The sequence below is a fragment of the Eumetopias jubatus genome, unplaced genomic scaffold, assembly GCF_037043125.1.
Source record: "Eumetopias jubatus isolate StellerSeaLion01/CBP00866 unplaced genomic scaffold, mEumJub1_p1.0 scaffold_13, whole genome shotgun sequence".
Taxonomy (NCBI): Eukaryota; Metazoa; Chordata; class Mammalia; order Carnivora; family Otariidae; genus Eumetopias; species Eumetopias jubatus.
The window spans coordinates 105,558,352-105,630,440 of record NW_028274819.1 but is presented as its reverse complement, the minus strand read 5'-3'; the positions used below and the strand labels follow the sequence as shown (position 1 = coordinate 105,630,440).

At 42.7% G+C, this 72,089-nt stretch overlaps 1 protein-coding gene across 1 annotated transcript; it reads left to right on the top strand.

The window, feature by feature from the left end:
* Positions 1 to 37,639: 37,639 nt before the first annotated feature.
* Positions 37,640 to 65,555, top strand: POU2AF2 (POU class 2 homeobox associating factor 2). Its single transcript, XM_028105783.2, has 5 exons — positions 37,640 to 37,649; positions 40,841 to 40,950; positions 61,101 to 61,143; positions 63,588 to 63,892; positions 65,154 to 65,555. The coding sequence occupies exons 1-5, from the start codon at positions 37,640 to 37,642 to the stop codon at positions 65,553 to 65,555; spliced, it is 870 nt and encodes a 289-aa protein (XP_027961584.1).
* The last annotated feature ends 6,534 nt before the right edge of the window (positions 65,556 to 72,089 follow it).

Sequence of the window (72,089 nt, the reverse complement as noted above, 5' to 3'; positions counted from 1 at the left end):
GAGAGAGTAGTACCTCGAAAGCGAAAAGATGAACAAGTTCAGGAAGGAACTGGTCAGAAGTGTGAAATGCTACCAGTCAAGTAAAACAAGTAGAACAAGGACTGGGGGGGGAAAAATGCCCATTGGATTTGGAAATTACATGAGAAAATTGGTACCTTAGATAGTGATTCTCAATAGTGATTCTCTCTTGAAGTGGGGGGTGGGGGGGGTGTTTGGATTCTCAATTGTTTGAGTTGATTTCAACATTAGCTTATTACAGATGACATTTGATAGAGAGAATTTGTGTGTGTGTGTGTGTGTGTGTGTGTGTGTGTGTGTGTGTGTGTGTAGAGAATGTCACAGAGCAAAAGCTCCACTGTGATGCCAGGCAAATGTCAGCCCAGGAAGGAGTCCAGTGAGCTCAGGATAATTAGATGGATTGGTGCTAACATCAGGTCCTCAGAGTCAAAAATTCTAAATAGGAGGAATAATGACTACCTCTAACAAAAAAAAATATGGGTGGTATACTAGATGAACTCACGCTGAAAGGAGGGGAATTGGAACACCATGGCAAGAAGATTGTCCATTTTTAGTATGAAACAAAGGTACACATCTAACAGTGAGAAGTGGGGTGGAATACACCAAGAGCAAGTCAAATACAAGAGCTCAACAGCCTAGGGATGAATAATGAATTTGTGTGCATGGCTCCAGGAACAGTGCTCTGAACATCAATGATGACAGGAGACTTATTCTTTACATCATGATGGCAATAACTGGAGAAGACAACATCTAGAACACCAAAATCAGTGAGAGTAAAAATCACATGAGACAGGCGGTGTTGACCATGGGGACTAGAAAGCCAGTCATAATGGAGTGGCAATGATACACCATGAACTCAAAAACATCCCCGATAAAACTGTGAGTCTCCTCTCATGGACTGTGACGTGAGGAGCAAGTGATTTTTGTGGTGAGGACTGTGATTCAAATATACTATGAATATAACTGTCTTCATCAACTCAGCATCAGGTTGCTGTTATCTGAGCAAATGTGTGTCATCTGTATAAATATATACTCCTCTACTCAGCAAATTTGAGCCACACGAGGAGCTGAGTGCTGCAAGACAGACTCTAAGTTCTGTGAGGCACAAAGGATTTATCTGTGTTACCTGCCTTAGTATTCCAAGGGCAGTGCCCTGTATATAGGCTCTGATGTCAAGGAGCTAAGATTTGATCAGAAGTAAAGTCCGTGTGGATGCCAAAAGAGAGGTAGAAGGAAGTGTAATTGGTGGCTCAGGTTTTCATTAGAGAGATAAAGAAATGGACAATGCTGGGGCACCTGGGTGGTTAAGTGTCAGACTCTTGACTTAGGGTCAGGTCATGATCTCAGGGTTGTGAGATGGAGCCTGCGTCGGGCTCTGTGCGGATCGTGGATCCTGCTTAAGACTCTCTCCCTCTCCCGCTTCTCCTCCCTCTCTCTGATAAAAAAGAAGAAAGAATTGGACAACGCATAAAAAGAGAAAACATCAAATAAAAAGAGAGAGAACATCATAAATGTTGTACCTGGCACATAGTAAACACTCAGTAAATGATTGTTATTCCTAATATTATATAGCATGCTCATTTTAGGCAACTCCTCTGAAAATAGGGTGTCTTGGGGGAATCCTAAAGCTTTCAGATAGATTTGTAACCAGCCATGAATCTGGCTTTGGGTACAGCTTCAACCTCCCTAATAGAGAGCATAATGTAGTCTCTTCAGACGAGCAGAGTGTTTTTAAGACAGATGGTTTAGATCAGTTATCTTATTATTCAAAAGTCTGCCCCTCAACAGGAATCCAGAGAAGTTTAAACTGAAGATGAGTGGTCATTCTCAGCTAGAGTCATCTCCCATCTTGAAAAATACCTCTTCCCTTATGTTTTGGTTACACTTTCCTTTGATGGACAAACAGCTCCAGCTGTTTCAACCCTTGAAGTGCCTCAAGCCTTCCTGGGCAAGCTTTGTGTCCCACTCTTCCTATGGAGACAAGGGGCTCCGCATTCAGCCCCTGAGGAGTAGAAAGGACCCACGTTTTCCCTCTGATCTTAGCCTAATTATTTTTGTAAATATAAATACAACCCCTTAGACTGTAGCTCTGTGGATCTCGTTCACCCAGCAAAAGGAAACACCCAGGATTTGGGTACTGAGTACAATTCTGAGAAGAAAAAAAATCAGAAATTTTAACACACTAGTTCTTGAATATGCAAATGTTCTCAGGTGAATAGAAGAAAGTTCACTGATAGTTGGGGCTTTTTCTAAATTCATGCTGACAAACATTCCATGGTATCACCAAAACCTTAATGTCAATCTCATTTGATTTGCTTTCACACACAGTGTTTTGGGTTTCTTAAGGTAGTTATACTTTTTTTTTTTTTTTAATCTTCTGGCCTTGGTTTATACAAGATCACGACCAGTTTGTAATCCAACAAGCAGTTGGGAATTGACTCCCTCCTCAGTGAAGGACAGTGTGTTTGGAACATCATAATAAAGACAGATCTGATGTCCCAAACAGCAAGACAAAATTTCTTTCAAATGAAAGGCCAGTCGCTGCATTTCTCATTCTATCGAATGTGGTAGCCTCCATTTTGTAGTTGGATCCTTATATTTTTATTCACCCATTTGATATTTAAGATCGAAAGATTCAAAATTGGAAAGTCTACTGTCCAGTAGCCTTGAACCTGATAGATAGACCTTGGTTCCTTTTATTCAGGTGGAGTCTATGTGCTGCCTCCTAAGATGTCCAACAGCTTACACCAACTGTGTCAGCGACATCCCTAGAGAAAAGTGCATTTTTCTTGCCAACAGCCATCCTACTGGCAAGAGCTTTCTGGCTTAGGCAAAAATAGCTATTTTCATCAGTCATCACACTTCCTGCTCAGCTTTTTTATACATACAATCTCTACAAATGGAAAGAATGTGGGGAAGTGGGGCTTTCAATGTTATGAAATTCATAGGCTGCATCTGTATTGCAGTAGAGTTTATGGCAGAAATTATAAGGAAATAAAAAAGAGCAAGAACTTTTCAGATGTCAAAAAGACTGCCAATTGCAGATGCTTCCCCTGATTGACAGAAGAGACCAGCTTTCACAGGTGCAATGAAATATGTACATCCCAGCTCATCATCACCTTGTGACCTCCTCCAGGAGGCATCACTGTTAGGGGAAGTATATGTGGAAATAAAGTACGTTGAGGTCTGATAGCTGTTTTGAGATAGCTAATGAGAATAAAAACAAAAGCAAGAAGTCTAAGATGTGGTTACTCAGGGCTATTCCCTCACCCCACCAGGGAAAACACTTTTGGGAAAACACTTTTATACTGAGGATGTCTCCTTGGGTACATTCTGTAAAGTTACCAAGATGTCATTATTTTTAGATAACCGTTTTATTGAGATATGATTTACATATAGTGCAATGCATGAATCAACTGTACAGTTGAATGAGTTTTGTTGTTTTATTTGAATACATACAGTATTCTATTAGTTTCAGGTGTACAACATGGTGGTTCGATATTAATGTATATTATGAAATGCTCACCACCATAAGTGTGGTTACCATATGTCACCATACAAAGTTATTGCAATATTATTGACTAAATTCCCTATGCTGTACTTTACCTCTCTGTGACTTATTTATTTTATACCTGGAACTTTGTAACTCTTAATCCCCTTCCCCTATTTCTCCCATCCCCCACCCCAGTTTGTTCCCTGTATCTATGAATCTGTTTCTGTTTTGTTCCTTCATTTATTTTCTTTTTTCAATTCCACATATAAGTGAAATCATATGGTATTTATATTTCTCCTTCTGACTTATTTTACGTAGCATAATACCCTCTAGGTCCATCCTTGTTGCAAATGGCAAGATTTCATTCTTTTTTATGGCTGTTTTCCACAGTGGCTGCCCCAATTTACATTCTCACCAACAGCCTACATGGGGGTTCCCTTTCCTCCACATCCTCACCAACATTTGTTGTTTCTTGCCTTTTGTATGCTAGCCATTCTGACAGGGGTGATGTGATATATCTCATTGTAGTTTTGGTTTGCATTTCCCTGATGATGAGTGATGTTGAGCATCTTTTCATGGCCTCAAGATGTCATTTTTTAATGTGTCCTGGAAATTACCTAGATAGAGAATAAAGCTAATAAAGGTGGTTCACACAGTTCTAAAACATAGACTTCCCTGACTATTTAGTTTACTTGTCAACCTCTGGCTTAAAAAAAATTAAAAACCCAAACTGTCCAGGACTAAATGATCAAACTAGTTGTGTATTTAACAAAAATATCATATTCCACCCCTAATTCAGGAGGCTAGATGTTAAAATCATGGGACTTCAGAGCTGGAAAAGACCTCATAAGTTTTTAGAAGACTTAAGGTTTGAGAAGCATGGTTGATTCCAACATGCAGCCATGTTTGAGAAAGTGTTCCAAATTAGCTCTCAAATTTTAATGGGCAAATAAATCACTTGAGGGTCTTGTTGAGGTGCAGATTCTGACTCAGTAGGTCTGGAGTGAGGCCAAAATTCTGCATTTCTGACAAGTTCCCAGGTGAAGCTGATGTTCCTGTCCATGTCACACTCTGGGCAGTGAGGTCTCGGAGATCTCCCAGCCCAGGAGCCATCAAACTGTGTTCTCAGAACACTAGGACTCTGTGGAGAGTGCTGGGCAGGTTCTGCAATCCCAGATTTGCATTTGCTAGAAATGAGGCTCATCTGAGCTTGCATCCCTCATCCATTCGCCACCAATTTAAATTGTCTTTTAATGTCATTGACATTGACTGACTTTATAATGTGTAAATATTATAAATGTGAATGTAAAAATATATAGACCTATTTTACATATAGCATTTTGTTTGACAAGAGTGCACACTGCTAAAAATACTTCTCTGGTTCCTTCCATTATACAGATAAGGAAACTGAGACCCAGAGGAGACAACTGACTTTATAGAAATCACATCACACTTAGTTACAGGCCAGCACAATTCCCTTTCACAGCATCCAGTTTCCTGGATGTATAATTCAAGAGAGACCAACCCAGCTGAGGCCAAAGCAATGGGAATATAATCTGGATTGCATGTCTGCCCGTCTATATGCCAGTGTTTGCACTAAGGAATGCCGACATAGTCCCTGGTCATGCTGGGTACAGTCCACTAGTTTGGAGGTTGGTCCCAGCGAGGGCTGTGTCGAAAGGGGAAGGAAAACGTAAGGATGCATCTATTCTTTTGAATTAGTGTTTTCATATTCTTTGGGTAAATACCAGTAGTGTGATTACTGGACCCTATCATAGTTCTATTTTTAATTTTTTAAGGAATCTTCATACTGATTTCCACAGTGGCTGTACCAGTTTGCATTCCCACCAACAGTGCAAGAGGGTTCCTTTTTCTTCACATCCTCATCAACACTTGTTGTTGCTTGTGTTTTTGGTACTAGTCATGCTGACAGGTGTGAGGTGCTATCTCATTGTGGTTTTGATCATTTTCCTGATGATGAGTGATGCTGAGCATCTTTTTCATGTGTCTGTTGGCCATCTGGCTGTCTTCTTTGGAAAAATGTCTATTCAAGTATTCGGCCCATTTTTCAGTTGGATTATTTGGAGGGTTTTGGTGTTGAGTTGTATAAATTCTTTATACATCTTGGATACTAACCCTTTATCAGATATGTCATTTGCAAATATCTTCTCCCATTTAGTAGGTTGCCTTTTAGTTTTGTTAATGGTTTCCTTTGCTGTGCAGAAGCTTTTTATTTTGATGTGGTCCTGATAGTTTATTTTTGCTTTTGTTTCCCATGCCTCCAGAGACATATCTAGAAAAAAATGTTATTACAGCCGATGTCAAAGAAATTAATGCCTGTGCTCTCTTCTAGGATCTTTATGGTTTCATGTCTCACATTTAGACCCTTAATCCATTTTGAGTTTATTTTTGTGTATGGTGTAAGAAAGTGGTCCAGTTTCATTCTTTTGCAGGTAGCTGTCCAGTTTTTCCACCATTTGTTGAAGAGACTCTCTTTTCCCTATGGTGTATTCTTGCCTCCATTGTCAAAGATTAGTTTGACCATATAAGGATGGGTTTATTTCCAGGCTTTCTTTTCTGTTCCATTATCTATGTGTCTATTTTTTTTTCCAGTAACACACTGTTTTGATTACTACAGCTCTGTGGTATAACTTGAAATCTGGAATTGTGATATCTCAAGTTTTGTTTTTCTTTTTCAAGATTGCTTTGGCTATTCAGGGTCTTTTGTGAATCCATACAAGTTTTAGGATTGTTCTTGTTCTGTGAAAAGTGCTATTGATATTTTGATAGGGATTGCATTAAATCTGTAGATTGCTTTGGGTGGTATAGACAAAGAATATGAAAACACTACTTGGAAAAGATATGCCACCCCTATGTTTATTGCAGCATGATTTACAATAGCCAAATTATGGAAGCAGCCCAAGTGTTCATTGTCAGATGAATGGATAAAGAAGATGTGGGGTGTGTGTGTGTGTGTGTGTGTGTGTGTGTGTGTGTGTGTGTGTGTAGTGGAATATTATTCAGCCATAAAAAAGAATGAAATCTTGCCAATTGCAACAACATGGTTGGAGCTAGAGAGTATAATGCTAAGCGAAATAAGTCAGTCAGAGAAAGACCAATACCATATGATTTCACCCACATATGGAATTTAAGAAACAAACAAACAAAGGTAAAAAGAGAGACAAACCAAGAAACAGACTCTTAACTATAGAGAACAAACTGATGGTGACCAGAGGAGGCGGGTGAGGGAAGGTGAAATAGGTGATGGGGATGAAGAGTACACTGGATGCTGGGTAGTGCACAGAATTGTTGCATCACCATATTGTACACCTGGAACTAATTTAACACTGTATGTTAGCTATATTGGAATTAAAATGAAATTTTTAAAAAGAAAATGGAAGGAAAACCATTTTTAGAAGCTGCAAAAAAAAAGGGGGAGAAAAAAACCTGTGATTTGAAGAGAAAATTTTGAGCTCTAGAGAAATAGAAATCAGAAAGCCAAGAAATAAAAAATCAAAAGAGAATGAGAGAAGGATGGAGAGGGGCAGACAGGGAGAACCAAGAAGGCTCTCAGAGCTGTCCTGCTACCAAGGTAAGAGCAACTCATCCAGTGCTCTGTGACCAGGAAGGATTTCATGGAAGCACAGGCCTCTGACTGCTCAGAGGGCTGTGGAGACCACAGCTTTGATTTGGAACCAGGGTAAACTTGGGGGCAAGGCCTTGATTATTCAGACCTGAAAACAGTGAAGACAATAATCCAGTTTTCATCTGGTGAACATACTAAAGGTGAATCAGATTTAAAACCACAGGCACCGTTAAAGATCTGATTACAGATCTTTACACTTCGTACCTTTATATCCTTTTATCCTGGGTCGTCTTAAGAGTTAGTTTTTGCATTCTAAGTGGTTGAGTGTGAATGAGCCATGGCACTGAAGACCCCCGGGGGCCAGCAGGCTGCTGGAGAAGTGAAATGTAAAGGCACAGATCAAGGGAGTAGAATTCTAGGAGGATCCCCTGTTACTTCGGTTGATGGCAAAAAGAGTCAGTTGGGGAACCTTCTACTTTGGAGCTCTTTTGGAGGTTTTTGTTGTTCTTACAATGCTAAACATTAAACCTAATGAAAGACATCTTAAGGTCAAAGAATGTGATAGAGAGAGAGAGAGAGAGAGATGACACATATGTAATATAATATACATGTCTGTGTGTGTGCTGCTTTTTTATTTATCTGCTTTCCCAGCAGGAAGCAGATGGCACACTCAAACAGGGTAATTGAGGAAACTTTAATGAAGGAACTATCCCCAGAGAAGGTCACAGGGTCAAGGACACCAGGATCAGCCAAGCACCTTGGAACCAGCAATAGCAGAGAGCTGCCACCACCCCTAGGCCTGACCAGGCAAGGAGAACAAGCTTTTCCAGAAATTCACTCAGACCTACAGCTAAAGACGAGGGCTGCCCAGGGCAACAGCAGTCTTAACCTCTGGTCGAGCCACTGCCAACCCACGGTCCAGCAATGAGGGCTCTTAGGGGAATAAATACCTTTTTTAAAAAGATTTTATTCATTTATTTGTCAGAGAAAGAGAGCACAAGCAGGGAAAGCAGCAGATAGAGGGAGAAGCAGGCTTCCCGCTGAGCAGGGAGCCCGATGCAGGGACTCGATCCCAGGACCCTGGGATCGTGACCTGAGTCCAAGGCAGACGCTTAATGGACTGAGCCACGCAGGCGCCCCTGGGAATAAGTACTTTGATCTTCTTTTCCCTCAATCTCAATTCTCTGTTATGCATTACTGGTACTCTCGCTGACAGAACCTGACCAGATGCCAAAGGACAAGGGAGCTTAGTTGATGCAATCCAAGGAGGTTAGCCTCTTGGGACACAGAGCGAGGAAGTGAGTGAATCTGGAGCACGCAGAGACCTTGCTGTTATGTCTGGACATCTGGTGGGCACTGTGTCCTCTTCACTCCCCGGCACGTGCCATCCCGCTTTGTCTCTATGCTGGAGTACCCTGTTGCCACCTCTTCTGTGGATCTATCCTCTCAACCTTAAAGGCTCTGGCTACACAGGTGGTTTACACAGTAAACCTTCCATCTTGGGTACAATCGTCATGTCCACTCACATGACCAGTAAGGTTTTGGAAGGCCGGGGCCATAACGGCCTCTAGCAGAGAAGGCAGCTAATTCCAGCAGCCTACTCAGCAGAAGCCATCACGTAATCCTTACCGCCCAGGGCTGAGCCTCTGCAGACAATCAGTTTACCATGGAGTCAGGGAGAGAGGCAGCATGCCCACGAGAACCCAGAGCTGCCTGTTACATTTTTGTCCTGCCTGCCTGTCCCCCATGTCCTGCCCCCATCCACCCCCCCTTCACATGATCCTTGACCATCGTGGTATCAATCCAGCCTGCATAGGGACTTGTAGTCCATACTATGCATTAACATTGTCAAGTAGCTGCCATCATTTAAAATTCAGGAGATGCCACATAATCTTGGTATACTGGTTTGGTTTTTTTTTTTTTTTTTTTTAGAAAATGGGACAATTTGGTAACACTGCTTCCCAGTCTCTTGTGATGACAGCCAGCTGGAGCGGCACAGTGAGGCTCCTTCAAAATGAGCACATGCTGTCCAGTCCATTCATTTTACTCCCCATCTAGACTGTCTTCCTTCCTGACAGTAGCTGACCTTTCCTCCAACTATCCAAGTTTGCAAGCCCTGCTTTATGGGCATCTCGCTGCTACAACACTCCCTCCTCACTTCCTGCCTTCTGACTAGTCATCCCTCGCAGATCCTGTGCTTCATCCTTTCTGCTTAATTCTATGAAGCCCTCACCCTACTATAAACAAGCTCATCTCTTCCCTCAGCCCCATTTTACAATGTCTCTTCCATTCCCTTCTATTGTGGGTTGAACTGTGTTCTCCCAAAAGATATGTTGTAGTCTGAACCCCCCTATATGTGAATGTGACCTTATTTGGAAATAGGGTCTCTGCAAATATAATTATATGAAGATGAGGTCATACTGGATTAGGGTGGCCCTTATAAGGAGAGAGAGGTTTGAAGACACAGAGGATACACAGAGAAAGCCATATGAAGTTGGAGGCAGAGACTAGAGTTATGGTGCCATGAGCCTGGGAATGCCAAGGATTGCCCACAACCACCAGAAGCCAAAAGAGGCCAGGAGGATTCTTCTGGAGCCTTCAGAGGGATCATGGCCTTGCTGACACCTTCATTTCAGACTTCTCGCCTCCAGAACCTAGAGGGAATAAATTTCTGTTGTTTTAAGCCGCTGTGTTCGTGGTACAGTTGACCCTTGAGCTACACATGTTTCATCTGTGTGGATCCACTTATACATGGGTGATTTTCAGTAACTATAAGATAGTACTATAAATGTATTTTCTCTTCTTTATGGTTTTCTTAATAACATTTTCTTTAGCTTACTTTATTGTAAGAATACAGTATATAATACATATAACAATAAAATATGTGTTAATCTGTTTGTATTATCAGTAAGTCTTCTGGTCAACAGTAGGCTATTAGTAGTTAAGTTGTGGGGAAGGTCAAGAGTTAGCCACATATTTTCGACTGCATGGGGGGGGGTCAGTGCCCCTCCCCCCATGTTGTTCAAGGTCCACTGTATTTTGTTGTGGCAGCCCTAAGAAACCATTACTCCTCTCTCTAACTGAAACTGGGATTTCCTCTTGAGGTGCTCACAAGGGTGCTTCAAGGATTGACATTGTGTTGGTGCCAGGCCTCTCAAGGTAAATAAAGTGAAAGTATTTCTTGCTCCTTGGTGTCAGACTTTGACCAGAGAAGACAGCTGGAACCATTTGGGCACGGTGAGAAGACCAGGAAGCAGGTTCTCTGCACAGATACATTTCGGTACAGAACTTAAGCTTGAAAGCAGGCATTCTTGAGAGTTGTATCCCCTGCTGTATACCCAGCATTTCTACAGTGCTGGCATAGAGTTGGCATCTACTGAATGTTTGTTGAATGAATGAGTGTTAGCAATTGGAGCCTTCAAAAAGCATGCCACTTTGTCCCTGGCTCAGTCTCAAGGCCTTGCATACTGACCAACTTGACCCAAAAGTGTGAGCTAGATGCATGTTTACTCCAGTGGAAAAATGTCATTTCTTTGAAACATTGTAAATGAAAAAAGAATTTCATGGTAGAAATTTAGGAAAATTAAAGGGTAGAACTGAAGATTAATTAGACTAAGACCCTACTGTCCTCAAATGATGGTTCTCTAATTTCTTACAATAGTTTTTATTAAACCAAACCTTTGAATATTTAAATAAATATTTAAATACACATTTAAGTATTTACATAGATGCAGTTACAAGAAATGTGTTATCTCAGTCTGGGCAAAGGTAGCAGACACTCAAGACAAGAGGCCACATGGTGACAGGCAAAATGTGGGAGCAGGATGTGCCTTCCCATCACCTGATGTGATGTGGGGCACTGGGCCAAAGGGGTTCCAGCCTTAACTCCTTGTCTAAAGTCACTGCTGACTCTTGGCAAATTGGAAGTCTCCACTAATTACCAAGAAATTACGAGTACTATATTGATTTAGAAGGTTTATGATTTGGCTATTTTTCAAATGCCTGTAATTGCTTTGCTGTTACAAATTTGACACAGCACAACAGCAGAAACCTTATTTTTTTTCACTAGCACCAAATTTTGGTAAAATGTATAAAATTTGATTTTTTTTATAAACATCGAGTACTCCTAGTAACAAATGTTCCCCAAATATAGCCCTTCAATTGTGGATAAATGTGCATAAAGTAAACACACTCCCCTTTATGCAGTATTTGAAGACAAACAATCTCTGAGTCACTCAGAACTGATGTTTGCATAGAATGTAATCCCAGTGGAAAGCCATGTTTACATAATAAAAATATTTTCTTGTGAAGTTTCTGATAAAGGCTGAACTGAAAACAAAATAATTCATATTTATACAGCTAAAACAGAAATATTTTTAAATCCTTTTTGGGGGAGCTCCTTAGTGAATTTTATTTCTAAATTCCGAACTCCTTTTGTGAACCCTACTGTAGAAGCAGAGATTATCAAGTGCTTCTGGCTGTAGGCTCTGGGTGCGGATGACTGGGTCTCTGAGCAGACAGGAAGCATAGGAAGTGCTGGCTCAGACAAAGGCACCACGTTAAGTTCTCAGGGCCCACACATGAGTAAGAGCAACAAGCGTAGTCACTCTCCCCAGGAGCTGTCCTACCATCAGGGGAGGACCATCCCACTACATAGGCTTCTACCCTCCTCTGAAAGAATGTCAGGGCTAATCCTGCCATGCCTCATACCCATTATCCCCCAAATCTCATCTCCATCCTCTTCCCTCTATGATTAATTCTAACCAAATCCTTCAGCCAGGTCCTTGGACCTTCCAATCATCAATCAGCAAACTCCCCTGTGGCTTCTACTTCTTTTCTTGCCTTAAAAGAAAACCTGGCTGTGTCCTATTGAAACTCGCTGGCTTCCTGCCCTCTTAGCCCTCTGGAAGTAGCCCCACATTCTTCTGGTAGGAGTCTTTGGGTCCCCAGTGCCACCTCTCAAACCACGGTTCCCATATTCTTGATCCTCAGAGGTTCTTGACACCTTTTCCCTCTCCTCACTGCTGACATCTCCTCAACTTGTAATCACTTCCCTCATTTTTTGAAAACTTCGACTCCTAGCCATGGAAACCTTTGCTGCCCCGCCCCCCAACTCATTATCATTCTCTGTTGCCTCATATGGGCTTTAACACATGAAGGAGGCAAGAATATATGGCAAGCTGTTCAATGTGACTAATAGTCATGCAAATGCAAACAAAACCCATCAGTTTCAACACTGTGGGATTGGCAACGTTTATGACATTATAAGCCTGATACTATTGAGTGTGTTGAAGATGTGGCTACAGGAGAATCCTCACATACTGAGGAGACCGTACATTGGTGTAGTAGAGAGCCATTTTGTAATAAAAGCCAGGTTGGAGAGAAACAAACCCAGAAATAGTGCTTTAGATACATGTGCATGGAAACAAACATTGCAAAGTTGATTTCATTATTGTTTATACCAGTATGACAACCCAAGTGCCATCAACAGATGGATGGAGGATTAACTTGGCGTATTCATACACTGGAATAGTACATAGCAATTGAAATACACATACAAAACAATCAACACACAAATTTGGATGGAGGTTATCTCTGGGGTAAGAAACAGGGTAGTTTGGCTGGAGAAGCATACAAGTGGATCTTCATCTATATCTATTATATTTTATTCGTTATATTAAAAAGGAGGAGAGAAACATGAAACAGTTTAACCTGAGTAATAAGCAAATTGTTTAAACGAAAAGAAGTGTTCAGTCAATTCCTCTTGGCAACAAGATTGGAAACCTTAGATGATTTAAGAGTTTCAAGTAATCTTTCAGCAATATAAATGCTTTCCACAGAGGAAGAAAGAAAGATGTTTGGCTGTTATTCAGTTAATTGTATTGGTGCTAGACATCTAAGCTTAAAATCTGCATGAAATTAATTCACGTGAGGAATCACTTATTCTTGGGTATTTAATATTGATCACAATTGCCAAATAGCAGTCAGACCCCCACCACACTTTGTACTTACTATATGGAAACAATCTTATGCAAGTACAAATCTGCAAAAGGGTTCAGCGCAGAAAAAAAAAAAAAAAAAGTAATTTGTTTCTACACCTGGCCTTACTTAAGGAGAGCAATGCTTTATTTATTCAACATCATTGTGAAATGAAGTGTTTCAAATAATTTTACGCCTTTAAGTGCCAAGACTTTTTTTTATTAATAATTTTAACCACTTGGATTGAAATCACTTTTAGAAAGCTGTTACACATGTGGATTTTTTTCTCCTCTTTCTTAAGACAGTGGACAGAATATGCTTAAGGTTTTCATGTTGACCTGGGGTCAAGATCAGTTAGGCTCCTAATCCCATTTTGTCATATAATCCCAGAGGCCCCTTGTCCACCTTTGTCACCCAGAAATATATGTGGTAGTGGTCCTTGGGGATGTTCAACAATTGGTTACTGTTTTCTCCAGAAAATTGCTCTTGTTCATATGCATTGAAACCATTACTTCAGTCAGCTTTCCTGAGCTTGAGTCACATCTATTCACAAACACACAGATAGCAATACCCCTTTATTCCCACAATGCTCCTGACTGACCTTGTCCATATTTCATAATTGTCGTCGCCAAAATCAATAGCAGTAATCTGTGTGTAAGGACGGTTTATCCCAGCGGTAAATGACTACTAGGCTGCGGGTTTGAGTTGTCGTGTCTGTTTTAAGCTCATGCCCTCCTTTTCTCGAAGATTGTCAGCCTCCAGCAATGGCTTCTTATCCCCCCTTCCTAATTTGCTGATTGTCATCCATCTGGGACTAAGAAATTAGGTAATTTATTCTAAAATAAGAACAAAGATGCCATTCCTGACAGGGTAGAGTCTTTCCTCTGAGGGAAGTGTGTAAGGCTGGGTGCATGTGTGTCTGTTTCTCGCTCCTCTGCGATGCCCCAGATAAGCAGGTCACTGGAGGCTCCTTCTGGAATGGCGAGGCATTGCTAAGCACAGGGCCACTGTTGCCAGTCAGGCGAACCCATGCCAATGGCTCATTAGCACCATTATGGAATTTGCCTTTGTTTTGATTCCATCCCTGAACACACAAGATGGCATTTGATATTAGTTCTTTCTTATTCTTAAAATTTTTCAGATAAAATTCTGGTAACCTGGGATGTTTTCTAAAAGGACTCCTGACAGACCAATAGCGAAAGCATCCATTGTAATTACTACTCCATGCTAGATGTTATAAGTTGCCTACTAGCATTTACTTAATTCCACTTACCTACAAACGAAGAGAAAGTTTGAAGTGGACATGCTATTCTCCAAGCCAGAGGTCAGCAAAGGACAGCTTGCCGGCCAAACGCTGGCAGTTTTATAAATAAAGTTTTATTGGAACTCCCTTCATTAGTTTATAGATCCTATGACTGCTTTCATGCCATAGTGACAGAGTTGAGTAGTTGAGACAGACTGTCTGGCCCAGAAAGCCTGAAATAGTTAGAGAAAAAGTTAACCAACCCCTGATCCAGGTTAACTAGTCATTCTCAGATAAACTGGTTTATTCCACAAAGAGGTGAATTCCAACAATATCTTTCTTTTTTGAAATGCAAACATGGAAAAATTGTAAAATAATCAGGTTACTAAGCAAGTGCTTAATAATTTCTGAACTATTTAATGTTGTTGGTCAGTTCTTCTCAGCTGACATTGCTGGCCCTGGACAAGGGGATTCGAGGCAGCCACGGAGACTACATAAGCATCTCCCAAGAATACCAACAATGAGACCCTCTAACCGCAGTGCCCCAGAGGGTGCACATTATCATTTTGTCTCTGATATTAAAGTGCGATAAGAGATAGAAAATACCTTAAAAAGTACTTGACATAATAGATGTGGTGTTAGACCCATGGTTTGGGAAAATTGCAAGCCCTGAGGAATGGCTGGTAATTAATAGGCTGTAATGTTAATAAGGAAACCTAAAGTGTATACTTTTAAAGAAAACAAAACAGAGACGTTATTTGGAATTACTCACATTGTATTTGGGTTATATCTATAAAATATTAAGAAACGGAAATACAACATAATTCCTTCCTAAATGTGGCACCGGAAAATAGAATTAACATTTATAATTTTTTTTACACTTGATGATACATTTCAAGTATTGACTTGTTGGATATAGTTACAATGTTTGAGGGTACATGATTTGACCCATGCTAACCCGAGTGCATGAAATAACTAAATGCTATATGAGTTCTAATGTAGTTATGTGTTAGACACACGTGTTGAATAGGCCCATTGAGTGGGATTTCATTGAAACTCAGCTTTATTTTTGTCTCCCCAATGCCCTTTGAAACTATTCAGTGAATGAAGCTTTGCCCCTGCACTAGATAAAAACTCAGCAGGTCTCCTGAGTTTTCTATTCATTCTAAGGTAATAGACACTGCCATAGTCACTTTAACAAAATACAGTCAAATTTCAAAAACTAAGAGTCCAGGTCAGGACATTAACCAATACTTCAATCTCCACTCTTACACATGTACCTTATACTCATGTAGTCCCTACTAAGAACAGGTACTGTGGATTCTACCTAAAAAACAAAAAGTTACAATAATCAAAACAGCATGGTGCTAGTGAAAGAACAGGAACATACAGAGCAGAACAGAACAGCAAGTCCAGAAATAGACCCAAACAAATGCAGTCAACTGATCTTCGAAACACAAGTAGCAGCTCAATGGAAAAAGAATAGTTTTTTCAACAAATGGCACTGGTACAATTAGAGGTACACACACACACTCACACACACTCATGCTCACACACACACACACGCACACCAACTCACATGTGCGCACACACATGCAGACCTAGACACAGACCGTATATCTTTTACAAAAATTGACTCAAGAATAGACCTAAATGTAAAATGCAAAACATGGGATTTCTGGAAGAAAACATAGTAGAAAATCTAGATGATCCTGAGTTTGGCAATGAATTTTTAAATACTACATCCAAAGCAAAAATCCACGAAGGAAGAAATTGACGATAAGTTGGAATTTACTAAACCTAAAAACTTTTGCTCTGCGAAAGATGCTTTTAAGAGAATGAAAAGAGAAGCCACAGATTGTGGAAAACAATCTCTGCAAAACACTATCCAATAAAGAACTTGTGTTCAAAATAGAAAAAAAAAAATTCTTAAAATTCAACAATAAGAAAACAAACAATCCAAGTAAAAAATGGGCAAAATGTCTGAGCAGACACCTCACCAAAGAAGACATATGGAGAGCAAATAGGCATATAAGAAGATGTTCAACACTCTTTGTTATTAGGAAATTACAAATTAAAATGATGAGATATAACCATACATCTATTAAAATGGCTAAAATCCAAAAAAACTGATAATACCAATTGCTGGCAAGGATGCAGGACAATAACGAATTCATTCATTGTTGCTGAGAATGCAAAATTGTACAGTCACATGGGAAGACAGCTTGGCAGTTTCTTAGAAAGTTAAATATAGTTTTTTCATACACTCTTAGGTATTTACCCAACTGATTTGAGAAATTTATGTCTACACAAAGATCTGCACACAAATGTCTAGCAGCTTTATTTATAATTGTCACAAACTGGAATTAACCAAGATGTCCTTCAATAGGTAAATGGACAAACAAACTTTGCAACATCCATACAATGGAATATTATTCAATGATAAGAAGAAATGAGCTATCAAGACACAAAAAGACATGGATGAATCTTAAATGCATATTGCTAAGTGAAAGAAGCCAGTTCGAAAGGGCTACATTCTGCATGACTCCAGTTATATATTTTTTTCTCACATCTCATTTTGGTAAACAGTATATCTTGTATCTTAATACCTTAGTTGAAACTTTGGTATTAACGTCCTGCTATAAATTTATATAAGCACTTAATCAGGGGCCAAGAAATATTTATCCATAGATAATTCTAAACATAGACCTACTAACTTTATGTGTTACATTAGCCAGATTATGGTTGACCCTTGAGCAACCCACGTTTGAACTGTGAGTATCCACTTAACATGCAGGTTTTTTATGGTACGGTATTATAAATCTATTCTCCTTATGATTTTCTTAACATTTTCTTTTCTGTAGCTTCACTTATTGTAAAAATATCATATGTAATACATATAACAAAATATGTGTTAATTAAATATTTTTGTTATAGGTAAGGCTTCTGGTCCACAGTAGGTGATTAGTGGTTAAATTTGGGGGGAGTCAAAAGTTATACCAGATTCTCTACTGTGCAGGGGTCAATGCCTCTAACCCCGTGTTGTTCAAGGGTCAACTGTACAAGCTTCTCAAGGGCTGTAATCACGTCTTCTACTACTTTGTAACATATATACGTACACAAACACATTCTCGCATGAAGAAATGTCCTTTCTATCCCAGAATTGACCCAATAAATACTGGTAGCTGACTTGTCGATGATATATCTGTGTATACTTAATTCTGCAAAAGGAGTCAAGCCTGAGTCTGTCATTGGAACACATAATATGAAGCCAGAACTTGAATTTCTGAGTTTCCAGCTAAATCACAGATTGATTACTCGAAAAGCTGGCATTGGCTAATACAACTATGGTACAGAAAGACCCAGATCAGACAGTCAACGCTGAAGGTCAATGGGATGACCAATGTCTCATTCAGAGCAAAGTGAGCATCCAAAAAACTGTCATAAGACCCAGGTAAAATATTATCTGTAAAATATCATCTGTAAAATTAACATTTTTAATTGAGAGTTTAGCCCCTCTAGAATTAGCAGACACAGAACTTAAAACTCAGCTGAAATGCATCATTTTTACCCACAAGCTAGCAAACCAGCTCAGCTCATCCTGAAGTATGTAACAATGGGACCGTGGCCATGGTTTCCTTGGGTTAAAAGGAGATCCAACGGGTTCTAAAGAGTTCCTCCTCGGTGGAGGATGAAGTTTTCCCTTTATAGCCCCTTCTCTCACAAGGTGTCCCAAATTCTTCACCTTCTGTTGGAAGGCTTGCAAGGATCCAGGACTGTAGGGCCACAGGTTGTGAATAAGCAGTGGGTAGATTCGTGGGTGACAAGGACCAGCCACTCCACTCGCTCCAGCCCTAATGCTCGCCGAGTCTGGGTTTCTTCCCCTCCCCACTTCAAACACTTCTAACACTCTAATCCGCCTAGTCCCTCCACCTCCTCTTCCCTCTCCCCTGCCTCCAGGCTTACTTCGCCTTTGGGGTTGGAAACTCCAGCTAAATATAAGCATGCAGGGGAGTCTCCTCTGGCTGAATTAGGCCAGAGGCTCCTTTAAGGCTTTGTTTCTGCTTCTGTGTGGGCTGGGTAGGGAAGACAGCCCCCAGGGCACCAGTGAAGAGCAGAGGGAGAAAGATACACTGAACTTAGGTCAGAAAACACAGATTTAATACTGTGAGAGATAGCCCTGCCATAAATGCTTTCCGACTAGTATCCTTTCCTCTTCGCAAAGTTGTGCTGTCCTTATTTACCTCCCATGTTGTGTTCTTAAACAGCAAAATTGTTTTAAAACAAAAAGTGACACAGTTTGAAAATGTTTCACCAAGGCGGACGGCAGAGCTTAATAGGCAGAGCAAAGGTCTTGGCCAAACAAGAGGTTTTAATAAGTTAGGCTCAGTTGAGGTCATGGTCAGGGGCAATGAGAAGGGGAATCTTAGTCGAGCAGAACTTAGGTCACAATCGATGGCCAATGACCAGGCAAGGAGAGTCTCAAAGGCTGAGAGAAGGTGTGTCTAGTGTCCAGGCAAAAGTGGTGACCAACACCAGGTAGGTGCATTTGTCATCCTAAAAGAATGAACTGAAGCTCCTAGACACTGAGCATTTGGACTGAATCAATACAAATGGATGTAGATTCTAGAATAGCTCGAGATGTTCTGATAATGTAAGCCTGCTCTGAGGAATGTTTAATTGACATGAGTTTTAGAATGCTAGGTGGACTCTGAGCCTACTCTAAGAAGGCTAGCAAGAGAAGTTTAGGCCAATAATCCTTTTTTTAAATTGTAGTACAGTTGACACACAATCAATAATCCTTAATCTTAACCCTCAACACTTACCTCAAAGTGCGTGGAAATCTATTAAGACCTGGGGGCTGTCTTCCCCTCCCCAACCAAGTGGCCTTTTATAATTTGCTTTCGATTAAGATATTGTTGTTTGGAAACATTTGTGTCTTACAACAGGAACTTTTGTCATTTCCCGCTAATAAAGGCTTCTCCAATTTATACTTTATAGTTCTTTTAGAGATGCCTATATCTCTTTTAGGACAAATCATTTGTAAATGGCTTGTAATTAGTATATTACTTTGTCTCATCTCAGTGGTATATGAGCATGATGTAGTTTTATTTTTCTCTAATCACTGCCTTCAATCAACCTCAGTCAAATCTGCCCTTTGCATTCCTTAGTGACATGCTAGGCAGATTTCAAAACTTTTCTGGTTATTTTTCTATTATTAAAACTCAGTCCAGTCGAAACTCTAACCTCAAACTGGATTTGCATATGACATCTCCTCCCATCAGCATGGTTTTAACCTGAGACCCGAGGAGCTGAGAGAGGGTGAGGGCCTGGGAAGCGCTGAGCCGCCTTCCCCTACCCTTCAAGGCTTGGTCTCTCCAGTATGCTGGCGGGAAGGAGGCAGAGAGAGGGGTCTCTCCTTTACCTGCTCTCTGTGGTTCCTCTCCCCAAGGGCTGCTCCTTTCCTCAGGGTGATATTAACCAGCTGTAGACACCCCGCATGTGGTCGGTGTTCAAACACCTGCTCTTCAAACAGCCCATGTGGGATCTCTGGCTTCTCTGACTCAGGAGACCCAACCCTGGCTCCATCTCTTCCACCCCTCCCCTTCTTTCCCCCACCCCACCCCTGCCACGCGCAGCTTGCCCCTGCAGAGGGCCGAAGACTGCCACAGCACCATGGACCCCTCCCAGGGGCAGCTCTTTTAAGTGATGCAAGCCCACCCACCTTCCAGGGTGTTCTCCAGGCCCACGGGAGACACTCGTGTCCTCACCATGGCCATACGTCTCAACCCTCCCATCGCCTAGTCCTCTTTCCTCTGTCCGGGTGAGATCAGATGGGACCGGCCAACGCACATCAGCAAGTCACCCCCTTGGAGACCAGGATGCCCACCTCCCCTTCTCCAGCTTCTACAGGTAATTTCCTTGGAGCCTCCCCGTCACTGGCTTGAGGAGGGGAGTGGCATATAACTCATTCCTCGCTTGCCCAGGGGCCAGAGAGGAAATGACTTCTCAACACAAATACTGCACAGCTATGGCTTCTTTTCTCTCCTCCTTCTTTACTCCTTAGTTTTTTTGTGTAGATGTGGGGGTGTGGGGGGTGGGGGGCAAGTGGCTGGTGATAGAGGGACTATTCATTACTTGCTAATAAGCCTAGAGGAAGTGGCTTCCAGCCTCCACGAGTGGGCGGCTCTCTCCACAGTGGCAGATAATTCTCACCTGTGGTTTTCAGCTGTGGGCTCCAGCTCCTATTTGGGAGTATCAGCAAAAAGATCACTCAACAGCCTTCAGCAGGCTTTAGCAGGAAAATGCACGAGCTTTTAAAAAATAAAGACAATATTTTCACCACAGAATCCAAGGCACAAATCTGTCTGTCAGGGATGAGAGGGACAGTGCGTCTTTTTCATGTGGGCACAGAAATCCTCTCCTATCCAAAAAGTTCATTGTCCTTTGAGCCAGTCAGGAAGGAAGGACTGTTTGCCCAGCTGAAGAGGCCAAACAGCTGCTTGGTGACAGGGAAGAGACCCTTAAGGCTTCAGGACCCCCCGGTGCCTCCTTGATAACTGCGGGAGGCCGTGCTCGAAATTCCTGAGCCCCTGGAGAGTTCGGTCTCCCCTCATCCTCCAGTCCTCACTTCACCCCCACATTCAGTCGATAGGCCACCAATTGGAGGACAAATCTGAAGAACACAGAACACAGACAATTCAGGTAAGTCTGAGGGAAGGAGAATTGTTATCAATAGAGGATAGGATATTCCCTACATGATTTTCAGAGTAGACCCCTGAGGAGCCGTGGGTTTTATTTTACAGCCCGATATAGAAAAGAAAGGGCTAGCGTGTGGGAGGGCTGTTCTCTCCCTCCCCAGCTCCACAGCCCCACAGTCACCCAGTGCACTGACGATGAGCTTTGTTCCCTAGGAGCAGAGGGCTGGCTCCTCCGCCCAGGCTGCTGGAAGATACACACTCCAGGGACGGTGCCCCAACAGATACGGAACATACTAACCAGTATCTGGCCGAAAGAGCCACTGAATAAATGTTTTTAAAACAAACTGACTTCAAAAGCTTTATATCTAGCATAGGACCCAAAAATGTAAAGAAAAAATATCAACCTACATACATGATAGTTACAAAGAGAAGTGCCCAGGGCTGGCTGACAGGGGTGGGGGGTAAGCCTTGAGTTGGAGCAGGGGCGTATGGTCTGGACACTCTGCCTCCAACAGTATGGACAACCAGAAGAAGCTCAAGACCGGAGGAGCAGGCTCACTGTCTTCTATAAACCCTGTGGTCAGATGTAGGGCTCTCCCAGTCCTGCGCGCTGGAGGGCATACCAAAGCTCTAAGAGAGAAGACTAGAAAAGATATTGTCTCACCAGAGCCAGCAAGATGGCAGATTGAACCTACCAAAATCTAAAGTTTGCTTGGTTTGATCTAGTATCTAACCTGGACAGTGTTAATAAGTAAAAGCTACCTGCCACAATGTAACAATCCTGAGGCAGGTCACTTTCTTTATCCCCATTTTATAGATGAGCAAACTGAGGCAGGGAGAAATTATGTGACTTGCCCATGTTTACATAGTTTATAAGTGGAGTCAGGTTTAAATCTGATCCAATAATCTAGACCCTGTGCTCTTCACCACTTGGCTTTGCAGTCTCTCATGAACAAGAAAAGAGTTCCCACCCCAGGACCACCCAAAGAAAAAGGCTCCTCCTGAATGTGCTATTTCCTACTCCAATTAGCAGCAAAGGGCAGGTGGAATGCGTCAGAGGAAAAGACCGAGAAGTTGGGGAAATGGCCTCCTTCTTCACAGGCAGTCATGGAAGGAATATTTAGGTTCACTTCCAGGGTTTTCAGGAAGAAAAGAGTAACATTCCTTCCATCTCACTGCAATTCCCCACCCGTCCACCCCCAAAAATCCTCCCTCACAAACCCAGCTGTCAGGGCCAGCCCTTTGGTGAGTGACTGATAGGGTTGAGGCACCACCTAGTGGCTTAAACTGAAAATACCCCCAAAGGCTGTCCCTGGAGAACCCCAGCAAAGAGGGCAGCGGTGATCTGTCCGAGGCAGGAAAAGGGAACTGGAAAGCAAAAACTGCCCCCGCTCAAAGACTTTCTGCATTCCCTGTAGCCCATAGCCACACATCATTAAAAGGCATTTTTTTCTGCCAGCCTGTGTAAGGGTTTACCCAGCATATTGAGAACAAAGCAAGAGCTAGAATCCAGGAGACCTGAACCCCAGACGCCAGCCACTTACTGTCCACCAAACTGGAAAACTGTGTCTCCTAAGATCTCTCCCCAGGACTGTGGGCCCCCCTGGATATCTGTGGGCTGTATTTCAGCATCTGGGTGAGACTCAATAGAGAAGTCAGTGACGACGAAGGAGCCGGCAAAGAAAGGGAAATGGGAAAGAGAAGGTTCTTTCTTCTCAAAGAACAGTTTCTGCTGAGTTTGTGCAGAAACCTCTGAGTCACGGGGCGGGGGGGAGCAGAGGGCACTATTGCAGGGGGGAACCCTCCTTCCTTGCTGTTTCAGGAGTTAGTGGGTGTCCATCCCTTGTCCCTTATTTCGCACAGGTTAAGGAGCAGTCCAAGGAGACCAGATCAAGCGGCAGCGTGGCGGCCGAGACGCTCCTGCAGGGGAGGGGTTGGCAAGTCAGGTCAACGCCCCCAGCAGAGCTATAGTCAAGACCAGGCACGTGATGACGGAGAGCTGTAGGAAAGAAGGGACATCTAGGAGGTCCAGTCTGAGGGAACAGGATGTAAGTACAGCTTCTAGAACGCTGGGCAACGTTCGTGCTTTGGTGCCTGGTACAGATGACGCTGTTTAGTGGTGAAACCGATGCAGGGTGGTAGGGCCCAGCCCCAGGAAACCAGGCTGCTGACTGGGCTCCCCCCACCCTACCCCTAGAAACCTAGGGGGATGGAGAAATTCCAAGCAAGCAAAGGATCAGACAGGAGAGGTCTGCACAGACCAAAGTAGATTCAGGAAGCAGCCGAATGCAGTGTGCGTCCATGCCAGGTTCAACGATGGTCCATCTACACAGATTGGTCCCAAATCCGTTTAGGTTAGTTAGCATTGTGCTTGGTGTAATAGACTCTTGACTCTGCAGGAACCAAGGTTCTGGTACATTTTCTCAGAAAGAGCCGCCAAATGTTCTTTTCAGTCCCTGGGCTTTATTATATATACCTACTCTCAGGCACCCCAGCCCCTGCAAGCCCAGGACTCAGACCAAGGCAGAGGATATTTCTCCTATTTGAGCCTCAAGAGTTCTTGCTCCTCGGCACAGCTGGACTGGCATCCGTCCACCCCTTCACCTTCCTGTTAGTCTCTCTGCTCGAGTTCCTGAAGCTCCAGGCTCCCCGGACTCTGTTCTCTCTCGTCTATTTTGGCTCACCTTTATTTTCGTTTTTCCATGTTGGTTCTATCTTTGGATGAAGTGTGGCTTCTTCACCTCTTGTTTCCCACTGAGCTCAGGGCTTAGTCTCACCAGTGGTCACGTGGCCTTACTGGTCAGGGTTGTCCCGTCAAGAGCCTCTGCAATCTCCATCTGATCCTTCCCACGGCTGCCAGACCACCGTCTCTCCCTACTGCAAAGGCTGAGACCACTGAAGAGCCCCCTGAACTCGTTCCAACAAGAGGAGTCACCCCGAGACTGTCATCTGTCTGTCATACAGAGCTGGTTTGCATGCCCTGAGATCAGCGAATGGAAGAACCTTGCTCTGCAGAGGTCAATGGCGTCACCGACTTGTGTATGTTCCCCACTGGATTTGTGTGAATGGCTAAACTGCTGTAGAAAAGACCTTGAATTCCAGTGGCTTAAAAATGAAGTTCACTTCTCCTTCGTGCTACAGGTCAGAAAGATAGCAAGCCATTCACCGCACACAGTCATTTGAGGACTAATTTATTTCTTCCCCACATTTTCGAGGATTCTCATATATTCAATAAATATTTGAGCACTTGCTATTTAAAAGGTGCTGGGTTACATTCTGCAGGAGTCACCATCTGAGCCTTCTCAGAACTCGTGATCTAATGAGGAGATGAAGCAAGTCAATGAAGAAGTATGTTCAGAAAAGAGAAACAAGCACAATAGAGTCTGTAGGGATAAAAGTCGGGAGGAATCACTTTCCAATCAGGGCAATGGGAAAGCCTTCACTGAAGAAGTCATGCAGGAGATGAGATTTGAAAGACTTACAAAATTTCAAGAGATAAAGAAGAGGAGAACAAAATGTTACCAGGGGAGAGAACAGGGGGAGACAAAGCTTGAAAGTAATGAAATGTGGGAAAACCAGGAAGCGGTGAGCAGAAGAGTTTAAGGTCTGAGGGGCGCCTGGGTGGCTCAGCCGTTAAGCATCTGCCTTCGGCTCAGGTCATGGTCCGGGAGTCCTGGGATCGAGTCCTGCATTGGTCTCCCCTCTCAGCGGGAAGCCTGCTTCTCCCTCTCCCACTCCCCCTGCTTGTGTTTCCTCTCTCACTATGTCTCTCTCTGTCAAATAAATAAATAAAATCTTAAAAGAAAAAAACCTTGAGAACTACCATTTAAAAAAAAAAGAGTTTAATGTCTGAGCCCAACAAGATTCCAAGGGGGAGGGCGGAGCCCCCTGCAGAGGACCAGATGAGGAACCTGTCCTGCATCTGGTGGGCTATCGGGTATGTTTTGGGACTTGAGGTTGGGGGATGAATGATCATAGCTCTGAGGTTGGTTGAAATAGGTGGAGTGAAGCGGGAGGCTGGAGATGGAGAAACACCCAAAAAACCAGCACAACAGCCAGGGAGGAGAAAACACAGGCTGGAGCAGGCTAAAGGTACAGAGAAGGGTAGTGAAGGGAACCCACAGAGGAGGCGGGACTGACAAGATTTGACAACTGGTTGAACACACAGTGTCAGTGACACACAAAATCATGGTGTGTCTTACAGTCACTGGTGCTTAGCTTCAGGGACATATGACCCTTGGTCCAAATAAATTCAGAGACCTTCTCATCATTGCAGACCAGGCTGTATCTGACGAGAAGCTATTTGTTACGGCGGTTTATCAGGCCCCCTCAGCTCGTCCTGCAAGTGTGCTCAGGCACAGCTCCTGCCAGGAAGCAAGAATCCCCAAGTGGGCTCACCTACCTTCCCACGGGTAGGAATTCACCTTTAGCACCAATATACCAGCTCATTCAGTTTTTTCCCCAATCCCTAAAACCACCTCTAATGGATTCTGGAATGGCTCAGGGAACTGACTGATTTCTTTAACTGTAAGGCTCAGAGTCCAAGAACCCTCTTCCGGCCCCGTGCGCCGCTCAGCAAATAAACCCACCCCCCTCCCCTGCCCCAAAGAGATACTTTCAGCAACCTCGTGCTTCCTGGACGGTCTAGTGGATGGCACAGGATGGCACAGCCTGAGAAACAACATAACTGCATGCCCAAAGGCCTCTCAGACCATCTCATTCACCCTCTCCCGTGACTGTGGCTCAGCCTCCCCCGGAAGCCTGTCCTGCTGCCAAAGTAGCCCCCCTGGGGTGCAGCCTCCAGACCCCTCATGCTCCAGCATGCCTCCAGCAAAACACCAGGATCGACTGAATCATTTTTCTCTGACCCAGCAGGCCCAGGCCTGCATTTTCTGCCATGCACACTGAGGAATACAAGCTGCCTGTTCCATGTCCCTCCAGTGGAAACGGTCTATCATCCACCACTAAGCTTCCATATGCCCAAGGCCAGAGTATTTGCAAAACAGTTATTTTCAGATTTGAAGGAAAAGCTACGGCCATGAAACTAGCCACGTGCAGAAGGACTGGATGATGAGTGGCCGGGTCCCCTCGTTACACACCCCAGGCAGATCTCCCTAAAAGACAATCCAGCTGGCTTAGAGTGGCCGTGCCTGGCACCTTCCCTGTCCTCCTCTGTATGTCAGGTCTACTTCGAGCCATCTGCACCCTTACTCAGTAACTACGATGGCCAAGGCCCCTCCTCTCTGCTCAGTCTTCATCGGGATCACTACAAACCCCTCACGAAGCAGAACCCGGAAAGGGGCATTCAAGCCACAGCAGCAGACATGGCCACCCTGAGCCACACCAGGTGCCACACCTGGGCCAGGTGTGGGCAGAAAAGGAACGTCTGTCTGCATGTGAGAAGCCCCCTGGTCCCACTGGGCAGGTGCTTATTCATGCCTAAAAGAAAGAAATGCTTCTCCTTTCTCTACTCACAATACTCGTGACACCAAATATGTGGGTTTTCACCCACCAAGCAATTCTCCAATTCGCAGCAGATGCCAACCGGGCATCCTACAATTTAACTCCATGTTGACACTGACTACCCAGAGTTAGTACAGAGCCCGCAGACTGAGGGCTCTGTCCCATTAGACTGCCCCCCCCCCACTTCAGATGCCAATTACAAGCCATAGGCTCTCACCTGTACTTCTGACTAGCAGGCTGTCCATCAGGAATTCCCATGACCCCTTTCCTTGGATTCGATAATTTGCTAGAAGGGTTCATAGAACCCAGGGAAACAGTTCACTTGCTATTCCTGATTTATTACAAATGATGCAACTGAGGTTGCCTTCCAGGCATCTTGATGTGTTCACCAACCCTTCAGCTTTCTGGACCACATAATTTAGGGGTTTTCATGGAGACTTCATTATGTAGGCAAGATCGATATTAACTCAGTCTCTGGTCCCTCTCCCCTCCCCAGAGGATGGAATGCAGAGCTGAAAGTTCCAAGCTTCTCATCATGGCTTGGTCTTCCTGGTGACCAGCCCCCATCCTGAGGCTACGCAGGTGACGAAGCATCACCTTGATAGAGCAAAAGATGTTCCTGTCATCCAGGAAATTCCAAGGGATTTAGCAGCTCTGGGCCAGGAACTGGAGTCAAACACCAATATCAGAAAAAGCAAAATGCTCCTAGCACACCTGTCATTCAGGAAATTACAAAGGTTGTAGCATCTCCGTGTCAAGAACCCAGCGCAGAGACCAAATATGTATTTCGTATTATGTCACAGCGCCCATTCGTGTCTCCCTTTAAGAGGTGTGTGTCGCTGCACATATCTCCTCAGTCTCCCAGTAGAAGCCTCGCCCTTCTGCTCATGCATCCCTGTAATAAAGGAGCCCCTGGGCCCCTATGCATTATGCCAAGGGAGCTCAACCACTGAATCACCTGCTCTCTTCAACCATCCCTCAGTTGGGGGATCCCTCAAGGATAAGCCAGAAAAGTAGGAAGTCCTGGAATAAAGGCAAGGTGGGCAGAAACAGAGGGTGCCTTGGTCCCCATTTTGGCATGCCTGCTCCAGGGTCCCTCGCACCTGCCATGTACACCCTTACCCACCATAACTACCTTATAGCAAATTTATCAGTGAAGTCCCTGCCAAGTTGTCAGGAGCTACACAACCACACAGCCGGTGCCCAGCCCTGGAGTGAATAAAAAAGCTGATAACAGAAATACTGTGGTTGGAATATCTGAGGGGTGTTCCCGATACAAGATAAAGGAGACAAATACTAATCGTGCCTGTGCTATGTGGATTTGTGTTTATTCTACCAAAACATACCCTTGTTTCACCCTCTTAACAGGCTGCCCCAGACCATCATCAGACCTCTCTTTGACCCAGCAACTTGTCTCTGGCGTGCCATATTTCTGAACCCACCAACAACTGAAGCAAACACAGACAAAACTTACCGCCACACCCTTCCAGCAACAACCATCCACTCAAATCTGCAAACTCTCTTTTCCTTGGGATAAGAAAACAACCTTTCTGGGATCTTTTTTTAAAGTGTATTTAATTCTATGTAAACAATTCTGGAGTTGTATGCAAATACAGCAAGCCTACCAAATAAAGGGTGTTTTTAAAGCCGAAGCAAGAATCTGTTGCAAATGAATGCATTCCAGCTTTTCCAGTGACATCTAATATCCGAAATGCCTCTGCAGGATTCTGGACATTTCTACATTAACGTTGCTTAGATAGATATAAGATTTTCTAATGATAGAAAAGATAATAAGATTTTCTAGTGATAGAAAATCATGATGTCTTTGAGTTTTGGATACAGGACCAGCCTACAGGGAAATGGTTACAAACTCCAGTGGTGTGTTCAACTCGTGGAAAGAGAGAGGTATACTCGTGGTGTCATTTCTTTACCAGACAGAGTAACGGGATCTCCTCTGATATGCTTTCTCTTTCTTGCTGCTTGTACCCAGAAACTGTTGTTTCTGATGGATTCTACAACCGGGTTCTGCGTGGCCGGCGACCCCCTGTGGCAGCGCCCTACTGTGGCGACCACTCACTGTATACACAGCCAAGTGCTGTGGGAATATTGAGAAGAAGAGAAAGACAACCTGGTCGGGGATGAAGGACGAGTGTGCAAACCACTGACCGGCATAGAGAGCGCATAAAATCAGTGCCATTAGAGAGATTCAAGCGAGAAGCACCATGAAATGGGCCATTAAATCCATCTTGGTAAAGGTAGCCTTGGCTGTGAATCTTGAAAAATTTGTAGAATTTCAACCACACAAAGTGAAGGAAGGGTGCTTCAATTTAAGGGAATACTATAAACAAAGGCAGGCAGATGGGAACGCCGATGACTTACTTGAAAACCAACATTTATAGTGAGAGCGGGGGCCGCCAACCTTCAGTATTCAGTAAGAATCACATGGGGGCAGGGAGCTCACTTAACATGCAGATTGCCCAGCACGATCATCAGATATTCCAACTCAGCAAATCTAGGAGAGTCTCCACTTCCTAAGCATTGCTGGTGATTCTGAGGCAGGTGGCGAGGACCCCACAGTACGCTGGGATAGAGACTGTGTGGAGGGAAGAAGTGATAGACATAATGGAAGGTGGGGTGGGCCCAGATCATAGGGGGCCTCAAATGCTGTGCAAAGCAGGTTCGCCTCTATCAGCAGTGCGTGTCATATCCATGTTTTAAAATGGTTCCATCCTACTCGAAAGGTCTAAAATCTTCCAGTGCAATGTGGACGAGAATCAACATGCTTGGGGAATTTATTGCAGAAATAGTAAATTTCACTTAAGGATGTTTATTTTATTTTACAATAGAGCTATTCAGCTAGAGGAGTAAGAAAGAATAATTGGGATGACCCTTGCTTGAAAAAGAATACAGATCACGGGGTTATAGGATCAGTGTAGCTAATGGCTTTTTGTCTCATTCACTGATAGGGGTGAAGGAAACAGGTGCTGGAAACTGCGAAATTGAGACAAATTTTGTCTTTTTGGTTTTCTTTAGAAATGTGGAGACCATAAGAGGTGTATTCTCTCCATAAGAGAAGTGCAGATACAAAGTTTTCAAATCTGTGCATTAGAACACTCTAGAAACCCATTTATACTACAGATGTTCTTCCAGAGGATCAGGTGTCAAACCATGTGGTCTCGGAACCCTTTTACTCTCTTATAAATTATTGAGGACCCTAATGTTGAGGACACTGCTTTTTTAAAATATGACTTATATCCACATATATATATTTTATATTGGAAATTAAAACTAAGAATTAAGAAAAGATATTTACTATTCATTTAAAATAACAATAATGAACCATTACATGTTAATGTTAAAAAAAAAACCTTTTAATTAAAAATAACTATGCTTCCCAAACAAACAAACAAATTTATTGAGAAGAGTAGCACTATTTTATGATTTGGCAAATCTCTCCTGAATGTCTGGCTTCACAGAAAACAGCTAGACTCTCTTGCATCTGCTCCTCCATTCATAGATCACATGTCACGTAGCCTCTAGAAAACTCTTCTGTACATTCACGAAAGAATGAGAGAGTAAAAGGCAAAAAAGTTAATAGTTTCTGAAATTGGTTTAGGCTTTGCAGACCTCCTGAGTCAGTATTCAGGACCCCTGGGGACGTTCAGATCCCACGGATCTGAAATGGGGTAAGAGCATGTGACACGGAGCCAGGGTGGAGGACTACCCGATGATACCTATTTCAAGCCCTGAAATTCCAAGTCTCATACCAATCCGGACCAAACTAACGCTATTCAGGACTAGGAGACAGAACCAAAATTAGGTTAAGCAGCAACTGTGGGTCCTTGAAGATGAATAAGGGAAATGTCAGAAAGTACCTAAAATTTGGCTGTTTGGGGTTCTTTGTTTTTGTTTTTGTTTTTTTCTCTAAAGGAGTTCCTGACACTGAGTATTCCTCAAAAAAGACTGTTTTTTTTTAAATAGTAAGTTTGTTTTATTTTTTTATTATTTTTAGAGGAAGGAGGGGCAGAGGGAGAGGGAGAATCTTTCATTTGAAATCAATTTAACCTAACATATAGTGTATTAGTTTCTGAGGTAGAATTCAGTGATTCATCAGTTGCATATAACATCCAGTGCTCATTCCATCAAGTGTCCTTCTTAATGTCCGTCACCCAATTACTCCATTCCCCCCACCTCCTCCCTTCCATCAACCCTCGGTTTCTTTCCTATGGTTAAGAGTCTTTTATGGTTTTTCTTCCTCTCTGATTTCATCTTATGAGAGGGAGAATCTTAAGTAGGCTCCCTGCCCAGCTCAGAGCCTGACATGCGGCTGAATCTCACGACCCTGAGATCATGACCTGAGCTGAAACCAAGAGTCAGATGCTCCACTGACTGAGACACCCAGGCCCCCCAGTATTTCAGAAGCTTCTGAATTAGAATTGGATGGGGCCAGGCATAGGTATTTTTACCAGGTCCACTGCTAATTCTGAGGTACTGCCAAGTTTAGCAGCCTCTGGTTTAGATCATATATTTTGTTTTATATATACTAAGAAGGCTATCCAATTGTATTAAAATGTATTCATTTGTATTCATTTTGATTTTTTTTCTTCCTAGAAATTCTATCTATATCTGAAAGATGCCTCGTTTTTAAAAATTATCTACCCACAGTCTGCGTATTACAGGCATAGAACCCATATTTCGTACCAGGACGTAGGAGCTTTTTCATATGCACTATTTTTTAAAACCTAGCTCTAAATTAAAGAAATAGAAAATGCCACTGCTATTCACAAAACAAATAATGGATTCCTTGTTTCCATAATAAACTTTTAAGGGAGTCTGTTCCTAATGGAAACTCGTTGTTACTAAATAAAAATCTTCTTGGGGAAGAAAAAAGTACCTTATATATAATCTACATTGGGGATGCAAATTGTAGAGAAACAGACACCAAAGGATTTGCATGTAATCAAATCTAAAGCAAGTCATCTCAGAAGCATCACTACCATATACAGAAGCCTTTCCCATCAGGATCAGGCTTACCTTGCCAGAGATCCCTTATCAAGGAGCACACGATATTGACCAGATATCCGGCATTGCTGCTAAGAAGGAAATTCACCAGAACCATCCAGAATGGAAAGTGGTGAGTCAATGTCAATTATTACAATCTTTAAAAAAAAAAAAAAAAACTTTAATAGTCCTAATGTTTATTTTTGACATCACAAAGTCATAACGTGAAACAAAGGACAAGAAGAAATACCCCTAAACTCTGGCTAGAACATATAAAACTATAAAAACACAGACCAGAGACTGACAATTTAGAACTCTTGGTAATGTTTTCATAATTCTAGTTGCATTGAATTGCACTAATTGTTAGGTTTACCTTTGCTGCCTAGAGTTTAGGCAGGTACTTATTTTGAAAGATCAACTCTACTGAACGTTATTTTTATAAAACGGAGACTTAGGTATTGCAGCATTCCTTTCCATGATAGTGAAATGTTGTGTTAAATGGAACAACTTCTGGTAAGCTCTCAATTATAAGGAACGTGCAGAAGAATCCACTTTTATATAGAACTTGAAGTATCTTTTATTCATGCATCTTGTTTTAGGTTCTTAGTCTAAGAATGAAGGACATGCCACGTGCATGTGATAGGGAAGAGCCTGAGCTGTCAAACTGTCTACAGATCTTTCCCAATTTGTTCGCTCGGAGGATACAGATTTTAGTGTCAACCTAGAGTAAAACCCACCTGTTCAGGAACAAATCTGAGATGAAAAAAATTAGAATTTTCAGTGTTAATAAATAATGACTGAATATTTCAAAAATGCCTTGTAAAGTACCTTGAAAGAAAAATTAATATTTTTTAAAATGCTCCAGCTCTTCAAAGTCTGATCTCAAAAAATAAGATGATAGAGCTGTCACATAAGAGCACCTGTGAACTGCAGGCTGGAACGGGCAACTGACAGAAGTGCTGAGGTTTGCATCCACCTGTGAGACTTCGGGCAGGAGGTGGGTTTGGGTGCCTGGAGAGGGGGCCGTGGGTGCCTGCAGTGTGGGCGAAGCAAACTCCTGCAGAATCCTAACACCTTAACTAAATTGGCCTCACTTAAAAAAAGTTCAGTCTCTCTTTCCAGTTGAAGCTTTCATAAATAGTGTATGTTATTTTCTGCTGAGTAATTAATATTTGCACATTTTATTATTAATCGTGGAACTTGCCTTTCCTTGTATTCTCCTGGAGGTTTCCCATAGTGAAACTCATATGACATCTGCCCCCCAGATCAGCAATGGAACCACAAACACCAAGCCTCTAGTGGGTGTAGAGCTAGGACTTTGTATTCCTACGTGGGTATCTGGGTCCCTTTCTCATTCTCAGCAAGGCAGGCTGAGCTGGTTAGTGGGCCAGAGAGGGGCACGTGAGCCAGAGGGTGAGCCAACACACTGTACTGACACCGGACCGTCCGGGACCTCATTCTTGGCCCTTCCCTGACAGGCGGAGACATGGAACAGACATGGACACTGTCCATGAATAATCCATCGTTCAGGATTTTCCTTCTAATCTGTCTTGAGGGGGAATGTGCCAATCCATACCAGGAGGGACTACAATTCAGAGAGACATCATCTATTGTCTTAATTTTTCCGTTGTCAAAATGATGTGACTCAAGATATGTATTGCTCCTTCCTAAAGCAATGGGATGGTTTTCTATTCTATTCTTTTTTTATTTCAAGCTCTCTCCATTCCCTTACCTTAGATAGCAAGCGCCTGCTTAGAGAATGCAAGGAAATGTATTCCAGAGAGTGTCATCAAAAATAGTAAAATAAGAAAGTGCTTCAAATAAACGTCATAAATGTATTGATATTTAATAACTAAAAACAGTTTACGAATAGCCTGCATTTTAAATATTCTATTTCAGAATATATGTGTTTGTTTTGATGGAGAAAAATGTTTAATTTTCAAAAACAATAAAGCAACAGCACTATTAAGTATACTATAGGCCAAATTATTTATCAAAATAAACAGCAGTAAGAAGACATGGCTGAGACAGTTTGCTGAGTGTACACAACCACAGTACAGCAGTACAAAATTTTTTTCCAAATTCTAAAGGATAAGTTGATTCTTCTTAATAAATTTGCTTGTGCTTTCTCTCGGGAAACGCAAGTCTTTGTTTTCTCAACAACTGATCTGAATGCAAGTTTGTATCTAGAGTATTTGAATAAAAACTCTTAAGCATCTCCTGGTTTATGCAGGTGTGGATTCTTTAAATAGCGCACCGGGGAAAGAAATGTTTGGGAGAAGGAATACTGGTAGAATTTTTAACTCCTCTCTAAAAAGGACAGGTTAAAGAACTTTCAGAATTCTCAAAACACGAAGAATACTCCAGGTGATAGTTTAAAGAAATTGTACCAGGTTCCATTGCTTAATTAAAACGTATTTGAATTCGTTTTTGGTGCTGTGTCAAATGTAAGTATTTGCTTTTTTGTAGCACTGCTTCAGAGCAGGGTTCGTGCCCCTGTGTCCCCATCTACCTACCACCCACACCCCCATGAAGCCCTAGAGAAACGATTTCATCCACCCCTCTTACGAAAATGCTGTGTCCCCCATTCTGAATATCTCTACCTTTCCAAACCCTATGGTCTTTCTGTGCCTTCATTTTCCTGTAAGACATTTTATTTACTCCACAAGTATTTATCGAGCATGTATGAGGTGCCAGATTCTTTTTTTTCCTAAGATTTTCTTTATTTATTTGAGATAGAGCAACAGCGAGAGAGAGAGAGAGAGAGAGAACATGAGCAGAGCGGGGAAGGGGCAGAAGGAGAAGCAGGCTCCCCGCTGAGCAGGGAGCCCGATGCGGGGCTCGATCCCAGGACCCTGGGATCATGACCTGACCTGAAGGCAGATGCTAAACCGACTGAGTCACTTAGGCGTCCCACGAGGTGCCAGATTCTTGACAACACTGATTATTCCTTTCTCTATGCTATGTGTTTTTTGCATTTCCTTGATGTTAACACTCTGGTACGTTACATTTCTGATCTCTCGTCCCCGCTCCCACCTTCTCTGTCCCCTGCCTTCCCCTGGGCATCAGAACTGTAGCGGCTTCCAAGGCTCCATGCTTGGATGTCTACTCGTCTATTGCTACAAAGTTTTCCTTAGAGAACTTTATTTTTGTAGTTCTAATTAATATAGTTTTAAAGGTGTTTCTTAGAAGTGCTGGTCAGAGGCCCCAGCTTGTCTGTAGGCTATTTGAGTCTGATAATGCCCCTACAACCTAAAAGTCCACATGTTCGAAACTGAATTCTTATTTCCCCATGAAAACTGACTCTCTTCCCTGTCTTCTTGTTTGTTTTTTCCTTATGTATGTGTACGTGTGTGTCTGTGTGTTTTCTTTTGAAAGTTCTCTTAAATCTGTGCTTTCCTCATCATTTCCACTCTTTCTGTTTAGCCTCTGTTTTACCTTATCCCATTCTCTCTGCTTCCTCATCCCCAACCCATTCTAGGGCTCCATCCTCAGATTAACCTTCCAAACCGGTATTCTAAATCTTCTCTCAAAATGACAAAGTCACAATACTCTCCTGTTCAAAAGGTTTAGTGGTTTCCATCACCTACAACATAAATCATAATTTTTTACACTCTGGTTTTCAAGACCTTCAGCATGTCCATTAATCTCAACTGCCCCTGCAAAAGGACGCTTTCGACAAATAATTACGAAAACTTACTATCCGCCAGGTACCATTCTAGGCATTGACACGTGAGATGTTTCAATGAGTAAAAACAAGCAAATATCCCCACCCTCGTAGAGCCTATGTTTCAGCAAGGAGCAGACAGACAGCAAGCAATAAACTTAATAAATAAGGAAATTATATAGGTCATTATAAAGTGACACGTGCTATATAGAAAGAAAAAGTAAAATGGGGTGAGGGGGACTAGGAATGTTTTATGGGAAAGATGCGACCTTAAATATGTCCTCATTGAAAAGATGACATTTGAGCCAAGATGTGAAGGGGACAAGGGCATCTAGCCATGTGAATAACTGGTGGAAGAATAAGCCAGATGGAGTGGACAGCCAATGCAAAGGTCCTAAGGCAAAAGCAGTGTGCTTGGTGCATTCAGAGACTGGTGGGAGTACAGTGAGCAAGGGGAGAGCATTAGGAGATGAGATCAGCGGTATCATGGGACAAGGTTCCATCGAGCCATTCTAGGGACTTTGGTTTTACTCTGAGTGAAATGGGGATCCATTGTATTGCTCTGAGAGGAGAAGTGACACAATTGTGCTTTCTTGTCTGACTCCTGGGCTGATAACAGACCAGGTCTAGGGTGAAAGGTACTGAAGGCTGTTGCAGTAATCTACATGACAGATGACCCGAGATTGAGCCCGGATACAAGCAGTGGAGAGAGAGGAAAGTCAGCAACTTCTGGATCTATTTTGTAGGTAGCCCCATCACGAATTCCTAAAGGACAGTTTGCAAAGCAGGGCAAAAAGAGAAGAGCGCAAGATGATGCCTAAAGCTTTGGGACCGAGCACCTAGAAAGGTAGAGATGCCACCAACTGAGAAAAGAGACATTTCCAGATAAAGCAAATGCAGAGGGAGAATGGAGTTCAGGTTTGGACCTGCGGAGTTTGCAATGTCTCCTGGACATCGGAGTGAAGATGGATATCCAAGTCTAAAGTCCGGGCTATAGGATATCTATTTGAAATTCATGTACATGGAGACGGCATTTAAGCCCATCAACTCCCATTAGGCTAGTTCCTTCCCTTTCGGCATGTGCCTTGCTCCTCCCACCTCTGTGTTTGTTCACACCATGCCTGATGCCTGCAAAACCTTTGTCCCTGTTCCTAACCCATCCACATCCTTCTGAGTCCAACCTGAACCCTGTCTCTTCCCACAAAACTGTCACCGACCACCCAAAGTGTGCTCTTCTCCTCCCCTCCCCTTTCACACGTGAATATCTCATTTCTCTCCCTAAAATAGGATCTCTTTGAGGACATCTGCTATATGTTCTCAACTTATTTTGCATCCCCTGTGGCATTTGGCCCATACTTTGTACCAAGTCGGTGCCAACTGGTACATAAAACTGATTGTTTATGACAAAACTTCAGAAGTTTTGATCTGGTTATTTGCCATCTCATGAACTTTATCCCTCTATTAATTACCATGTGGTTCTTTGTTAAACTTATTTAAACTAGGTATATTTCTTCTAGGCTTTTTGGCATACACATAAAGCACAAATTGATGAATCAGATTGAAATCATCAACCCAAAAGCCCTGCAGGAAAAAGTGAAGCCAAGACCGACTGCAGACAGACAAGGGATCCAGGCTGGACCTTTTCAGTTCCCAGCCCTTTCTCTTTCTCAGACCTGCATCCATGCCCACCATCAATCACCAGATGGTCCCCTTTTCTCTCAGCCAGGAATACCCAGATTAGAGTTGGCCCCCACCTGAAGAGGAACCCTATAAAGTCCTCCCTGTTATGTATACCTGAGGTTCTCGAACTTCAGAAAACATTAGAATCACCTGGAGGGCTTATTAAACCATGGCTTGCTAGCCCCAGCCCTAAAGATTCTGATTCAGTACATCTGGAGTAGGGCGTGAGACTCTGCATGTCTAGCAAGTTCCTAGCAATGCCGGTTGCTGCTGGCCCAGGGATCACACTGTGAGGATCACTGGGGTGCCTTCTCACTTTGACCTCTCTGGCTTTGCCCCCTGTCTTGTGCTGTTAGTGCTTGAGTCACTCTTCTCCTCCAGGCTGCTTCCCGGCATACAACAGCTATCTCAGCCACGGACCAGGCCACCTGGCCACCACCACTCTCCAGTCTTTCTTTATCCCAGTCTCAGGGACTGAGAGCCAACTTACGCCCTTGCCCGCAATTTCTTGCTTCCTCTTCAGCCTCCTTTCATCAATCTCTCCCCTTTTCCTGAATCTTTAATCCCTTCCTCTGACCTGTTCAACTACCCTCAAATCTCTGCCATCCATAAATATAGAGATATAAAAATATAAGCAAACCTCTCCTTGACCCTATAGCTCTCTCCAGTTATCATCCAACACCTGCTTCCTTTTCTCATTCAAACATCAAGAAGAAATGTCCATCCCTGTCTTGGCCCTTGACATGATGATCTGGCTTCTAGCTATACTTCCAGAGCTTCTCATGCTAAGGTTGACATCACCCACTGGATGGAAAGCAGTGAATGCTTTCCTGTCCTCATCTTCCTGGACCATTCTCTCCTGCCTTTCATACTTTTCCCTTCTTTCTTGAAATCTCTTCCCCTGAATTCTGTGGATGCCTTATTCCGCTGGTTTTGCCTGGTTCTTCTCCAACTATTTCTTCTATGTTATCTTCTTCATTTCTCTCTTCCTCCTCTGACAACACTTCAAATCTGGACCTTCCCCCAGGCTTTCATCTGTAACGTCCATCTTTACTCCAGAGCTTCCCCAACTAGTGTGTCGGGAGTTGGCATTATAGGAGTTCCCAAGAGGTCGATCCTCTGGGGCCGTCGTAGCAGCCTGGCCGGCGTATCCTGGTGTGCCGGACACACAGTATTGTTCTTAAGTGTGCCATCACGTGACGCTACCTTTCGAACCCTCCCCCGGGGAATTCCATCCTCTTTCCTGGTTTCATTACCACCACATCATGATGGCTCCAGAACTTATGTACCCAGACCGATCCCATGGGGAAAACTCGAGAATCACCCTTGAATCTTCACTCTTCTTTCCCTCCCACCTGGAAATAATTTTCAAATGTCTGCTCCTTGCCCTCCTATCTACCACTACTCAGAACCCATTATCTCTTGGCAGGGGGGTTCAGTTGGTCAGTTGGTTAAGTGTTTGACTCTTGATTTCAGCTCAGGTCATGATCTCAGGGTCATGAGATTGAGCCCCAAGTTGGGCTCTGTGCTCAGCGTGGAGTCTGCTTAAGATTCTCTCTCTCCTTCTCCCTCATCTCCCTTCCCTCCCTCTCTAAAAAACAAACAAAACAAAAACAAAAACGAGCCTATTATCTCTTGCTTGACTTCTTCTAGAACCCTCCTGACTGATCTCCCTGTGGCTTTGTGATTCTTAAATCCACCCCCTAAACAGCTGCCAGAAAAGTCTATCTAAAATGCAAATCTAACCATACTGCTCCCTTGCTTAAAAGCTTCCAAGACTCATTGCCCACAGGATGAAGTCCAAACTCCGTTGCCCACCAGAAACTTCATGACTGAGCTTATTTGTTTCCTCTTCCAGCCTTACTTCCTCCCTCACACACCTGGATCTGTTCCTGCCTCCAGGACTTTGCCCCTGAGGTGCTTGACGCCTGGAATATTCTTGTCCACTTTACCCTGCCTTCAGCTTGGGTTCCCCTCTGCCCTCCCCAGTCCCTCTCCACCCTCACAAGGAATTGACACTGTGTTTTTCAGAATATCCTAGGCATAATTTTGTTGTTGCACTTAGCACCTTTGCATTAAAATTATCTTCTAAGTTTCTCTCTCCTCCCACTAGATATCAAATTCTTTCATATCCCCAATTCTGACATGGTGCCTGACACATAGAAAATACTTTGATAAATCATTGATGAGTAAATGTGGCCTTAGGTTTTTCCAAAAATGAAAGTATCACATATATTCTAGAAGCAGCACCTAGATTCCTTTGGAACAAACAAAGTCCTCAAGCTTTAAACTGGAGGCTGATTTGAAAGAAGTACTTCAAGCCTCTTTAGTTAAAAGATATATAGACCAAAATTAGATCCTGTCCAACTTAGACCCAAAGGACAATTCAAATAACTTTATTTTGCTGAAATCAGACTTCTGTGTGGCTTTATATGAACTAAATAATACATTGCCTTGGAACCTAGATTTTTCCCCCCTCCTTCATTTTGTCCAGGCATTTTGTGTAAAACTTGGTAGTTTGGCGTGTCTTCACGTGCCCATCTTAGAAAACGCTGCAGTGAGATTTTACGGACAAGGAAGCTGGGGCTAGGAGGTTGTGATTGTCCTCCATCCGTGAGCAGAGGACACATGGTCATGTAGGCCCTGCCCACTGGGCCAGCAGCCTCCTCCATCAGATGTGCCCCTTGGCCTCCGGTTTGGGTTGTGCTTCTTTCCTTTCTTCCTGACTTTTATTCTCTTTGTAATGAGATTTGACTCAGAAGTCAAATATATCCCAGACTATCCACAAATTTCACCAGATTAGAGAATTTTTTTAGTGATATGCCCGTGCATATACGTGTGAGTACCTTCTGCCATGTGCACCAATGCTGAATTCTATACCAGCTGAAATCGCTAGTAAGCAAGCCAGCAACAGCTCAGTTAAAATGAATCGAAACTATCCCAACCTACTACAGAACAGTGATTTCAGAGGTAGAAAATATCTTCTAGTTCCTGCAGTTCGGCTACGATTCAGTGCTCGAATACTTCTGTAATTGTCCAAACAGAAGTTTCTCCTGTCGTTGCTTGACCGTCCTCTGTGACAAGGAGCTCACTATCCCAAGGAGCAGGGTTGCCAATTTCGGAACCTTGGGGAAACATTTTTCTCTATAGTCTGTTATCTCTAATTTCCTCGCGGTGAAAATAGCAAATGTTCCCAGTTGTTAGAGCTACGATCTAACCTAAGTCTGGATCCCAGCTCCATTGCTTATTGGCAGCTACGAGACTTTGGCAAATAATTTAGTTAGCCCCAGACCTCAGTCTCTTCATTCGTAAAATGGATCAAATGAAATAATACAGGTAAATTACCAAGCATACTAATAGGTTCGGTAAGTGCTCAATATTTGTTAAATGAATGAGAAACATTCATTAGACTCTTCCCTTATCCTTGGCCTAGTTTCAAAGCAGCAACTCTCCATGTTGAAAAACTGTATTTTCAATAATAAAAACTGCTTAATTTAATTGTGCAGTGAACAGAAACAGATGGCTTTCTTCTTAGGAACATAATCTTAAAGCAGTCCGGTTGACCAGCTCACCCACATCAGGTAGGAATATGATATGGCAGGAATGCTGTCCCTCCTCAAACTGAATCATGCAAATCTAACGTTTGCATCAGGTAGTAAGAAGCATTATTCCAAGGTGCATCCGATTCCTGATCTTTCGACTGAAGCATAATTTGTAAGCCTTCCGGGAATAAACCTTGACAAACTGGGGTACAAAAAAGATGACATTCTGAAGAGCTGTTGTGTAGAAGGTGGGATAGTGGGGGGTTTTTTTTTCCATGTAAGCAGAGCTTGGATGAATTTCTATCAAAGAAAAGACTAAGTGACTTCTATTGAAGTCACTTCAAATTCAAGAAGCCTGTCATTCTATTGAGCAAACAGCATCACAATGACCAGCCCTTGAATACATCCCCCAGGGAGGTTAACCTATCACTCCATCCACCTTTGATCCTTGCTTCCATTTGCTTAAGTCCCAGGAGACTACAGCAGACGCGTGTATCAAGGCGTGCGAGTCAAGCACACGGTCAAAGATCTACTGGCTGAAAAACGGTCCCGGCAGACAAGTAACTCAAGGTTTAATGTAAGTCTCGATTTAATTCATTCTGAAGCCTTTGCAAGCCTAGGTCCCCTTTTAAGGTTAGTTGTTCCTTTCTCCCTTCTCTAGACACCAGCTCTCGCTTCACGGGTCTGATGTTAATGGTCATCGACATGTTATTCTAAATCTGGTAGAGATGGTTTAGAAAACGCCTCTCTGTAGCATGCAAAATCGTACTGAAGCATCCCAATTGATGATGTCTTCTACCTGCCCTCCGTGTCTTCATAAATAGCTCCACCTGTGCTTAAAATGTTTCAGTCCTTGCACCCAGATCTCCAAAAGCAAGTCTAGAGTGAGAGTGGCAGTTGGCTACCAAGATGGGTTTCTGATCGCTTAGTCTATTGGTAACATGTAGCGACATGAATGTCAGGCGTCCCTCATGCATTGCTGGGTGCAGGACACAAGAGCAAATGTGGGAACCATGTACAGCACCTTTACCGGGGCTGGCGCACCACGGACATTTGTTCTTGGCGGCGGCGGGAGGTGGGGGGGCGCTGCTCAGAACGTGGGCTCAGCATTCAGCACCTCTCCTCGATCAAACTGCTGGGACATGTTTCAAGTGAACCAATTCCAGATTCTATTTCCTCCCATCCAAGAACTTTTATTGCACATCTTCTGTCTTCCTTTATTTTAAAGCACCTCCTCTCTTCTAGTTCAACAAATGGAGCTTAGTTGATAAAAATAAAATCAGAGTAATTGGCTCCTTATCTGTTCCTAGTGCAGTGTTTCTCAGTGTCCACTCAGAGTCATGGGGGTGTGCGTTACAAATATCCATACCAATTTAGTCTCTTGAGGGAGAGAAAGGAGGAAAGATGGGGGGAGGGGGGATTCAATTTTATCTTTTTAAGATTTTATTTATTTGAGAGTGAGAATGAGCGGGGGGGGGCAGAGGGAGAAGGTGAAGCAGACTCCCCGCTGAGCAGGGAGCCCCACGCAGGACTCGATCCCAGGACCTTGAGATCATGATCTGAGCCCAAGGCATATGCTTAACCGACGGAGCCACCCAGGCACCTGAGAGAGGGAATTCAGGGTCTATTCCAAATGAACCATGGCTTTGTGGAAGTAATGTGGATTGGTCACAGCTACAGCCAGAATGACGTTCCAGTCATACTGTCAATGGGGAAGGCAGGAATCACAGATTAAAGACATAGTCAAGGAACAGATACTGTATCTGCCCAGTGTGAATGAGGCTCTAATTCACCCCTTGGCATCATCATCAATACCTACATACAATGATACGGCACAATGCCAGACAGAATTACAGAAAAAGACAAAAAAGCATAGTATTTCCAAATGGTGGATGTAACTGTATTCTTCTTTGAAAAATGACCTAACATTTTTTGCTTAAGATCTATGACTATCACATAATCTGTTTTCATTATTTTTTGATGTTTCACTCTTTCAGAGATGTAACAATATAAACATAATTCATAATAAGCCATATTGTTTGATTTTATTCTAAAGTGCAGATTGCTGGTCTCTGTCCCGTATCTATTAACATAGAGATTTTGAACTGGAGCCAGGGAATGGTCATTTTTAACCTGCTCCTTGGGTGATTCCTTTGCACATCAGAGTTTGAGAACTTGACTGTAGAGCAAAGAGCAGGGGTTCAAGGCTCACACGGCCAATGTTCTCATCTCTACCCAGATCACAGTTTGTTGAGCTATTACTGTTGGCCCAGTGACACTGACAGTGTTAGAGTGAAAGTGGAGACAAGAAACACATAATATATAATCTGTGCCATTAAACACCAAATAACCTGGTGGAAAAGAAAAAGATTTCTACATTTAAAAAATACAAGGCTGCATAACCAAGCTCTAGACTAAAGACAAGGACCAGGCAGCACAGCCGTGTGATGTGAAGACCACAATACTATTTACATAAAGACAGTTTAAAGTGCATTTCCTGTGTTGTCTCATTGGATGGACACACTAATCCTGTGAAATTGATATTTACACGGTTTCCCATTTTACAGATGGAAAGGTTGAGAAGAAGAAGAGGCAGGAAGTGAAGGTTTTCAGGTTGCACAGTTAGCAGGTGGTAGGTCTTCTGGCTCCCAATTCAATATTCCTTTAAAAGGGACAGATCTATGTGGGCTGGGGTAGAACAATCTCTGATTCACGCTTAGTCCATTTGGGCTGCTGTATTGAAATACCACAGACTGGGTGGCTTATAAGCAGCAAGCATTTATCTCTCACAGCTCTGGAAGCTGGAAGTCCAAGTTCTGGGGGCCAGCATGGCCAGATGCTGGTGAGGACCCTCTTCTGGGTTGCAGACTGCTGACTTCTGATTGTACCCTCGTTTGGAGGAAGGACCTAAGGAGCTCTCTGGGGGCCTCTTTTATAAGGGCACTAATACCACTCCTGAGGGCTCTACCCTCATGACCTACTCACCTCCCAAAGGCCCTACATCTTAATAACATCATATTGGACATTAGGATTTCAACATGGATTTTGGAAGGATTCAGACATTCAGACCATAGCACATGCAAACAAAATCAAAACACAGGAAAATATATCACATGGAAAGAACTTCTAGGATAAGAAAGGTACAAACCTGCCCTAACTATGGTAGTTCTTCTCAGACATCAAGTGCATAGGCAGCATGAACTTAGCCTTGTCTACGGGTTCACATATATTATCTGATATCTCAACACTAGTGTCTTACTCTCATCCAACTCCAATGCCCTGTTAAATTTAGGTGATTAAATGCATATTTTCCCAAAATATGGTTATTTGGGCTTAAGGTATCTCCATAAATTGATTTTACTGTCCACCTGTTAACCACTATTCTAGAAAATGTGTATATCTCAAGAAAGACACCATAATCCTTGGAAGACCTATTTCTGTCCCTGTTGCAAGGCCAACCTGATGTGCAGGAATCATGGAGAATCACGTTGCTGGTGGGCACCTGGGGTTCTAATTGCATGGATAATACTGAACCTACCTTCTCTTTCTCATGCCAGTGCCCCAGGCAACAGTGAGTTGAATGTCTTGAATAAGTTCAGATGGGGAAACCATCCTTAGGCATATTCAAACTTTGCTACAGACAGCATGGGTAATAACCAATGAGAGGCCAGCTAGAGGAGATTGGAGACCCTACCATACAGTTCTGTCATATAGAGTGTGCTAGGCCAAGAGAGGGACCCCCCAAAGATCCCACATCAAAACCTTGGAACCTGTGAATGTTCCTTTCTATGGCAAAATAGGTGATTCAGCTAAGGATCTTCAGAGGATGCACCTACTCTAGATTATCCAAGTAGATACTGCCCTGCATTACCCTGAATGCGATTACATGCATCCTCATGAGAGAGGGTTTGAGAAAGACACACACACACACACACACACACACACACACACACACACACAGGAGAAGACACACGAAACAGTAAGAGGCAGGGTGGTCGGGAGGCAGAGGTTGGAGTCACACAGACACAAGCCAAGGAATGCGGGCAGCCACTGAAAGCTGAAGGACACAAAGGGTAGATCCTCCCCTAGAGTCCCACACGGAGCACAGCCCTGCCAACACGCTGATTTGGGCTTCTGGCTCCCAGAACCATACGGATAGATATTTCAGTTTTTTTAGCCACCCAGGTTGTGGCAATTTGTTACAGCAGACCTAGGAAGCTAATACACATACATGATGAAAAGTACATCCCTCTGGATAAGTATCCTTTAGGAAGTATCCATTGATGCCCAAATTGGTGCTCTACTCTTTGTGACAGCACTTTGTTAAGTTGACACAGGCTGTGTTAATCCATCTTTACCACAGTTTCCTTCAAGAACATCTGTTTTTGATACCATGAAATGTTTTTCACATCTTTGCAGTAGGAATCAAAAGAGATTTTCACCAAAGAGATTTTCACCAAAGACTGGACTTAAAACCACTTCTGTACATCCTAGCCGTGAGCCTGTGGTTTCACACTATTACTGTGGACATCTGGTTTTAAATAATGGTTTTTCTCTTTCTTTCGCAGTTTTTTCTGTGTTATTCTTTACTACACTACTCAATCTTCTATCAGAATATTTAAACCTTGAGCCATTCACCCACATCTAGTACCAAAAAATATATATAATTAGACTTTTGATGTAGGTTTTTGTGTTTTTTTCAATTACACAATTTCAGTTGAGTTTCATAGAAGCAAATCATTGAAAAAGTCTAATAACATCACAAAATTCAGTGAACTCTCAGTTTTCTATGGTATAGAACAAAAAAGGGATAATAAGACGAAGCAGTAAGGCTAATAGCCACAATTTTTCATTTTGCTTTGAAATGAGTGAACGATTTGCAGGCTCTTGAGCTTTCTAATCAAGTTTTTCTTAAGCTATCATAAAGATTCGTTTAAAATCACTGAGTACACAACAGCTGCCATGAGGGGGAAAAATTTAACTTAAGAAGTAGGAAACGGAGATCAGTCTGGAGTAAAAATTATCAGCAGAATGGGGGCTTATAGGGCAGTGTGGAGGAGATAACGATGAGCCTGGGATCAGGGTCTGCTGTTCAGTTTCTTTTATTGGTTTATGGGCACACTAATAGCTATGCTGCCCATTCATCAAAATTCTGTAAGTGAGGAACAATAAGGAAATAGACAGGAAACTTAATTTAGATTAATATTCTACATAAACATGAAGGAAAATACATGAAGATTTCTAGGTTGTTTTGGAAGGCCTGAACTGAAGAAAATGTCAAGGCGAGACAGCCCAAGTGGGAAATATATTTAGATTATATCAGTCTTGAATTATAAATATTATATACACGTACAGAACAAAAGTTAGCTGTTTCCATTGTCATGATTCTTTTACATCAACCTCGATTGTTTGCTTTCCAAGTCATAATGACTTACAATTATTTTCTCTTTCTGTATTTTCCTAAATCCTTACATTTAAATTAGCTGCTGAAATCTCCATGCCAAGAACACATAGTATAAAGCCATATTGTCAGCTGGGTGTCTTGGTTAATAATATTTCCTAATTATTTCTGGAAGGAAAACATTGTAAACACAGAAAGAAGTATGACAATAGTATATATTGATGGAAAAATTTGGAGTAACAGAAGGTAAATGGGTGCCATATAGTGCATTTATGGCTTAGAGTAATTGAAAGTGTTTGATCTTTATTGAGAGATGGCGAAACTCTGTGAGACAGATGTGTATTGCCTAGCTCCATCCATAATAACTGTCTGCCTTTCTATCAAGACTGCTAGTTAGAGGTTTGTTTAGTTATATATCCAGCTGCTGTTTTGCAGTACCAATCACATGCACACTTCAGTTACCACCGAGTGTAAACGTGGTGATGTCCATATCTGCGATTTGCATTTGGATTTCTCGTGAAGTATTTAAGAAAGTAGGCAATTGGCAACTGTATGTTACAGCATCTCAAGATTTCTTTGATTTCTCTGAAGCTTTGAAAAACACATCCATGACATCTCTTCTACACCAAAAGAAAAAGGCTCCTTCCTCAGTCTGTTTCAACCCCTCCTTCTGGCTCTCAGAGATCACAGGCAACTCCTTTTTTCTCACTGGGCCTCAGTGTCCTTGTGATGAGAAGTAGAGGGTCAGGTTCTTCCCATCTCAATATTCAATTTGGCTTGATAGGTTTTCCTGACCTCAGAACATGTCCCACTCACTGACAACACTATCCCCAAGTTCCAAGGCCAAGCTGAACCCCTCTCTGTTCTGATAAAGATAAATTGCCTTTCCTCTAGTTCAAGTAGAACTTTGCAGATTGCGGTTGTGAGGGGAATGGGGAACAAAAAAATCACATAAAGCACAAGACCAATTGTGTGGAGTGCAAATATTCTGACACTAACTTCAATGTCTAGTCAAAGACTGGTATGGGTGGAGCGTGGAGGTGACTTCGAAGCCTGGGTCTCCTCCTGTCACCTCAGTTCTCTCTGGGAGAGATAAGAATTCTTAATAATAACAGTTATAGTTTACTGCTAGGCTCTGAAATAGGGACTTAACAAATATTTTCATTTATATACTTTGCCATATATGCCATTTATCAACAAGAAGCACAACAGACTCTCTTGAGAGGGTGGCACTCATATCTATTTATTTTTCCGATGAGGAAAATAAATACCAGGTAGAAAGCACTGGAGTGCAGATTTGACCCCGGTTTGTGGGATCGCCTTTGTTTCGCCTTCTTAACTTACATCTCTGGTCCAAGGAAGGACTAGCTCTGGAATAGCCACTTTGTCTCAGGGCCTGCACTCAGTCCTCTTGTCACCCTTCAGATTCCGGGCATGATGTTGGGTCCCGGTCATGACTTCTGCTCCCTCTCAACCCACTGCCCCTGCAGTGATTCCATAGATTGTTTAGGTGATGCCACACCCTGTCTCAATTAGAACCAGCAACTTCTGTTTCTATGACACCCAGACATCCTCAAAAGAACTAGAGATGAAAAGTTCTTGATGTCCTTCTAGAACCTATCTCGAGCTCTGTCCTAGAACGTGCTTCCAGACAGTCATTCCTCTCTGTCACTCCCCACCACTCCCGGACCCCTGATCTCTTGGGCTCACCATGGCACCTGGCCTCTCTATAAAAAGAGGAAAACATTTCCTGAACCAGAGCCATAGCATACCACACTGACCTTGCAGTTAGGTGAGGTCACCTTCCTGCTGCTCTCCCGGAGATCTCTGGGGCCTACCCCACCCAACCCACTTCTCGCTGACCATTTCCTCTTGCCCGTAACTTACTCTCCTGCTATGCCTTTTGATGAAGTGTGGTTTCTTTTTTGAATATTACCTAACCGCCTGGCTCACTCCTGGGAATGGTTGTAGAATGTCACTTCCCCCACTTGAGAAGGCAAAGAGGATATTGGCTCCCTTTTGAGGGCTGGAAGAGACAGATCCCTGAGCCCAGAAAAAGCAGAGTTTACCAGCTCAGTTGACGTGCTGTCTCTGGTGATCCACCTCTTAGATGCTCTCCCAGTCTCCACAGTGTCCAGCAGTCTCTCATAATTTCACACACTAAAGACTCATATGCATATTTCTGATAAATATAACAGCCACTAAGGAAAGGGAGAGTAACTGCCTTATGCTCTTAACTTCTTATGAAAGGTTGGGAAAAGATGAAGAGAGGTGGACCACCAATGATCTCATTTCCTAGACACTAAGCCAATTTTTAGCGTTCCATGCTAAGGACAGATGGAAGACTTTACTGATATCAAGATCGAATTTTAATCAAGATATACCCCCCAAAACCTGCTGAAAGTTGGACAATTTATAGGTTGTGTTACTTCTCTTTGGTATTCTAATGGTGGTGCTACAATAATGAAGAGGCTAAAAGAAGGAAGGCTCTTGAGCAAACTGATTATCCATGCTTTAAATTTAGGGAGTCGGCCATACCTTCCTTTTTCAGGGAAGAAATCCCAGCCATTGCAGCCGTGACTGTCTTGTCAAATTGAAGAACAGAGCACTTGTAGGTTAAATTGAATCCATGGTTAGAAGAAGGATAAGATTTGGGCAGTGGTCCCAAACTCTGAAGACATATGAGTGCAAAAATATCTGTACAACTATTATAAGAAATACCCATGCTCTTCTCCGATTTCTTAAAATTTACTATAAAAATTACTTTTTATGTCAACTCTCATAAACTGAACCCATCCTACAATGTAACTTGGCTTTAGTAAGATTTTCCTGGTTGCCTGGACACAGCAAATGGTCATCGGATGGCCCAGTGTGTGTCTTCCTGCTTTGCTAGTGTTTTATTTTTTCTTATTTTTTAGAAGTACCTGTTCCTCTTGTCTTTGATTGCTAAACTTCTTAGGAAAACTATTATTTTTCTTTAATAAGTACATCTCACTTGCCCTTGTTACTTTTTTTCTGAATTGCCAGCAGAAGGATCCTACTTATTTGTAATATTTTCAAGATAATCAGTGTCTACCCAGGAATGTCTCCCCCACACCTTTTGCTCCCTCTTATATTGCAGCGCTTTGTATATTCCTTGTTAAGGTTGCCAGCTAACCCCCTTTATGAGCCCAGAAAGAATTAAAAAAAAAAAATTTTCTGAGCAGGCAATGCCTTGTCAACTCAAAATGCCCATGTTTGAATACAGAGGTACATATTATGTCCTTGGCATTCACTTGAATGAACGCTTTATCTATGCCTTTCAAAATAGCCCATTGTCTGACTTTAATTAGCCCACTCTCCTGCCTTGTTTATAGAACTGAACCACATTGCCAGGGATTTTCACATTCCCCACCCAACCACCTGCTCTTTCACAATTGAAGAAATTTTTTAATAATAATAATAATAAAGGCGAACCTTTTGCAAGCAACTTATTTTTTCAGCTGTTCTAGTGGTTCTGTATTTTTTTTTAATATCATAAAATCTAAAATATTTCCTGGTGGTGAATTTTTCCCGCAGCTTGCAAAAATCATCAGGTTCTGCAGCGAAACAGCCATGGAGAGTCCATGTGCCCGGGCTGAACTTCTGCATATTCTGTGCTAGCCGCAGTGTACAGGACCATCTATCACCGAGCAGCCTGGTGGCTCCTGTTGTTCTTACTTAGCTACATAAATACAAACAGCATTCCAAAGGCACACCAGGGGTAAAAAGAAATGTGTTTCATTTTGTAGCTTAGGCAACAGAAATCACTTTCTCACAGAGACAGCCTGGACATCATTTTATGCCAAGCAGGAGAGTTTTAACGGTAGAATGTCAATAAACTGTCAGAAAGTTGGAATTCTGTAACTGTGTTAGCTTTCCAAAGGACATAAAATAGTTCGTACACCAGAAATATAAGACACTTGGAATCATAGTTTTTGTTTTTGCTTTTTTTTTTTTGAGATTTACCATAAAGATATGACCTAAATTCTGTTTTTGTAACTTTTATTAAGGAGCTGTTTTAATTACAAAAGAATGCATGGTGAAATTTCAAACAGAATAAAGGGTATAGAGTAAAAAGTAGACGTCTGCTGACCTCTCCTGCTTACTCATCTCCTTGTCCTACGTCCCCAGGGTCAAGACACTGAGTTCATATACAATCTTACAGAATTTTGCTATGACATTTTATTAAAAAGAAATTATGTTGTTGTACTAACAAGTCAATGAACATCAAAATCTATGTTCAATATTTACACGCACTATTACAAACATGCATAAAATAATGTTCTAGTAAATTCCCTTCCCCCACGAGAGAATCTAAACAAGACTTTAAGTCTTCAGTTTCACCTCTATACGTTTGAAGGCTGTAAGCAAACTATTTAACCCTTTTATGTCTCCATTTTATATCAATTGCATAGTACCTACTTTGCTGGAGGCTGGTGATAACAAAAACAAAGTGCACAGAACCAGATGAGCAATTTCTTTGTGAGATAAATCCTCTGCGATCTAGGGCTTTGTAGACAAAAGGCAAATGTTTTTAAGGACAGATGTGTCAATGTTCCTTCCTCACAAATGTTTATTGGACCTATACATTATACTATTAAATCACTTAAGAATGTAGGGGGTTTTTCTTTGTAAATAGTGCAGTCTGAGGGAGACGTGCCAGCCCCCTCTTTACCCACAGGCATCAGCGGGGAAGTTGGTGATAAAGAAGAAAAGACAGAAAGAGACCCGGGAATTGGTACAACTGGACAGGTGGCCAGGAGCCCTCAGCAGCACTCACATGGCGAGTATCAGCCCTTGGCAGTCTCTAAAAGCCACATCCAGTTTGACATAAATGTTACCTGCTGACATCCTGACATTCCGCCCCTATGAGAGCCCATCAGACCCCCTCATCCCTGGATCTCCGTTCAGTTGCAATAGCGCATAGACTCACCCATCATCCATTCCTGACCCACCATTTTCAGCACCAGGTTAAATTTGCTGGAATGCCAATACCACTATGTCCACATGGCTAAGGAGCTTCTAAAAGACCATTGCCTGCTACTGGGCAAAGTCTAAGCTCCTCAGCATGGCTCATAAAAACCCTTTATAACTTGGCTCCGACATCCTCCTCCAGCTTCTCTTCAGCCTTCTGTCTGCACTCTTCCTGCACACATTTCCATGTCGGGGGCATGCCGGCTGCACATTCGAGCCTTTGCTTTTCTCCTCAAATATAATGGCCCAGTCTCCTATCTGCTTCCTGATTTCCTCTCATCCTTCAAAACCAGACTCAGATCTCTCCCACAATATAGTGTGTTCAGCCGCCTTCCCCCAAGAAGGCAGCAACTCACCCCTACCCCCTACCTGCACTAAATCAGGCTCTGTCACTTACTAGCTTGTGACTAAGTTAGTCACTTACTAACCCTGAACTTGGACAAGTCCTTTATACTGTCTAATTAGTTTCCCAATCTATAGTCTGGAGATAATAACTTACAACAATCTATTTCATTAGTTAATAGTGAGGATGCAATGATATTCATTTAGCACAGTGCAGAGTAAATAAAGCACATAAATATACATCCTTAATAAAAAGGATGAAGCACACACTGATGCGCAAAGAGCCTGACATGAAATCTGGCATCAAGTAAGTACTCATGAAATGCCAGTCCTCTTACCCCTGTTTATACAGTTATGTAACTCTCTTCCCTATAAAACTGTGTGCTCCCCAAGAACAGAACCCATGCCTTATTCCTCTTTTTATTTCTGGAAACCGCCACAATCTTGATGCATAGTAGGCACGCAATACATTTTTATGTAATCAACTAAGTGAAACTCTTGCTCCTGACAAACAAACTTGCTCATTATTTCTTGAAGAGAGTTGTGCTTTCCCACTTCTGTGCTTGGCTCACAAAATTCCTGGCACCTGGGAGCCTCCTTTCTCCTGTCTGCATCCCCTCATCCTTCAGTGTCCATTTCAAATCCTCTGTACCTCAGTTTCCCCCTTGTCTGACTTCCAGAGTGTATAGAGCATGGGCCATGCACTTGGAAACTAGGTGCATGGACTCCAATATCTCCCACTATATAATGTGTTCAGTCGCCTTCCCCCCAGGCAGCAATTCACCTCCACCCCACCTCCACATTATATGATCTAGCCTGCACCGGAATCCATGAGCTCTGCACCATGAGTGACTTTCTCCTGGGTATGTCTGCATCAGTTACATGTTGCAACAGAACCCACCCTAACCTTAGAAGGTGATAACTATTATCTATTATTTCTCACAATTCTGTGGGCTGGCTAGATGTTCCTCTGCTGGTTTCCCTGGGGCTCAGTCATGCAGTTGCCCTTAGCTCGAGGTTCATCCATGCTGGGAGTCCAAGATGGCCTCCTTCACATGTCTGGCAGTTGGTACTGGCCATCAGAAGGAGCATTGGAATTCACTTCCACACTCATCCTCCAGGAGTCGAGACTGACTTCCTTAGAAGATCATAAGGCAGTATTTCAAGCAGAAGAAGGTGAATGCTGCAAATCTTCTTGAGGCCTAGACTCTGAAGTACACACAACATCATTTCTGTTACATTCTGTTAGAGCAAGTTACAAAACCATCCTAGACACAAGGGGTAGAGGGACAGACTCCACTTCTTGGTGAGAGAGGCTGCAAAGCAACTATGGTCATAGTTAATCTACCACAAATGGCTTGTCTCCCTAAGTGGATCCCAGTCTAAGCTCTGGAGTGGCATTTTGTCTCACACTTGCAACACTCAGCACAGTGCCTCATGCATCAGAGGTGCCCGGGAAATGTCTGGTTTGATGGAAGAGTAGGTGCAGAGAACTTGCTTGTTACGTCATTGAGAGCTTGATGGAGCAGAAATTTGGGAATCAGAGACTCTGGGTTTAAATCTAGTTCTGGAATTTACTAGATGGGCGGGCAATCTCGGGCACATTACTTAACTTCTCTGATGCTTGGTTTCCTTGTTTGTAAACCTGAGATCTTAATATCTAGTTTATAATAAGATAACCTCATACAAAGCACCTGACACATGATAGATAGATGCTTCCAACTGCAGTTTCTATTCATCATGGACTATTTTTCTTATTTATGGTTAAATTGCTATGTAGCTCAGATAAGTGGCCCATAAATCAAAACCTGCCTTAAACTACAAAACGAATAAAATTAGAATGGGTTTGGCATAGTTCATTCACAGTGTAAGATTTCACACCAGTCAGAATGCCCCTGTTTCTGCTACATGCTTTAACATGAACAAAGGCATCTGATTCTCTATGCCCATTTTCTTCTGTAAGAGGAAGATATTCCAGCCTAACATGGATAACCATTTAAAGACTCACTGTGTTACATCCAGCATTAACTTTACATTCATTTCAAAGTTGGAAGAAAATCATATGACTTATGGTGGGTCTAAATTCAGATCTTAAAACATGGGTTTAGGAGTGCCTGGGTGTCTCAGTTGGTTAAACATCTGCCTCTTTGTTTTGGCTCAGGTCATGATCTCGCACTCATGGGATCCAGCCCCGCAGCAGGCTCTGCACTCAGCGTGGAGTCTGCTTCAGATTCTTTCTTTCTCTCCCTCCTGCTCATTCTCTCTCTCTCTCTCTCTCTCTCTCTCGCAAATCAATCAATAAATATATAAATCCAAAACAAACCAACAAACATGGTTTTAGAATGTTCAGTATAGTATCACCAGCTTGACCCGTCTCTCAACCATAGGTGTGATGACAGTGAGATATTAAATATATAAAGTGCTATGAATTCCTTTAAAAGGGAGCCCAGCTATTCATAAGGGGCTATGATTATTATTATTTTAGCATAAGTAGCAAAAATTAAACAGACGCTTTCTAAACTATGTCATTCGAATTTAAAAATAAATTATATACCAGTGTGAAAAATCTTACACTAGTCGGAGATCTTTTCCTTAGTACATTTCAATATATTTCTTTAACTAGGTTGGCACCTAAAATATTATAGGGTCATAAAAATGATGATAAATGTACTCAAGGTGAAACTCCTAATCTTATCACTTTATTACCTCAGTGACCCATTAGTTCAAATTAACTCATTTTCATGGAGGGGCTTTTTGGGGCAGCTGTGAGGCTGCGATGTTAGCTGCAGGAAGTTGCAGACTGGCAAATTTCATTCAAATATAAACCTCTGAATTTGGCTACCTGGCATTGCAAGATCCTGTTGTTTGCAGTATGCAAAATAAAAATTATATACCATCTTGCTTGGTCCAAAGTTGTGGGCTCTTCAATATCAATTTCAGTACTATTCCTGGAGGATTCATATGATAAGAGGCAACTGTGTGAACACACTATTTTGAACAAGGTAGAAAGGAATGTGAGTTTTCCCTTCATATGTGCAACAACTAGTGACATGCTGAAGACTCATATTTTAGGCTGTTCTTTCTTAACCTATAAAATTTGAGAATGAGATGGAGGAATAAGCACCAGCTCTGAAATCTGTCCAGTGAAGTCCTCCCCAGTCCTTCCCCAGGGCCTTTAGAACTCTCTGTTCTGTGAGAGGCAAACTGATGGCGCTTATCACTGCCTTTTATATTTACCCCCCCTAAGCATTTCCCCCAGGCCACCATAGAGAGGGCAGCATTCATTAGAGCTATAAAATAATTAATTTGATGGAAATTTGTTATGTCATGATTATAGTAGTGGGTCACAGGAGTCTGTCAAAATTTGTCAAAAGTTATCAAATTGTGTGTTTAAAATTTGGGAATTTTATTATATGAAAATTGTACCTTAATAAAGCTGACTCCCCCACAAAATAGTATATCCACTGAAGGACTAAGTATATATACATATATGCGTCAGACAGGAAAGTACCAATCTCATTAAGTCTTCTTTGTGAGCTTTGGGAAAATTACATGCCCTCTCTGGATGTCCCTATGTCTCTTGGATACTAAAAAAAATTTTAAACCTCGTATGATATTTTCCTCTTTTTATTTCTGAGATATTAGAATGCTGGGGAGGCAGCATGGTGCTTTAGTTAAGAAATGGGCTCTGAAATTCCACAGGTCCTTCTTAGATCCCACCCACCACCATCACCACTGGTTCTACCTATTAAGTAACATGGGTTATTTCTTTGTTCTTCAGTCCCTCATCATTAAGATGAGAATAATATCACCTCTCTTTGGGGATTGTGGTTAAATAAGATAATACGTATAACACATTTGGGTGTGTGGTTAACAGTTTGCTTATGAAATGACAGGTATGGGTTTATGAATTACTTCTATTATAATTTAAATCTCTGAGAGAATTTGAAAATTATGGGAAAATAAAATCTTTTATGCTGTGCGAAAATAGAAAGGTATCTACATCTAGTTGCAATATTTAGCTATTCAATTGTTTTGGTCAGACTAGATGGTCTGGAGGCGGGGTGATCTCACCCAAAACAAAACTGGGTCCTGCATAGAACACCTTTTAATAAGATGTTGACCCGGCAGGAAGTAAGGGAAATCTCCAAAGCGGGGGGATATGGGAGGAGGGAGTGTTGGCATGGGAGGCTGGGGAAAAGTTTGATCAGAAATTAAGCCATTGAATGATGAGGTGATCACACCAAAAAGCAGGTTCCCCTGAGAACAGGTGTCCAAATCAGCTTTATGCATGAACTGGTCCTTGAACGGTTGCCAAGTTTGGGGAGCTGAACTTGGGACTCCAGGATTAACCTGGGGAACCTGGAAGGGAGCTGGCTCCCTAGAAATACAAACATAAATCTTCTGGAGGAAAGCAGTCTCAAATTAGAACCCCAGATTTTACAGATTAAGGTTAACCAGATATAAGCTTTAACCAAAGATCACCAAATGCATAAGGAAGCAAACCACCATGAGTGAGAGTCAGCATAAACAATAAACAATAAATTTAAATTCCTAGAACTTTTAGATATTAGAATTACCAAATACAAAATATACAGTAACTCAATAAATAGAAAACAGTGAACTAGAGACTATCAAAAATTACCAAGCAGATTTTTAAAAAATCAGATGGAATTTATAGAAATGAAAAAATATGTATTCATTGATAACTTTTAAAATGCAGTATATTAGTAAAACAACAAATTAACTACGGTTGAAGTGGACTGGTGGTGAATTAGTGGTAAAGTGGTATCACTTTATCTGTGGTAAAGTGGTATCACTAAAATCACTGGTAAAGTGAATTAGTGGACTGGATGTAGATCTGAAGAAGTCTATAGCAATTTATAGCAAAATACAGAACAGAGAATCATGGATATAGAGAAAAATAATGGGAGGTTTGGGGTATAGAGGATAAAGGTAAAAGGTTTAACATACATCTAAACTGAGTCCTAGAGGGAGAAAATGGGGATGATACAGACAAGGCAACATTTAAAGAGAGGACAGTTGAAACTTTTCCAGAGGTAAAATGAGGTTAATTTGAAGAAACTTGAAGACAAAGGGAGTATATTAAAAAGCAAAGATTTAGGGGCACCTAGGTGGCTCAGTCGGTCATCTGCCTTCAGCTCAAGTCGTGATCCCAGGGTCCTGGGATCGAGCCCTGCATCTGGCTACCTGCTGAGCAGGGAGCCTGCTTTTCCCTCTCCCTCTGCCTGCTGCTTCCCTTGCTTGTGCTCTCTCTCTCTCTGTCAAATGAATAAATAAAATCTTTTTAAAAAATTAAAAGCAGAGATTTTAAAAATGGGCAGAAGAACTGAATAGATTTTTTTTTCCAAAGAAGATATACTGATGGCCAATAGACACATGAAAAGATGCTCAACATCGTTCATCATCAGAGAAATGTAAATCAAAACCACAATGAGATACCACCTCACACCTATCAGAATGGCTACAATGAAAAACATAAGAAACAACACGTATTGGCAAGGATGTGGAGAGAAAGGAACCCTCATGCACCATTGGTGGGAAGAATGCAAGCTGGTGCAGCCATTGCGGAAGACAGTATGGAGGTTCCTCAAAGAATTAAAAATAGACCTATGCTATGATCCAGTAATTCCATGAATGGGTATTTACCCAGAGAATACAAAAACACTAGTTCAAAGACACATATGCACTACTCTGTTTATGGCGGCATTATTTACAAGAGCCAACTTATGAAAGCAGCCCAAGTGTCCTTCAATAGATGAATGGATAAAGAAGATGTAGTGTGTGTATATATACACACACAGTGGACTATTACTCAGCCATAGAAGAGAATAAAATCTTGCCATTTGCAACAACATGGATGGAGGAGAGGGTATAATGCTAAGTGAGTAACAAATAGACTCTTAAGTACAGAGAACAAACTGGTGGTTTCCATGCGGAGGATGGGTAAAATGGGTGAAGGGGATTAAGAGGTACAAACTTCCAGTTACAAAATAAATGTCATAGGGATGAAAAGTACAGTGCAGGACACACAGTCAATAATATTGTAGTAACGTTGTATGGTGACAGATGGTGACTACACTTACCACGGTTGAGCACTGAGTAATGTATAGAATTGACAAATCACCATGTTGTACATCTGAAACTAATAATAACATTGTGTGTCAACTATACTTCCATAATAAATTTTTTTAAAAGCAGAAAGGAAAGAAAAATTGTCCAAAGTATAACTGCAAGGTCAACAGCAATCATGGAAGCCGAAAGACAGTGAGGTGATATCTTTGAAATGCTGAGAGAGGATAACTATAAGGTTACAATTGTGAACCTAAAAATATTATCTTTCACGTACAAGAGAAAAAGACATGATATTTTCAGATAAATGAAAACAAACATTTTATCACCAACATCACCTCCAGGAAAGGAATTTTCTGAAGGATTACTTTAAGAAGATGGAAAATGAATCTAAAAAGAAAAGTCTCGAAGCAAAGTAAGCAAAGAAAATGGTGAACATATAAGTAAATCTAATACAGGTTTACTTAATAAAATGATGACAATTATGATGTCTAATTTGGGAAGATGTAATAGAAAGGAACAAGCTAAAATACGAGAGAATACTCACGTAGATTAGGAGAGGTGTAGTGAGAGTTCTAAGGATTTTGTCAGTAGGAGTTTTCAGATATTGTTTGTAGTCTTTGTTAAATATGCAAGGTAAAATGTTATGGGTAACCATCAACAATGAAACCAGAGTTGCAATTTCCACTGCAGGTAGAAGGCAACACTGTGTAGGAGAAATGAACACAAGAGGCTTCTTTTCATCAAATAGTGGACAAAATCAACTAGACTTCCAGTTGTGAAACCACTGTGGGGTCTTCGGGTGGTAGAGCTCAGTGGGGGCAGGTGTAGTGCTGGCGGTCCTACAGTGATAAGGAAGCCTGGGCAGAAGAAGCAGGATTAATAAGAAGATTCCATCCAGGGACTGCTGGTGGCAGAGGAGAACCAGGGGAGAGCCTTCACGGCAGAGATGCTGGAAGCTGTAGGGACCAGGTCAGCATGGACTGAGCTTTCTCCTGGCCTGGGGGAAGAGTGGAAGCAGAACCATTCCAGCCGACAGAGGTAAGGCTGGCAGGCGCTGAGGGGAGGCTAGGGTGCTGATACTTCTGTCCACGGGGTGGGGCGTGTGCCAGCATCTCACGGAAGCCTCCAGCCAGGCCCAGCCTCGGCCACAGCAGGGAGAGCAGGGGGGAGAAGAGCAACAGGACGTGCCCCCCCCCAGCAGCATTCACACACTGTGCGTATACACGGAAGGTTGCCCAGGCAGAAGCCAGAGGGTGTAGGCACCCAGCCAGACAGAGCTGAGGAAGATGGGCCCTGGAAACATGGGGAAATGTGCCCCAACCCAAGTGCTTTGTATTTAATCATCACCTCCTTTCCTTCCCATATAAGATGTAGGGCACCTTGATCTACACCCACCTCTGAGCCTGCCTGCCGGGGCTTCCCTTCTGCCACTTAAAAGTGTTAACTTCTTAAACAACAAGACACATAAATCAGAACAGTTTAGAGGAATATGCCATAGATTTGAAGGGGCATAAAGATGCATCTGAGTGATTAGAGCTAACGTTTATTTCCTGCTTGCTCTATGGCAGGAACTATTCAAAGCACTCGGCATATAGGAGATCATTAATCTCATGTGCCCAAGATCACAGAGCTGGGATTCAAGCACTTACACTCTAGTTCCAGAGTCTTCACTCAGAGAACCTGTGCCCCTTCTGAGTGGTTAGAGGATTTTTTTTTTGAGATTTTATTTATTTATTTGACAGAGAGAGACACAGCGAGAGAGGGAACACAAGCAGGGGGGCAGGATAGGGAGAGGCAGAATCCCCACTGAGCAGGGAGCCCGATGTGGGGCTCGATCCCAGGACCCTGGGATCATGACCTGAGCCGAAGGCAGACGTTTAAGCAACTGAGCCACCCAGGCGCCCCGATTTTTTTTAAAGTAGGTTCCACGTCCAGCATGGAGCCCAGTGTGGAGCTTAAACTCACAACCTTGAGATCAACACCTGAGCTGAGATCAAGAGTTGGACGCTTAACCGACTGTGCCACCCAGGTGCCCCATGGTTGGAGGATATTTTGCCTGGAGAAGATTAAATGCCAGTTTGGTGCTATGAACTGAATGTTTGTGTCCCCTCAGAATTTATATATTAAAGCCCTAAGCCTCAACAGGATGGTATTTGGTATTTGGTGTTTGAGAGCTAATTTGGTTGTGAGGGTAGAGCCTTTATGAATGAGATTAGTGCCCTCATAGGAGAGACACATGAGAGAGATGATCTCTCTTTCTGCTACATAAAGACAGAGAGAAGCCAGCCATGTGCAAAGCAGGCAGAGGGTCCCCAAGACCCCAACCTTGTGGGCACCCTTCCGCCTCCAGCACCGGGAGAAATGTTTCTTGTTTAAACCACCCAGTCTATAGTATCTGGCATGGCAGCCCAAACTGATGAAGACAGTTGGGGAAATAATGGGTTCTCTTCAAATATTTGAAGGGCCATATATGGAAAAAGGGTTAAACCCTATTGTGTATGGACCAAAAAGATGAGAAAGAAGAAAGTGATTCTTTTCTGCCTGCTTTGTGACAGTCAGAAGTGCCCAGAGAAGAAATGGGCTTTCTGAGAGGGTATTGGGTTCTGCAGCCCTAGAGGCTAACTGCACCCAGTGTTAGTAATATGGACAGGATTTTGGCATTGAGTGGGTGGTTGCACGGGGCTCTCTATAAAATCTCTTCCAACTTTTGAGAATCTATAGCGCTGCGAGGGACAGGAGCTCAGATCCAAAGAACTAGATGTTCAGGACTCTTAACTTTCGCAACAGCTATTTTTTCCTAAATAACTTTGTTCCAGGCAGGGGGGAGCCAGGATTTGCAATTGTATATTTTAGGACTCAGCACACCTGGATACCCTTCCTCCAGAGGTTAGCTTCGGCAACAAGGATGTGTTCCCCACCCCATCCCTAATACCAGCTTAGGTGCCCCCCTCACTCGGTCTTTCCCCGACCACGTCACTTCTCATACTACACTGCATTGTCTGCTTCATCGTCAGTAATATATTAGTTTCCTAGGGCTACAGGAACAAAGTGCCACAAATGGGGGCGGGGCGCTTAAAGTGATGGAAATGCATTGTCTCATTGTCTGGAGACTAGAAGTCCAAAATCAAGGTGTCAGCAGGGCCGGTTCCCTCCGAAGGCTCTAGTGGAGCATACCTCCCTGCCTTTTCCAGCTGCCGGTGGTTGCGGTTCCTAACCTGAGGTCCTATCACTCAAACTTCTGCCGCTGTCTTCACATAGCCTTCTCCCCTCTGCGTCTGTGTCTCTGTGTGTCTCTCTCCTCTTCTTAGAAGGACACCAGTCATGTTGGATTTAGAGTCCACCCCAATTCAGTATGACCTCATCTTAATGTAACTAGTAATATCTTCAAAGGTCCTGTATGTATATAAATCACTTGGATCTATATTTGATATTACCACAAGCAATACAAAACAAAAGACAGATTATTCCATTTCATCTAGCCTGTGCTTTTTGGCATGTTTACCAGAATCTAACTTTCGTTTCTCTCATCTCTCATACAACTTGGTTCTCTGATACTTGATTTTTTTTAAAGATTTCTTTATTTATTTGAAAGAGAGAGAGATCAAGCATGCGAGCAAGGGGAGGGGCAGACAGAGAGGGAGAATCTCCAGCAGAACCCCCTCCCAATGAGTGCCTGAGATCATGACCTGAGTGGAAATCAAGAGTTGGATGCTCAACCGAGTATCAGGCACCCCCTGATACTTGAATTCTTAATCTTGGTTGCCCTCCTAGTTTAACCCCCAAATAATGTTTCTTAGTATCAGAAAATAAAGCTTGTAAAATGTATCCCTAATCTTTTTTTTTTAATTCAAACTTGCAACTAAAGAAAACATTGCACTATCTTTGCCTTCCAGAGCGGTGTCAGCAACCCCCAGTCTCCATTTGCTCAGATGCCAGGTGAGTACTTGAGTTCAACGAGCAGTTGATTAATTGCCTTTTGCATTCAAGTCAGGCACTGGGGCTTCCATTCTTTATAACTGCCTTACAGCACTGTAGAAATTTTACTTTTTCAATCTAGCTATTTTTTAAAATATAAAATCAGTGAAGACACACTTAATTCAGTCATTCCTGAACTCAGAGTTCATTCTGTCTTGAGGGCAGCCTTTCCATTCCTTGCCAAGGAGAAGCTTACTGAGCAGAAACAATAGCAATTAGGCCCTTGATACAATTTTAAAAAGTCTAAAATTCTGATAGATTATGCACCTGCTTTACAACAGAAGGAGAGAGACTGGTGGGCAGATGGAGGAACTACCATTTATTGGGTTCTCTCTATAGGTCAGGCACTTTGATAAGCATCTGGTCTTCATTTCAATACATATGTCCCATCCTCCACACACACACACACACACACACACACACACACTCCTTTCAGATCCCAAACTCAGAAGTGGCTTAGGCTTTCTCAATAATTTTAGTAAGCTTCAGAGCTGGATGAGAAGAGGAATGAGAGCAATAAGAGATCTCACATATCTGAATGTCTTGTGTTTTCCAATCATGTTTACTATCACTGGAATCTGGTTACATCTGCTCCCTTCTATAGAAGGACATTTTTGCAGCTTTTCTTACTATCTCAAATTATCCTTCCCCTCCTTAAGGAGAAAAATATATGCATAAGAGAGCACAGGTTTTTTTCCTTGGTGGTTGTTTTTACTTGGAAATTGGAAGCGAAGACATGAGATCCTGGAAGCCTTGTTCACCTATTCCTCATTCTCAGCCTTAATGACTCCCGTGGATATAACTCATGGCATGAAACAGAATTTTATCTATTGGTATTAATTTACACTTGCACACATTTTTTTCGTCTATGGAAGTATGCTTATGATGAAACCCCTAACCACAGCTTTCAAATTCATGAGCAGATTAGAAGTTTGGGGCTATAGAATTTAAGATGAAAGTAGAGTGAGTAGAATTTGCCGTAAGTTTCTACAGGGAGTTCTGATTTCCTCTGAATGAATGAATAAATTTACATGTAATTGTTGAACACAGTATTATACTACGGGATTTACAGCAAATGTATAAGACATAAGCTCTGCCCCATGGAGTTGGCAGGTGGATCAGAAAGAGGATTGTAACTCAGGTGAGGGAGTAGTGAGCTTAATAGAAAGGGCTACACCATGTGGCAAGGGCCAAAGTGCCATGTAGGTGGAGTAATGTGTGACTGTGTCATAATAACAAAGGAGAATGGGCTTCTGTCCCTGTGGGCAAGTAAGCAGAGTGGACTGGGACAGAGTCCGCAAGTGGCGCACTCTGGTTGGCGGAAGGTAATGAAAGACAAGCGCCTGCGCCCTCCTCCCAGCTCAGCCTTTTCGTGACCTCAGAGTGTGGGTCTTAGCTAATTGGACCACATCCACCACCAGCTGGAATAATTGAACCATCCATTTTACGGAGCTTGAGTCTATGTCCCTCAACATGTTCTAAATGATAATGTGTTTCCTGCTACAGCTGAGCTACTGGATCTGAAAGGCTGTAGCAAACACCTCTCTTTCCTTATGGGACAATTTCCCTGGCCTTGCCTTAAATGAGATTCTTCTTAGCTTCAGCTTTTCCCCCTGTTTTCACCAAGGGAACCTTTCTGTACGAGGTATTCTCTTCCCAAACTCTCCCAGGGCCCAGGTGAACTGAGTCAGCGACTCTGCATGGACACAAGAGGGCAGCATGAGAAAGCCAGAAAACATTTTTTTTTTTTTTTTTGGTAGTCCTCTGACCTGGTGGCACAGTAGCTCTATCATCCCAAAGCAAGCGAGCCATTTCTTGATGCCTACTAGGTATGAAACATATGTTAGAAGGTCAGTATACAAAGAAATAGGAGAGGCATACAACCTGCCTCTGATTTGGGGTGGGGTTATAGTATCACTGTGGCTAGAGATACTGAATCTCAGATACCATGCCCAGAAACGGCCTGTTGTTAGCAGTTCTCTGTATATGGAGACAGAGCTCAGACACTGGGGAAAAGACACTTCATTTGATAGAATGTAAATGGGTGAGGGATTTCTTTTTTTTCTCTTTACGCCCAAACTTTTCCTAGGGCAGTAATTGGAACACAGAGAGTGCATAATGTATGTTGAGTGAGTGAATGAGAAGAGTTACTGCACCATCTCAAATGAACTCATCTCCAAAGGCAGAGTGAAGGTTAAACATACTAGTTATTTGGGCTGGACCAGTTAAAAGAGGCAATGCAGCAATATTTAATGCTTTTCAAGACCTATCTATTTAAATATTTTCCTTGGTATCCGGCCTGCGTTAGAAAGACCGTTTCCCACGTGGAGAGTCTCGGCTGCCACAGATACACCCAGACTTCCCATGGGGACAGTTTTGCCCATTTGTTTTCCCTTTGGCAACAGGTTCACCAGTAATGTCAGGTTACTATGGGGTCAGAAGATCGTTCCTCTCAGACTCAGACTTCCACAACACTAAACAGTTCTCAAGTGACGTCTGCACCTCGGGCCCCGCGGCCAAGCCCTTTGCCTGCGAGGCCGCCACAGGGCAGAGCCACCCGGGCCTCCTGGATTCCTACTTCCCGGACCCCCATGGAGACCACCGGCCCCCGGGCCTGACCCCCAGCACCAGCTCTCTGCTCAGCGCCTCACCCCTGCCGCCGCTCCTGCCACCACCTTTCCCTGGGGATCCCACGACGCACTTTGTGCTTGTGAGTATGCAGGTGGTTCACAGTTAGGGAGCAAGGTGAAGTCTGGGCGTGCATGCATCTGGCCAGTCTGTGCACCTGGCAACCAGGTGGAAGCCAGATCTGGCTCTCCCTGCGCACCCCTGCGGCTGCTCCGCCAGGACACGCTCCAAGGGGGCCTCCCTCAAAGATCCACGCCAACTCTGACCGCGAGAGGGTCTGTCCAGGGGCTTGGGAGGGGACGACTATACGGCAGGGTCTATATCCATTTTGTTAGTACTCTGCTGATTTTGCCAGATCGTTCCTCCGGCACCCAAGGAAAGAGCACTGAGGTCCCATACCCACAGACTAGGCTGTAATCTGTCAGAGCAGGCACATCAGGCCTTCTTCCCTCCCAGTCCCCACAACGCCCCTCCCCACAATATTTCTACCCTATAGAATCTTGTTCTCCCTCCATCCTAACAAAGAGGTGAGTTCATAAAGATCTGAAGAATACAACACCCATCTTACAGAAAACTGTAAAGCCTTCAAATACAAAGGAATGAATCTCTAAAGATGGGACTTTCGACTATAGGGGGGTAGAGGGGGGTGGGAATTAACATTATGGAGTAACTACTCCAGCCAGGAACTTCTGTGTGCCTTTGGTCATTTAACACTTGCAACAACTCAGGATATACTTGTTAAAGCCCCATTTTACAGATGAACAAAGTGAGGTACTCAGCGTCAGGAAGGTAGTAAGTGGCGCAGCCAGGGACTGAACCCAAATCTTTCCAGCTCCAAGCCCCTGGAAGCTCCTACCTCTTGGCTCAGGGAGGGGAGAAGCCCATCGTGTAGTTTAGAGACCTGCTCCTTTCAGAAGTAGCCGGAGCTGACGTCCCCAGTGTGGACAGGGCATTTTAGGACCCCGTGTATTGTGAAGCTCAGAAGGAATGCAAGACATGGTACATTGGAAATGGTAAAATGCTGTACATTTGTACAGCATTGAACAACATTCTGTTGTTCCCTCATTTTACTTATTTAATGTTGTTTTCTAGGGAAAGGGATTGTAATATATCTAGGGAATCGAATGCTAGAGTTAGAAAGGAACTTAAACTCTCACTGCCGGTGTCAAACACCGGAGGGAACAGGTGCCTGGTGAGGAGGCACAGCAGAGGGAACAGCAGAGGGAGGGCACAGAGTCCACTCTGGAAGCTGTGTCCACCGGCAGCCAGTGCTGGTGAGGAAATCTGTCCACATCAGAGTATCCTCTGATGACTAACCCCAGTCACCTTTCCATTCTCCTCAGAGGGACTCGTGGGAGCAAACGGCGCCCGACGGTCTCAGCCAGGCCGACCCCGTGCCCACTGACACCCTGCAGACCCTGCCACCCAACACGGGTTGCCTCTCCCAGCTGGAGTCAGGGAGCACCGCCCCGCACAGGAGCTCGAGCTGGGGGGGCCCCCTGGCTGGGGCTCAGTCCTACTCACTGCATGCACTGGAGGATCTGTACCACGTGCCGGGGTACCCCACGCCACCCCCTTATCCTTTCACCCCTTTCATGACGATGTCCAACGACCTACCACACAAGGTGGTGCCCCTCTCCCCAGGTGAGGGGGCAGACACCGCTGGCCTTCAGGACCCTTCTTCATGGACCAAAGAAGACGGGAGCATGGCGTGGGGGTCGTATGAATGCCGCAGAGCTTACTGAGGGGCGCACCACAGGACGCCTGCCGTGCTTTTCTTTGAGCTGGGTTCAGTATTTGACAGATTGTTTTCAGGGTGTTTCCAGCTCATTCGGACCTGGATTTGCAGAATAGGCCATTGCACCACCCTTTGTAAATGGACCGTGGCATTTACTTGTAATCCTCCCTCCCACAACCCCACTGAAATACAACGTGATGTTAATTCAGGATATCAGGGACTATATTGTAGTGACACACCAGAGACTCATGTGTTGTCGGAACTTTAGTAACCCATTACATTTCTGAATTTCTGTTATCTTTGAAATATTTTTAGTGCTCATATTTTTCTTAAATTACATTAAAAAAGTTTGTGCAGATCATGAAATATACTGATTTCCCTGTTCAGTTTTTCTTAGTTATGAACTAAGTGTGTTCTGTAATAAGAGAGAAAGCATAGGATATAATATAGATTAGGGCACATAAAGCAAAACTCATTTTATACCATGTGATTTTTAAAGAGGAAAGTACTGGGGCATCTGGGGGGGCTCAGTCATTTGAGCATCCAACTTGATTTTGGCTCAGGTCATGATCTCGGGGTTGTGGAATCAAGCCCCGTGCTCAGCGCAGAATCTGCTTGGGATTCTCTCTCTCCCTCTTCCTCTGCCCCACCCCCCTTTCTAAATAAATAAATAGTCTTTTTTAAAAAATTTTTTAAAAAGGGGAAAGTATTATATACGTTTCTCTCCTTAGTGACTTGTAAACCATTTCAAATATAGCCCAGTAACGAATATAGCACCACATATAAATGCTTTATGTCTTTAAAATAGGATGAGGTCAGGAGACTATGGCTTCATAAATACATAGCTTTGACTCTGCCCTAAAGTCTAGGATGTCCAAAAATGAGTCTAATCCAAAAACCAATGTGGGCCCAAAACTTTCTTTGATCCATGGTAGCCTTAATCAAACCAGACATTGTTTCTGATGGAAAAACCTACAGTCATCAGAGTGGATTAGTAAAATGGGCGTTCTATAATCAAATAAGAATAAATAAGGAAAATGCTGAGAGCAGAACTGGGCTGTTGGCAAGAAACAACAGACCACAAAACACCAAGAAGTACAGGGGCTTTGGAGAAGGACACATGGCCAGGTGTCATGCAAGCAGCATGACACACAACACATCCCATTTGAAGGAAAACCTGGCTGGTGGCTCATTGGTCCGAAACGTACAGCTCTTACCATATAAAGGAAGAAACTGACCTCTGAAGCCTCTCTCTGTCTCATGTAAGTTTGATCCCGCATAGACTTCCTTTGCCAGTTGAGTTCACAAAGTAACTCCCACCAAGAAGTGGGCCTGGCTCCAGGCCAAGCCTATCATAAAAGCCTCACACACACCTTGGCTTTGCAGAGCATGAGTCGAGGCCCACAGGCCCCACCCCACTCCTTCTACTATTTTCCTGCCACTTTCCTTTCTATGTTCCCATATTACATTTTCCTGACCCGTCTGGTCCCTTTTGACCCAATGCCTTTTCCTTCCATCTCCTGGGGGCCCATTGCTCTCCTTTTCCACCTGGTTGTCTAAAGCCACTCAATACAGCTTCCATCACATCCTCTGTTAGAGTGTCCCATGCTCTACCTCAGCTAGGTAGGAGCCCAGAAAGATCAAATAAGGACATTAATTAACACTTAGAAGTGACTAATTTGATACTCCTCCTTGCCTGTGCCTTCATGGATATTTTCTGGTGAAGCAAATACACTCCCAATTTGTGGAGTGCCCACAGAAATGCTTGGATACAGAGGCTCCTGGGAGAGCATTCCCCAGTGGAGGTAAACTGATGGTCCCCAGACGCTGGGCTGCCCTCTCCCGGGCCCCCTGCCCTACTTCCTCCCTCTCACCACACCTTGTCACAGCCTGATCTTTACTTCGCTCCATATTAGCTCTTCACTGGAAAGGGGCAACTTCCACTGTGGGCAAGAAAACTGCTCTTTCTTAAGTCCAGTGAGACTTGAGACCTCAGTCCCGGTCCCGGGATCTTTGGCAGAGCCATCTGTCATCCAGGTCCCTGCATCCGAAAGAAGAGATCTGGGTCCCAAAAGCCATTTTTCTAAATTGGTTGTATACATTTCAAAATAATTCCAGTCATCTGCTGTTGACCATTGTTACAAAGTAGCATACAACACAGTACTGGCTGTAGACCATCAATATGTGTCCACATAGCTTTAACTTCTGTTTGGTTATAATGCTAAATGTTAGACATGCTCATTTCCCTTAGTTTGTGCTTATCTTCTCACGGATTATGTTCATCTTCTCACAACCTAAGGACGTGCTGGCTCTCAGGTAAGGAGAGCTCAGCAACCAGACCTCAGAACAGAGGTAAATGCAGGGAGTGCAGTGCAATCCACATTCTTCTTAAAGCATCCAAGCCCTTTCACCGTGCTTCACAAAAGTGATTTACAAGAAAGGAGACATACACGGGCCCGCACTGCATCTAGTGTCCATTTCAGCTACCTGGTCTAAAGGGGACAGAGGCATGGGGAGTGGTGTTAGTAATTCCAAGCGGTAGGGATGATTTTTAGGAATTCTAGTTAGCTTGACAATGTGTTTCTATATTATTACATATATTTCAATTTGGTTCAGGCTTATTGTTCTGGGAATTGACAACACTTTGTCACAAAGTGAAACCAAGCTACAAAATTGTGACATGGAAATAAATCCTATTTCTCTCCCACTCAAGTATGCTCTCTGTCCCTCTGCACACCGGGGACTTAGTGCATCTGGTCATAATAATGCATAATGCCAGCATCAGGAAAAAAGATGCGCATCCTCCTTTCCCTTTCCTTCCTTAAACCTGCTATCCTCAGGCTCATAACTTTCCTGGGGAAAGCAGGGAAAATTAGAGAACTCAGGTTCAAAACACTATCTCCTTTAGGTCCTTTAAGGTTCAAGGTAAGCAGAGACGATGATGGCAAGTTCAAATTACCCAAGAAAGCTGGCTAGATAATACTGTCAAGAAGAACCAGAAAGTGAATGTGCCCCTGTGAAAACTGCAGTATACACAATCCTCCCTGAAATCACTGGAAACAGACATTAACAGCATGTAGTTGGGAGTGTTTGTGTTCCTCTTATAATGTTATGCAAACCCCAAAGAATGAAAGAAAACCACATCTTTACCTCGTTTGTTTTATAAAGGCTCTTAAATGAGCAGTGTGACTTGCTACACCTCGGTTAATAATAGAATATAATGGTATTTTTGTGGTAGGGGAGGAAATACTCTAGTAGTCTAAAGTACTAGAATTCTCTACCAGAAATTCCACAAAGGGAAAAGAATTCCAAATCCCAGTAGAAAATACACATGTACATACGTAGGGATGTACCCACACACATATACATATATATGTATTACTAGTTGAGCACCTGGGTGGCTCAGTCAGTTAAGCGTCTGCCTTCGGCTCAGGTCGTGATCCCAGGGTCCTGGGATCGAGCCCCACGTCGGGCTCCCTGCTCGGCGGGGGGTCTGCTTCTCCCTCTGCCCCTCCCCCCGCTTGTCCTGTGCTCTCACGATCTCTCCTCCCACCCCGACTTCTCTCTCTCTCTCTCTCCCTCTCGCTAGCAAAAATAAATAAAATCTTTAAAAAATAAGTATTAGTCGTATCTTTGTGCTCCTCTTTTAAATATGTAAATCTCAATAATACATTCACAGGAAATAAAACATCGGTAACACTTAAAAAGCTGAAATGACTATTGATGGATCCAAGGTTTAAATCACCTTAACATTATAGTGATTCTACCAACCACACGCCAAAATCATACTTTCTTTAGGTTCTATCTTTGGGTTCTGTCTCAAGTTTCCTTTCTTTTCAAAACATTACACTGTTCCTTTACAGACCATATTCAATAAGGACTGACCCTAGAGAGCCTAAATGCAAAATCATCCACTCTAGCTAAAGAGTGAGTCTCTGACCAAACTCATCAAGCGAGGACTCACGAATGGCTCAGATGTGTGTCTCCAGCATCTGGCTTAGTGCCCAGCATGTTATAGGTGCTCAGTAAAATCTTTGTTAAATTGAACTAAAATTATGCCACAAAAATGATTAACTCTTTAGACCCTGACTCTAGGGGCAACATCTCTCTGAGACTGACGTGTAAGAAAACCCTACTGTGTTTAGTATTTCACATTAGCCATAGTCTGTGCAAATTTTGATAGTAGTAGTGGGTAATATATTTAAGATGATTGGCTTAGTATTTTTAAATGTCTCCAAGAAGGAATCCTACTGAACTTTGACGTAGCACAGAAAAATGTTTATATATTCATTTAATATCTACATTTACTATAATATGTTGCTAGGAAATCTCATAAATAAAAGTTGTTCAAAGCTGGGTGTTATCTCTGGTGTGATTAAAACAAATATGATAAATAGATATGGAACAAGAATCCCTAAAGATCAGGCTAAATAAATAATAAGAAAATCTTCTAATATTATCTGTAAATGATGACACCATGTTATCTTTGATCTTTGATACAGAAATGTCCTCTCCTCTTAGCCTCTGATAAATAAGATGTGTGGGTTTGCAATATGCACTCTCATTGTTGGTATATTATAGGCCAAAAGAGGTGGACAGTAAAAAATCTTTACAAGTTCCAAAGGGAAGAAAATGTGGACAAAACAAATAATATTCAAGAATTAGCTTTTTAGATCTGCACCTCTGAAACAAATAATGCAATATATGTTTAAAAAAAAAAAAAAAGAAGAAGAAGAAGAAGAAGATAGCAGGAGGGGAAGAATGAAGGGGGGGAAATCGGAGGGGGAGACCAACCATGAGAGACGATGGGCTCTGAAAAACAAACTGAGGGTTCTAGAGGGGAGGGGGTGGGGGGATGGGTTAGCCTGGTGATGGGTATTAAAGAGGGCGCGTTCTGCGTGGAGCACTGGGTGTTATGCACAAACAATGAATCATGGAACACTACATCCAAAACTAATGATGTAATGTATGGTGATTAACATAACAATAAAAAATTTAAAAAAAAAAATTAGCTTTTTGCATTAGGAAAACTGATAAATATCCCTACGGACCTTCTTCCTAACGAAATATCTTGAATGGAATAATCCAAAAGTTTAATGCTTAGTAAATTAATTTAGTCATAAATGAAAGATCACTCAATTTTTCTTCTTTCTTAACCTTGGTAATATATTCATAGGCTTTTATCACAGTCATCTTTATATGTTTTTGTACATCTCAAATATTGCATAATAAAAATGTTTTAAGTAAAAGGTAAACTTCTCAAGCAGTATCTGACAGTATTTTCCTTACTTAAATGATAAATTATAAAATGCTTATTCCCTAAGAAGCCTCTTGAGAAAAAGTTAAAACTTTGGATATGGTTTATGGGAAGAGACTGAGTTACCACAAATCATTAAACAACCTCCATCTGTGAGTCTTCCTGATCATTTTCATATGGACCAAACATTCACTCTGGGCCCAGGAAGGACTGGTTTCTGCCATGTTTTTGGAACTTGATATTTCCCACAAGGTTTGGTAACAGTGTCCCAAAGTCAAAATGACAAAGGAACTTTGCATTAATAAAGAGATTTTTAGAGCTGTAGTCAAATTTGGAGGGAATAAACTCCCCCTTTTTCCTTATACCGAAACCCTTTTCATATTCATGAAATCTCCTACTTTGGGAGAAAAAAATATAATGCTCTGCAGTGTCGTTTGCATATGGAAACCTGCCAAAAAAATTCAGTTAAATATTCCATTTAAAACTTTCAAAATAAATGTATTCTATTCCCATTATTCTGGGTACTCAGGGACTCTAAGAAGGTCAGTGACAAACTAGAGGGTTTCTGAGTTCAGTGGCTCAGAGACCTGAAAAACTATAGTATGTGAAAAATTAGAGGAACTACAGATAATAAGCCTCAAAAAGAAATGCCCTGGGGCAGGGGGCAGGGCTGGGCATGTCTTCTTCGGGCTCAGCACTGGGCCTGGCCAGAGTAGGTGATCAGTATATGCCGTTAAAAGAATGAATCAGCGAATGAACCAGACAAACCCATAGTGGAGAAACAGCGGAATGGAAGTGGGAGAACAGGTACCCCACTCCCTCTGTAATTTAACATGCAGCTGATGGCCAAAAACAGGATTTATTTATCTTTGTGTTCCTGGTGCTTGATATCATGCCGGTACGTAGCTGGTGCACAATTAATATCTCATTGGATTTTGGCTCAATCGATGATCATTATATTTAAATGGTGGAATGGGCTCCCTTACAAAGACAGAGCTCCCATTTCCTCCACGCATGGCCCCATGGGCCAGGAGCTCAGCCAAGTGGTGGAGGGAGACAGAGGCTGGCTGACCACCAGCAGGAATGTTGGGAAAAGACTCTAAGTCTCTCTCATCACCACAAAGGTCCCTTTCAACATCCAAACATCAGGACCCTGTGCTATATTTTTAAGCAAGTGAGCCTGCTAAAGCCTGTTGAAAGCTCACAACATTTTTTTTTCCAGTCTTTTATTAAACCTCCAGAATGATTATCAGGATTTCAGGGCAGACACCCTGGAGGGGACAA

What these genes read in the sequence shown, in the direction of transcription:
- POU2AF2 (XM_028105783.2), top strand. An exon ending in CAAGTAACTCAAGGTTTAAT is followed by an intron (nt 40,951 to 61,100) that starts GTAAGTCTCGAT and finishes TTTGCCTTCCAG; the next exon opens with AGCGGTGTCAGCAACCCCCA. An exon ending in TCCATTTGCTCAGATGCCAG is followed by an intron (nt 61,144 to 63,587) that starts GTGAGTACTTGA and finishes CTTTGGCAACAG; the next exon opens with GTTCACCAGTAATGTCAGGT.